This window comes from Brachyhypopomus gauderio, chromosome 1 (genome assembly GCF_052324685.1).
Source record: "Brachyhypopomus gauderio isolate BG-103 chromosome 1, BGAUD_0.2, whole genome shotgun sequence".
NCBI classification, from domain to species: Eukaryota; Metazoa; Chordata; class Actinopteri; order Gymnotiformes; family Hypopomidae; genus Brachyhypopomus; species Brachyhypopomus gauderio.
This window is the reverse complement of record NC_135211.1, coordinates 40366684-40438772: the sequence shown is the minus strand read 5'-3', so window position 1 is coordinate 40438772 and position 72089 is coordinate 40366684. Positions and strand designations below refer to the sequence as shown.

Sequence of the window (72089 nt, the reverse complement as noted above, 5' to 3'; positions counted from 1 at the left end):
CGTTTGGGGCACAGGCCATTGCGTGACAGCCGACACCTTGTCCAGGTTCATAGAGATCTGCCCAGGTGATAAAGTACAACCGAGGAAGATCACGGAAGTCCGATGAAACTCGCATTTCTCTGCTTTGGCATAGGGGCGGTGCTGCCACAGGTGGGCCAGTACTGCAGTGACGTGATGGACATGGTCTGCGATAGAGGTGGAATATATCAGGATGTCATCAATATAAACCATGACAAACCTCCCTATCATGTCTCAGAATATGTCATCCATGAATGCCTGGAAGACAGATGGGCTGTTGGCTAGCCCATACGGCATTACGAGGTACTCGTAGTGGCCTCAGGCAGTCACAAACGCAGTTTTTCACTCGTCACTCACGAATACGAATCAGGTTATATGCACTCCACAAGTCCAACTTGGTGAATATACGCACTTCTCTGAGATGCTCTTGTGACGCAGAGATGAAAGGAAGGGGATATACGAACTTGGAGGTGACAGCGTTTAAAGAGCGATAATCTATACAGGGACGCAGCCCTCTGTCTTTCTTCTCCACAAAGAAGAACCCCGCGGCTACCGGTGACGTGGAGGAAAGGATAAACCCCTTCTGTAGGGCCTCCTCTATAGGCCCTCCTCTATTTTTCCATTGCTGAATCTTCAGGACGGGACAAGGGGTAAGGTTTTGTTTTGTGTGGGAGCAGGGAAGCTCACCATCTGCACTGAAGGGACTGAGACTACTTGGCGAGGGAACTAGAACTACAACTATAACTACAACTATACAACTACATTTGGACTACAAATATGGACTTCTGCTAGCGGGCCACCCAATGGAGAATGGGTTCCAATGGAGAATAGAATTTTCTATTCACATCTGAATAGTACAGTCTGACTAGAATAGTATAGTCTATTCACATCTAAATCTAATAGCATATCTAATAGTATAGTCTGAATAGAATAGTATAGGTCTATTCACATCTGAATCTAATAGTATATCTACTAGTATAGTTTGAATAGAATAGTCTATTCACATCTGAATAGTATAGTCTGAATGGAATATTATAGTCTATTCACATATCCACATTTGGTTTGTTATATTTGTCTCTGTGCTTTAAAATTACACAAATAGGTAAGCATAGCTAGTTAATAGAAACAACGAAGTGAAGAAATAAACAAAGTCAGCATATTTCCCCAAATCTGTGTTATTTTTCACTGACTCTGACCATAGCATTACCGAAGCACTCTAAAAAATACCTTTACCTTTAAGTCTGAGTATGATCTTGCATTTTGTATGACTTTCCTGAAATTAGCTGTGTTAGTCATGAATGAACATTTTCTACTCACCAGGGCTGAGCACTTTAACACCCTGCTAAACCAAGATTCTGTGGCAGATCATACCATCCGATATGAACTGCCCAAATACCAACCAAACAATAACCTCAATATTCCTCCAACCTTCTTAGAGGTGCAGTCAGCTGTCCGCTCTATGAAAAATAACAAGTCTCCTGAAACTGACAATATCTCAGCAGAACTGTTAAAACAGGGAGGGTATCTATGTATAAGAACATTACATAGATTTATCACCGTGGTCTGTACAAATGAAAGTGGCCCACTGCAATGGCGAGATGCTAGGATTGTCACCATATATAAAACAAGGGTGATAGGGCCATCTGTGGCAACCATAGGGGCATATCACTTCTTGCTGTTGCCGGGAAGGTATTGGCCAAAGTGATGCTCCAGAGGCTAATTACCAACATCGCAGAGTCATTGCTACCTGAATCACAGTGTGGTTTTAGAAAGAACAGGAGCACCGACAAGATCTTCACAGCCCAACAACTCCAAGAAAAGTGCAGGGAACAACATCAAGACCTGTTTATGGCTTTTGTTGACCTCTCCAAAGCCTTTGACATGGTGCAGAGAGAACTCTTGTGGGGCATTCTCCTCCAGTTTGGATGTCCTACCAAGTTTGTAAACATGAATGAATAAATGAACTTTATTTATCCCCAAGGGGGCAATTAATATTGGGCACAACATCACAAGACAACGACAGACAAACATAAACATATAAATATAAATACCAATCACAAGCAATGAGTCTAGTACCCAAAGATTAATATCAATGTTCATTTAGTAGTCTAATGGCTTCGGGAACAAAGGTCACTCTCCGTTGAACAGTCCAACATCTAGGACAACGATACCTATGGCCATGAAGCAAAAGTTCAAACTCATAATAAAGAGCATGCAAAGGATCATTAATAATAGACCATCCTTTCTTCAATGTTTGTGCAATGCACTCAAAGATCTAAGTGGAAGTCTGACAATTTTTGAACACGTGGATATTAAATACTGCAACCGTTTTCTATTTTTTAAGCTCAGAGACTGAAACCAACAGATAAAAGAAAAATGAAACAACACTCTCAATACAGGAACAATAAAATGTAAACAACACAGATGTATCAACAGAAAAAGACTTTAGCTTCCTAAGAAAATACATATGTTGCTGACCTTTTTTTAAAATAGTCTCCGTGTTGTCTTCGAAATTTTATCATCAAGAATTGTCCCCAAGTATTTGTAAGTGCTAACTTTCTCTACTGCTCGTCCGTTTATATAGGTATGAGAATTCACAGGTGGCAACTTGGAAAAATCAATAATCATCTCCTTGATTTTCTAGACATTCATCACTAAGTATGAACAATCACACCAATCTATAAACTCCTGCAAAGCTGGATCATGACGCTGATATTCACCAGAGAGCAGAGACAACAGAACTGTATCATCTGCAAATTTTATAATATACTGATTTTCATGACCACTCCTACAGAGATCAGTGTATAGGATCAATAATAAGGGGGACAATACACACCCTTGAGGTGAACCAGTAGAACTATACATAATATCTGAGAGGGTTCCATTTACAAGTACTCTCTGTGACCTCCTGGTCAAAAAGTCCATAATCCAACGTATCAGCCCATACTCTAATCTAAAGGAATGAGTGCCAGGGTAACCTAGGAGGCCAAGTGTCAGATTCCTTCACTGTGCATACTGGGGTAAGGCAGGGGTGTGTATTGGCACCAGTACTGTTTAACATCTTCCTCTTATGCGTCACCCAGCTCCTCCATAAGGAGATCGAAGACAACAGTGGGGTAACAGTGGCATACAGGCTAGATGGCAACCTCTTTAACATCAGGAGACTGCAAGCAACCACCAAGCTGTATAGAGTGAGGATACTGGAGCTACAGTACACTGATGATTATGCTCTCATGTCTAACACAAGATCTCCAATCTGTCCTCAATGCAGCAGTCAGGGCGTACAGCAGGATGGGACAGACTATTAACACCATAAAGACAGAGATAGTCTGCCAGTGGAGTGACAAAATCCCACCTACGTCACCAACAATTACTGCTGCAGGAGAACCACTGTCAGTTGTCCCATCTTTCAGATAACTTGGGAGTGTTCTGTCTGATGACAATACCATCGACAATGAAGTCCAGAACAGAGTCAGCCAAGCATCAGCTTCTTTTGGGAGACTTAGTCACCGGGTTTTCCTGAACAAGAATCTTCACATGAGCACTAAATTATCCGTTTACCAAGCAGTCTGCATTTCCACCCTCCTCTACAGCTGTGAGGCCTGGGTTACTTACAGCCGCCACATTAAAACCCTGGAACATTTTCACATCCGCTGTCTTCAGCGAATCCTAGGAATCACTTGGCGTGATCGAGTGCTGCACATTGAGATCCTGAGGAGAACAGGCTGCAGTAGCATTGAGACTACAATCACTCAGCACCAATTACGGTGGCTAGGGCACGTTATCAGGATGCCTTACAACCGGCTACCGCGCAGGGTGTTGTACGGCCAGCTCCACCAAGGCCAGCGCTTTGCTGGAGGACAGAAGAAGCACTTTAAAGAACAGCGCTTAAAAGGTGCAAAATTACACCTGGAGACTTGGAAAGTATGGCTGCTGAACGCCTGGAGGCAGCTGTGCTTGGTTGGGACTCAAACGCTGGAGGAGGAAAGGACAGTCAGGAGACAACTAAGGAGACAACTAAGAAGACTCAGGAGGGACATACCCATGGCTGCCAGTCACACTAATACTACGTACTATTGCCCCACTTGCAATAGAACTTGTGGATTGGCCTGTTCAGCCATCATAAAATTCAACACTAGAAAACAGAATTGGATGTCATCATTGGATCCAATGGACAACCGCAAGTGTGTGTATGTGTGGTGTATATGTGTGTCTGTGTGTAATGGGTATGAGAGATGTATGTATGTGTGTGTGTCTGAATGTGTGTGGTGTGTGTGTGTGTGTGTGGTGTATATGTGTGTGTCTGTGTGGAGTGTGAATGAGAGAGATGTGTGTGTATGTGTGTGCGTGTGTGTAGTGGGTATGAGAGATGTATGTATGTGCATGTCTGTGTGTTGAATATGTGTGTGATTGTGTGGATTGTGTGTGTATGGGGCAGTTTTCTGTGCCTAGGTTTAAACAAATGCTCATAACTCTAAAACTAATTGATCAAATGATTAGATATCCCGGCGTGCCAGAGAGGACAAGTTTCTCTACCATTTAAAATTCAAATGACGCTTCTAGGTAAGCTATAAAGATTTTACAGCAGTTTATCCAGGAGATTTTTGATCATTTTTCATCACACTTGAACGTTTAACTGTTATGTTTCCCCCGCAAAGGTAACCGGACCAGGAGTTAATGTTCCAACAGAACATGAACCAACACACAAGGGTTTTTAGTCAATCGTGTATTTACATTCACATATAATATACAAGGATAACACATAAGAACACCAAGCCATCTCTCCAGGGGTAAGCCAGGCCAAAACAACAAACAAACCAAAGTAAACCCCACTCTAAGTCCAGACACCAAAACTAGCTACAACTACAAAATAAGTACAAAACAACCAAAGAACAGGCAACTACACTAACTCCCTAACCCACGCAGAAAAACAGGAGGAAACAGACATACATACAAAGAAAATGGCACTTACCCCCTTCTGGCAACACTAAAACAGGACACACAGTTCAACCCTGAGCCACCCACACAGAACACTCAGTGTGTGGGTGTAACACAGTAACAACAGTAACACAACCTGGATACAACCAGTCAACAAACACAAAGAGCCCCCTGCTCCCCCTTCCTCTCGCTCTCCTCTTCTGGCCTCTTGCCACGCCCTTCTGGTGACTTCCTGGATGGACTTCCTGGATGGCTGGCAGGGTGTTACCTCCAGGACAGCACCACCTAGGGACACGGAGGAACAAACAGGCAGACACAACAACAAGACAGCAAACACACACAGAGCACAGCCGTAACAACCCCCCACCAAAAAAAACAGTTTAGTAACTAAACTGTTCAGAGTGAGCGAGACAAGGCATCAGCCACCAAATTGTCTGAGCCTTTTTTATGTTGTATGACAATGTGGAACGGCTGTAGAAGTAATGCCCAACGCATCAACCGCTGGTTCTTGTTGCACATCTGGGATAAGAAAACCAAGGGGTTGTGGTCAGTATACACCATAGTGGGCAAGCAATGTGAATTTAGATACACCTCAAAGTGCTGTAGCGCTAGGAGTAAAGCAAGAGTTTCTTTTTCAATTGTACTGTATCTCTGCTGGTAGCTGGTGAATTTCTTTGAATAAAAACACACAGGACGATCAACACCTTCATGGTTCTCCTGGATTAAAACTGCCCCAGCCCCAGAGTCACAAGCATCCACCTCCAGTTTAAAGGGCAGGGTGAAATCAGGAGCAGCTAGAACTGGCGAGCTACACAAGAGACCTTTCAGGCTTTCAAAAGCCTTCTGGCAGTCACTAGTCCACTTATACTCCACCTGAGCCTTCAGCAGATTGGTTAGCGGAAAAGCCACCACAGAAAAGTTTTTACAAAAACTCCGGTAATACCCCGCCATACCCAAGAATCTGCGTAGTTGTCGTCTGGTATTCGGAGCAGGATACTGGAGGATAGCTTGAACCTTGTCAACCGGTGTACGCACACTACCCTGTCCAACCTCTCTACCCAAGTAACGTATGGTAGCCTTACCAAAGTCACACTTGGCCAGGTTAAGGGTCAAGGAAGCCTGGTCCAAACGACCAAATACTTCCCGCAAAGTGTGCATGTGCTCTGTCCAGGTGGACGTAGAAACCACCACATCATCTAAATAGGCAGCACAATTTGGTACAGACTGAAGTACACAGCTCATCAGCCTCTGAAATGTTGCTGGGGCGTTTCGCATACCAAATGCCATGACAGAGTATTGCAGGAAGGCATCCGGTGTCACAAAAGCAGATATCTCGGATGCACGGTCCGTTAAAGGTACCTGCCAGTACCCTTTTAGTAAATCCAACTTAGTCACATATTTAGCAGAACCCACGCAGTCCACACAATCCTCGATTCTGGGCAAGGGAAAAGAATCAGGGACAGTAACGGTATTCACTTTCCTGTAGTCAGTACAGAACCGGAATGCTCCGTCCGGTTTGGGGACCAAAAGGCATGGGGAACTCCAAGGGCTGGAACTAGGAATTGCCAAGCCATGTTTAACCAAGTAGTCTGTCTCAGTACGCATATGGACACGTTTAACTGGACTGATGCGATAGTAGTTTTGCTTAATGGGCCTACTAGTACCAACATCAATGTCATGTTTCAATACATTGGTTTGTCGGGGCACGTCTGTAAAAAGACTTGCATGCTCTGTGCACAAGGACATCAGATCAGCCCGGGCATCAACTGGCAGATGTTGCAAGATCGTGTCCAGCTGACGCATGAGCTCTGAGTTCTGCAGACGGGCAGACAAAACAGATCCAGAATGAGGCGTTAGTCCATCATGCTGATTATCATCATTGTCAACACTATCACACTTCGGCACAACAGTGACAAGAGCCGGACAGGGTTCCGGGCACTCTTGATCTCTACGGGTCACATATGGTTTCAGCATATTTATATGGCACACGCGAAATTTGCGCCTACGATCTGGAGTAGAGATTACATAATTCACATCACTCAATTTCTTATGCACTTCATATGGACCTGAGAATTTTGAACGCAAGGCAGAGCCAGACATGGGCAACAATACCAAAACTTTGTCAAGGGGTCTGAATTCACGAGGCACTGTCTTTTTGTCAAAGGTTGCCTTCATGGCTGACTGGGCAGAGGACAGAGACACTTTAGCGGTATCACAAGCATTGTGGAGTCTTTCACGAAACCTGGTCACGTAGCTCAACAAGTTAGCTTTCACCGAACACGGCTCATTCAGCATTTGGTCTTTTAACAATTTTAGTGGACCACGCACTGTGTGTGCAAACACCAGTTCAGCTGGACTAAAACCAGTGGACTCCTGGACAACTTCACGGAGAGCAAACATTAGGAGGGGTATTCCTTCATCCCACTCCTTTTCAGACTCAACACAGAATGCCCGCAACCGAGCTTTTAAAGTCTGGTGAAAGCGCTCAAGGGCTCCCTGAGATTCTGGATGGAATGCTGAAGAGGTGCGATGGTAACATTTAACTGCTTGAGCAATTGGGAAAACAGCTTGGATGTGAAGTTAGTTCCCTGGTCAGTCTGAATCGTTTTTGGCAACCCAAAAACAGAGCAAAAACGTACAAGCGCTCTAGCAACAGACTTGGCTGTGATGTTTCTTAGAGGAAAAGCATCTGGAAAACGGGTGGCCATGCACATAACAGTAAGTAGGTACTGATTTCCACTTTTACTTTTGGGGAGAGGGCCCACACAGTCCAACAATATATGCTCAAAGGGCTCACCTACCACAGGTATAGGGCGCAGTGGTGCTGGGGGAATAACCTGATTCGGTTTCCCAGCAACCTGACACACATGACAGGAGTTGCAGTACTTCACCACATCTGCCTTTAAACCAGGCCAGAAGAAATGTTGCAGGATACGCTTATATGTTTTGTTAATACCCAAATGACCAGCCATGACGTGATCATGGGCTAGGCTCAAAACATAGGACCTGTACTTCTCAGGTACCACAATTTGAAACACGCTGTCCCATACATTTGAAGCTACCGATGGGGCCCACTTTCTCATTAAGACTGCATTTATCTGATAAAAGGCCACAGGAACTTCATGAACCTTCTCCTGGTCTATCACAGCCGACCTACAGTGGGCAAGTGACTGATCATTCTCTTGAGCAGACACCAGCTCAGCACGACTTACTGGGAGAGTTAGTTCATGACAGACAGAATGGGCCTGCTTCAACAACCCACTGTGGCTATCTACAGGATCTTTTCTGTCTGTACCCTCAACAAACAGATTGGATAGGTCATTTTGCTCCATCATTTTCGCTTTCTGTGCTCTAGTTGTGACACAGACAGAGAAAACCACAGGAAACTCCTCTCTTAAAAGGTCTATATCAAGTGGTAAAGGTTCGGGTACCACTTCCAGACTGGGGAAAACCTTGCCACCAGCCAGGTCATTACCAAGTATGAAATCCACACCAGCAACCGGTAATTTCTCCTGTACAGCTACCCGCACCATTCCACTAATCAACTCTGACTGCAAGTAAACGTGGTGTAGGGGTACGCTAATAGGGGCAAGATCGATCCCACATACAACTACATATGATCCACAAAAGGTGTCTGCTGTGAAAGCAAGCACCTTACTTGAGATAAACGATTGGGCTGCTCCAGTATCTCGCAGGATGCTAATTGGCTTTTTGCACTGTTCTTCCTCAGACAAAGCCACAAAACCATCCAAAATAAATAGACGGAATGCAGCAACACAATGATCTTTACTTGGCACTGATGTAGAAGCAGCCACGCAAGCTACAGACTTGGGTTTATCCTTCCTTTTGATCCACCTAGGGCAGTCTGCAATTAAGTGGCCTGGGCGCCGACAGTAAAAACAAACACGAGCATCGGGAGAGTGTTGTGTAGTCTCAGCTACAGATTTTTCTCTTTTAGGGGACCTCTCAAATACGCGAGCAGCACGCATATAACCACCTTGACCTGTTTTGTCCCTTTCACCTCTTATGCTGCCTGTAGGCAAACATGAAGCTTTCACAGGAAACACTGTCCTATGGGTCAAGACATACTCATCCGTCAGCACCGCCGCCTCTGAAAGGGTGGCAACCTTTTGTTCATTCAGATGTACTACCACCATCTCAGGCACAGAATGTTTAAAATCTTCTAGCAGGACTAGCTCTTTTAACTGCTGAAAGCTAGTTGTTTTTGAGGCAGAACACCACTTCTCAAATAAAACTGTTTTCTCACGAGCAAACTCAACAAACGTTTGGTCTGCAGATCTCTGGTGAGTCCGAAAACGTTGCCTATAAGCCTCAGGCACCAACTCGTACGCTCGTAGTACAGCTGCTTTGACTCTGTCATAATCCAGGCTCTGCTCAATAGTTAAGGAAGAGCATACTTCCTGCGCCTTACCCACCAGTTTGCATTGTAGCAGTAAAGACCACATGTCTTTGGGCCAGTGCAGAGTGGCTGCTACACGCTCAAAAGCGGTAAAATAGGAATCAACCTCTGATTCCCTGAAAGGGGGCACAAGAGAAACGTTTTTGCTTACATCAAACTCAGAAGAGCGCAAGGCAGGTTGTCTGGAAGAAGCACTCCTGCTGGCCTCTAACTCAAGAGCCCGGACACGCAACAACTGCGTCTGCCGTTCCTCCTGCTTAATAGCGAGGTCCAACTCCTTCAGCCTTACAGCCATGTTCAAATCAATGTCACTGAGAGAACCAGCTGCTGGTGGAGAATCAACTACATCCATGCCTGGGGAAGTGTCTGGTGAACGCCCTGTAACCTCAGCAGACAGTAAACCACCACCCCCTACAGCAACACTAGCCCTCTCCAACCCATGTAACCCCGCAACCTGGGCCACAGCAGGACTCCTTGTATCAGGGGACACAGGCAACCTCCGGTCCTCACGCAGCCTCTCAAGTATGGTCTCTCTGATCTCTGCCTTTCTGGCAGAACGTGCCACAGAAACATTGTAAAACTCAGCCACTGACATAAGGTCAGCCTTTCTACACCGCGCTAGAGCTTCAACAGATGGAGACAACACAAACTGCTCCAAATCAAACTCCATCTTAAAACAAAGGAAATGCAAACCAAACACGACAAAACACACCACACCTGCCCACACCAAAAAAAAAGAAGGAAGACAGAGACCCACACACCAACGGCATAGGACGAGCCCCCAATTGTTATGTTTCCCCCGCAAAGGTAACCGGACCAGGAGTTAATGGTCCAACAGAACATGAACCAACACACAAGGGTTTTTAGTCAATCGTGTATTTACATTCACATATAATATACAAGGATAACACATAAGAACACCAAGCCATCTCTCCAGGGGTAAGCCAGGCCAAAACAACAAACAAACCAAAGTAAACCCCACTCTAAGTCCAGACACCAAAACTAGCTACAACTACAAAATAAGTACAAAACAACCAAAGAACAGGCAACTACACTAACTCCCTAACCCACGCAGAAAAACAGGAGGAAACAGACATACATACAAAGAAAATGGCACTTACCCCCTTCTGGCAACACTAAAACAGGACACACAGTTCAACCCTGAGCCACCCACACAGAACACTCAGTGTGTGGGTGTAACACAGTAACAACAGTAACACAACCTGGATACAACCAGTCAACAAACACAAAGAGCCCCCTGCTCCCCCTTCCTCTCGCTCTCCTCTTCTGGCCTCTTGCCACGCCCTTCTGGGGACTTCCTGGATGGACTTCCTGGATGGCTGGCAGGGTGTTACCTCCAGGACAGCACCACCTAGGGACACGGAGGAACAAACAGGCAGACACAACAACAAGACAGCAAACACACACAGAGCACAGCCGTAACAACTGCAATATTTAAAAAATGTCCCTGTGTTTATTTCCGGTGGTGCTTCCCCTCTTCCTCCTCCTCTTCCTCCTCCTCTTCCTCCACCTCCAGGTCTGTGTGAACCTCCCCATTCTGCTGTTCTGCAGCTCCACACTGCAGGGACTCCATCTCTATCAGCTCATGCTGGACTGCTGCTGCCCCCTGCTGGCTCGTAGACACCAGTGCACCACTGTTAGTCAGAATAGTCTTATGCAGTGGTCGTAATGTCCAGCACCAAGACAGGACTTTAAGTCTAGTATATCTAAGAATTTTATCTTATCTTATAAGTTTATCTAGTTTTATACACCTGATAAAACATCTGAATAAATACAGCCTCTCAGACACTTTAGTCTGTGTTCACTGCTTTTCCCTCTGAGTAATATGTTTTGTGATGGGACCTCATGAGAAAACGTCCCCCATTCTTTAAGATCAGGAAGTTGAACAAACACAACACCAGAAACAGAAAAAGGCACGACCAGACACCATGGCAATATCTTTCTCTGAATTATGTTACAGAATGTTACCTTATGCAGTGTGTCCAGTGATGTCAGTAACACGTTACACTAATCTGACTTTTTTCAGTAATGAGTAATGTAATGATTCACCATTTCCAATCCAGTAATCACATTAAAGTTACTTATCCACGTAACTGTACTATTATCCATGTACTGTGCTACTTTTTTCATTTTCCTTAGTAAAAAAATATATTTTTGCTTTCTTCTTGCATCTCGGGGAGTGACATGTGGCCTATGCAACAATTTTAAAGGCTGGATTATACTTGTCACTGCCTGATTTGAACTACACCTGATTTGGACTACACAGTCCTTCACTGCAGTGTTCTCTGTAACTGTCACGGTCACAGCTCCAGACCCTTCGCTGTGGGCGTGCCGTTATGTCGTCTGCGTGCTGTTATGTCCATATTAGTAGTTCCGTGGGTGTGGGTCGTTTGTGAGCGTGTTCGTTGTTGCACCTGTGCCTTGTCTCGAGATCACGAGGGTACGTGTTAATCACCTATTTAATGTGCGTTCGGGCAGTGTCTTGTGCTCGTCTTTGTCTAAAGTTCCGTGCCTGTGTGAGTGTCATCTTGATGTACTTGCGCTCCGCATTGAGCTTAACCGTGTTTTGTTATTTGTTCAACATTAAACGTTCTGTGTTGCACCTTGCGACGCTCGGCGTGCCTCCTTCCTGCGAGCGTCACAGTAACAATATGTGGTAGAGTAAGAAATGCCCCTCAAAAACAGGTGAAGTTACTAGTTACTAAAGTTACTTTACTTTACAATCTAAAGAGTTAGCTCGTAACCTAGGTGTATTAATAGATTCTGATCTCAGTTTTAGCAGCCACAAGATTTCTTGACAAAAGCAAATTGAGAAACTCATTCATGCTTTTGTCTCTAGCAGGGTTGATTACTGTAACAACCTCCTAACAGGACCAAGATCAAACAGCTACAGCTGATTCAAAATGCAGCTACTAAAGTCTCACTAGGAGCAAAAGAAGTGATCACATCACCCCCATTCTTAAGTTCATACAATGGCTACCAGTACAATACAGGATAGACTTCAAGTTGTTACTACTGGTCTATAAATATCCTAATGGTGTAGGACCAGTGTATCTATCTGACAAGCTACAGAGCTTTTAGCCAAGCAGAAATCACAGGTTACTAGGAACTAATCAGTTAGTCCTGCCAAAGGTAAGAACTAAGCAAGGAGAGGCAGCATTTAGCTATTATGCTGTTTCTAAATGGAACCAGCTGTCAGAAGATTATCTTTATATTGTACTCATTTTAATTTATACCGTATTTGATTTCATTATTTAATTAATTTTACTTTCCATTTTAATTCCTATAAAATCTTGTTTAAAATTTTTATGAATTATGTTTTGTGGGCACTACCTTCCCAAGGTGATAGACCTTGGGTCGTAATAAGCTTCTTTTCTTGTGTAAAACTGTCACGGTACGGCGGGCTCCCTACTGGTCGCCTCCGTCTACAGCGGCAGTTGTCGTTGTTATTGTGGGCGTTGTGTTCGTCCCTCGGGTGGGCGGAGCCCGCGATCCGTCTCACCTGAGGGTCGTATGTTTGTCTATATATGTCTTGTCTTTGTACCAGTTGACCGCTGGTTATTATATCCTTAATTTGGATCATGTCACGGGTTTTTAGTTTGTGCACTTTCTAAATTAAACCATTCTTTTTCCCTGAGACTTGGCGTGATTGCTTCCATCTTATTCCGCTCACCCTGCCCATCACAAAAGCACTTTGAATTGCCAGTGTGTAAGAAAGGTGTTATATAAATAAACTTGCCTTGCCTAATAAAACATACACCAATGTAATAATCCTAACATAATGATGTCAACATTAGCAGCAGTGATGACAGCTATGATATTGCTTGGCATAAATCCATGACCACAGTTACACACTGATGGTATGTACAGGAGTGAGGCAGTAGTGTATGTGACTGCCTATTGACCTCTATAATAATCATGACAAAAATGAAGAGCTGTATTACGCTGTAAGCTAATCGCATAAGAATATGCAGTATGTTCAGTCCATGACCAAAGCCTCCAGGTGCTTATGAAGCACACAAGGGAAAGTCAGACAAGTGTGTAATGAAAACAGGTCATATTAGGTGTCGGGCTACGAATGCCCACCAAAGTATCCAGTGAGTGTAGAAATGAACTGCTTGGCCTCATCTGCCGATGTAAACATATGCAGGATGCCGTTGTGTGTAAGACGGAGACGCACTGAGAAGAATATCTCACTCTTTCCATCAATTGTAAAGGTCTACGGACATCATTGAAAGCCTCATGTTCTTTCGCCACTTTAGCCGTGAAGTTTGGGAAAACCACGATGTTTGTACTGGAGTGAGTAATCCACTTATGCGATCTCGCTCGTGCCAAAATGTGCACGCAATCCGAATAATAATGGAATCACACAACAATCGGCCGTGGGCCTCCCCCCTTCTGAACCCAGGGAGTGACATGCTCAGTCCACCACGGGAACCCTTTTGTGTACAGGTTTATTGTAGGTAAGGTATTAAATATGTAGAGGTTTACTAATAATAACACATTACATTTGTACAGGTTTATTGTAGACGAGATGGTAAATATGTACAGGTTTAGTGTAGAGAAGCAGAGGGATTAGCAAAAATAGTCTAAAACACAACAACCTTGTCACGGTACGGCAGGCCCCCTACTGCTCACCCCCGTTCACAGCGGCAGTTGTCTTGTTGTTGCTGTGTTGTGTTCGTCCCTCAGGTGGGCGGGGCCTATGATCCGCCTCACCTGAGGGTTGTTTGTTTGTCTATATATGTCTTGTCTTTGTACCAGTTGACCGCTGGTCATTATATCCTTACTTTGGATCTAAGTCACGGGTTTTTGGTTTGTGCACTTTCTCCATTAAACCATCCATTTTCCCTGAGACTTGGCGTGATCGCTTCCATTTTATTTTGCACTCCCTGCCCGTCACACTACCGTAACCAATAATTAGAGGAAGTGCTGGTATTTGTGGAGACTCAAGAAAAAGCTTCAGGCTGAATTTTAAAACAGGTGGCGTGTAAAGGTTTTATGTTACTGTGACGCCGGGGGCATCGAGACAGAAACAGCCGGAGGCACGGGCTGAGCATGACTGGTTTTATTCTCCGTCATGCAAACAAACAGAAAAACTCAGGCCACTAGGCAGAAACGGTAGAAGAACAACAACACAAAGTTGAAGGTGAGACGAGATGTAAAACAGGTGAGTTGAGTAGCAGACAGGACCTATAATCAGATAAATTGTTATTTTGATACCACACCATACAAAACATGCAATGGTTAGTACAGTAACAACAAAACTATTGTTGTGCCTAATTGTTCAATTGTGAAATTAAAACTCATTTGAATTTATTTTTGACTATAAATATACAGCTAAAATGCAGGGTAAGTCATTTATTGTAGAGGCATTTTGCTTGTATATTTTTTAAATAATCAATCAATCAATCAATCAAATTTTATTTATATAGCGCTTTTTACAACAGTTGTTGTCACAAAGCAGCTTTACAAGTGCCGAGTCCTAGCCCCCAGTGAGCAAGCCAAAGGCGACAGTGGCAAGGAAAAACTCCCTAGTTTTTGCATGAGGAAGAAACCTTGAGAGGAACCAAGACTCAGGGGAGGAACCCATCCTCCTCTGGCCGACACCGGTCACCATGACAACAACAACAATATAGACAGAATGTAGACAGAATGTAAAAGATGCAATAATGTCCATTTAGACCGAAAAAGATGTAATAATGTCCATCATGGTGTAGGCATCCGGTTAGGCAGGAGGTGGCCGGCCAGGATGGATCGCTTGTCTCTCCTCATCTCATTATTCCTCAAGCAGACGGGCAGCCATGTGGAGAAATGAAACAGGGAAAATTAGCTCTGTATGAGGACATATACAGGACAAGTAAAATTATAAACATTTCTGGAGTGTGGCAGCAACTCTGGCACTAAGTTAAATTATTACAGCCTAGCTAAAAAAAATATCATTTTCAAAAAAATAATCATTACATTCTGTCAGATGCACAATACAGCAGTGTTCATAGATTAAATTAAATATACAACAGACATGTAGAATAGCAGTTCCTGCTAACCGCTAATCTTGTGCTAAGATTTAACATGGCAAAAATGTAATTTACGTAAAATTGATTTATACAAAGCATTAAAGTCATGACGTTATTTTGAGACGTGACTGTCTATTTCAAAGGCAAAAGAAGTTGTTAATTTGTTCAGAGCTCATTTGTAGTTCTAACATTTTTATGGTGTTTTTTATTCACTTTTTTCTCTCCCACGTTATTCCTTCAAAGCAGGGGTTTCAAACTCATTTTGATCTGGGGGCCGCATACAACTTAATCGGATCTCAAGAGGGCCAGACCAACTTTTTCCAAAATTACATGGAACTAACAGAGTCCACTTTTTTCTTTCTATTACTGCAAAGAAGAAAATGACAAAAAAATTCTTTATATGAAATTAATTGCCCTTTTACTAAATATATTATGAACTTTCTGCTTTTACTTTTAACTTTTTAAGAAAAGTATGTGCAATTTCAACAACACTTTTACCAATAGCGAACCGTGACCATTAAACCTGGGCCCGCTACCACCCCCCCCCCCCCCCCCCCGAAAAAATGTGTTTCCTTTCCTAATTAACTGCAATAAATAAAAAACTGAGACGACAGTACAGCTTTAGAAATGCAATAAACAATAATATCTGTACTAGATAACTTCTTAAGCAAAATAAGGTTCACAGCTCCGTGTTCATCGGAAGTGGAATATGCAAACAACGCGCTCGAGGCAATAAATCGAAACTAGCTAGCGGCGGTACGCTAACGACAGCTAGCGTCGCCACAGCGGGCGGAAAATACCATACAGTTAAGCCTGCCCACTAAGAGGGAAGATATGATTGGTCAATTTTACTGTCATTTGAAACTGGTATTGCGCTTAATTATCACTGCCAGGTACTCTGTAAACGAACAGCGGGCATCACAGTACTGATAAGAGGGAGACACAGGCTCACAGGCTTCCACTTAACCCCTCACCTTCCAACACAGATTGAATAGACACGGTTGAATAATGTTTTGCTTATATTTTTGTAATTGTTTAGATGATTGATTGTCAATCATCGATTGTCAAACTGTAAGTAGATAAAAAAAAATTGGATAAATTATATACAGGGCTCTCAAGTTTTGGATTCATGTCAGAGTGTGAGAGTTGTTGACGGGGGTGGCGAACGTTAATTGTTGAGCGGGGGGGTATGGCGAACGTGAGTTGTTGAGCGGGGGGGGGGGGGGGTATGGCGAACGTGAGTTGTTGAGCGGGGGGGGGGGGGTTGTATATCGCGATCGATCGCCAGTGGAGGGCGACATAGATATGGATCGGAGGTAAATAATCTAGATTTTTTTTCTCGCCGTGTGAAATCGGAAGTGTGGCGTGTGAAGACGGTCAAATGCGTGTGTCACATGCTCAATGCGTGAGACTTGAGAGCCCTGTTATATATATTTATGTTTTAAGAAAATTTTAGGCCCTCAGAGAGGGCGTAGAGGGCCCTGACGGTTCCCCACTGACTTTTACTCAGTTAAACATTTATTTAAGTGCATTATGCATAAAAACTGATCAAAGACATTTTCCACATCTGGGAAGCAATTCTGAACACATGAACTTAACATTTTTCTTGAAAAATTCAACACTGTGTCCACTTTTCTCTTTTTTGACAAAAACATTTCTCTTAAGAGGGTGCCATGGTCAACAGAAAAAGCAGGTAAAGCGATAGAATTGAATAAAATACGCCCCTAGCAGACAATATATGAACTGCAGATTTTAAATGGAGTTTATTCTTCTTTAATAATGCAGCTTTATTCTGTGGGCTGGACTGAACCCCCTGGTGGGCCGGTTCTGGCCCACAGGCTGTATGTTTGACACCCCTGCTTTACAGCTTCAAAAATATATTATGCAAATTCTGTGATTTAGCAACTTCTAGCAACTTTTAGGTGTGCTGCACTCTCTCTCTCTCACACACACACACACACACACACACACACACATTGCTCGCTTCATTCATCCTCAGGTTTTCTTCAGTTCTATTTCAGTTTGGATGATATAAAGTTACTTGGTGAACTGGTTTTGTAACGTACACCCTGCATTTGACAAGACAGAGCTGAAAACGGCTTGTGTGACGTCGGGGTTTTTTTTTACTGTCTGCTTTTGCTTAGTTTGGCTGGTGATATCAAGTCAGTTGGAACACATTGCTCGTAGTGAACCAGGATGACATATTATTTCCATTTACCATCACTGGATGTTTGCATGAATCACCAAGTTCACGCAGATCATTAAAAAATAAAGTCTTACAGACCACTTACACACTAAATAGCTGAACACACAAGATCAATCCAATTTCACACTTAAAATAATGTACCGATTTAAGCCCCACTTCTGGTTAAACCACGTCTGATTCAGGTTTAACCTCCATGATACATATCAGATCATTTAGATTGTTGAACAGATACAGATAGTGGTGCACTCACTACTCCCTAGTAGAAAGCTGTTAGGCCTGAATGCAAGTATGGGCAATGCTTTAAAGTTACGAAACTCCACAAATGAATGTAAAAATGGATTTAGCTAGAGTTCATTAATCCAAAAAGCAAACACAGAACAACTATTGGTGATAAGAATGAAACATATTTGTCACGGGTGAAACAATAATTTCATATTCCAGAAGCTAATAATTTTTAGAGGAAATGCACCAAACAGTTTTAAAGTAGCTGTGTGAATTGGAACAGAACCAAAAGAGTCCATAGCATTACTGAAGACTGTGACCATTCATCTTGCATTTTATCTGACTTTTCAGACATTAACTGTATTAGATAGATAGATAGATAGATAGATAGATAGATAGATAGATAGATAGATAGATAGATAGATCTTTATTGATCCCTTTGGGGGGGTTTCCCTCAGGGAAATTAACAAGTCATGACTGAACATGTCCCACTCACCAAACACATTTCTCCAGAAGCCCCACCCACTTTGTGAGACCCACCCACTCTATTCGCTGTTTAAGAGACCATGCAGTGTACTTTTTTCCAGCCTCTATTCACAACTTTACTGTAAGTATGTCTACTGTTCTTAGGGGAGTGGTGCATGTCATTTAAAATTTGTAGTGTTTTACATTATTGCTAATGATACTGTTCCTTCTATTGTCGTGTATTTATAGATAATGTGTGCTGAGGCCTAAAGACATATTGTACAGTTATTGTCTTTGGGTTTTTTAGGTTTGTATTAAGAGCAAAACCATGTCATACTTGGCTGACCTCCACGTTATCGGTGGGAACGGAGGTAGTGCATTTACCTTCGATGGTACTGGCAGTGGATCCACCCTGACAAAGCTGTGGGTGTGGGCCGGAGGGTGGCAGATCAAAGCCATTAAGGTGTGGCTTTCTAATGGGCAGAACAAACAGTTTGGAAATCCTGATGGGAAATTTTCAGAATTTACGTTTGAAGACGGAGAGCATTTTACTTCCCTTTCACTGTGGGGAAATGGAGCTGGATCTCGTCTGGGTGGTATGAAGTTCAAGACCAACCGCTCCCGAGAGTTTTCTGCATATATGACAGACTGGGGCCTGAAAACAGAATATCCAATTGATGTTGGATCTGGAATCTGCATGGGAGTCACAGGGCAATCAGGTTCAGACATTGACTGCTTAGGCTTCATGTTCATTAACACCATCAAGTCTACTGTGTTAACTGATGTGAATTATACCACACTACATGATGTGATACCCAAGGTGGCTGTTGAGGAACTCAAATCCATGACTTACACCAACAATACTAGTGAGATGCAAGAGTACACATTAGAATCCTCAAAAAAACTCACCAAAAAGTCTTCCTGGTCTCTGACCGGTAAGATTGAATTCACCTACCACTGTGAAGTGAAGGCAGGCATTCCTGAGGTTGCTGAAGTAACTGCTGGGTACGGTTTTACAGTGGGAATTGAAAGCACTTATGGTTTAGAGAACTCTGAAGAGAGAATGGAGCTGTTCTCTTTCCCTGTCAAAGTTCCCCCAGGGAAAACAGTAACTGTAAAAATCACGATTGGCCGGGTCACTGTTGATCTACCTTACAAAGGCACAGTGCAGATTACCTGCTTCAACGACAGTGTTTTGCAGTTTCCGGTCAGTGGGACCTACAAGGGGGTCACTTACACTGATGGAAAAACAGTTATTAAGGAGTGAATATATCAGCAAAACACTTGTCTGGTTCTTTCTGTAATCCTTGTAAGGGCTTTGTGAGCTTTGCTTGCACACACAAAAAATTATATTTGTCAGAGGTTCTTTATATAAAGTTGTACCATGGTGGTGTGGTAATGAAGCATATACTGGCCTGGGATAACAAATTTAAATCCAAACGCTAAAACCACATAATTGTTTTTCTGGTGTCTGACTTTGTGACATTTCAGTGCTTTTTTTACTGTATTACTTTCTATCAATAAAACATCTTTGGCATTGTGTGTGACTCATTTTGACACCAACTTTTCTAAATCTCATTTGGTGGTTGAGAGTTGTGTAGGATTAGTTGACAGGGACTTATTAGTCAGTACCACAACCTGCAGCAGAAACCCATGTGTCCTTCACTGTAGACAGTATGAGCTGTATGAGTTGTGTGAAATCAGGTGATTAGTCTTGTATACCAAACGTTTTAAAGAGGTCATCTTTACTTTCTGTAGTCCACGAGTCAAGGGAACTAAATTGATTTATTAAATGATCAGGAGGTATAAGGTCAGTGCAGCACTCAGACAACATAATACAAACACAGAGACCTGAGAATAACAAGCAACACATGCATTCTGGGCATTAAAGTAACATAAATCAATCCAGCCAGGCTGTCATGCCTCAGGTGGTAACCGCTGAGCTGAGACATTGCTTCATAATGTTTGAGTTTGATACATTGTTTCATAATGTTTGGGGATGACATGGATGAGCAAAGGCAGCAGAATTTCATCATCACCGTTGAACACCTGTAAGAGCACTTTGTAGGTGAAAATGTAACCCGGGCAGATAAATACATATATTAGAAACCCAGTTTGGTTGAGAAATGTTTACTTTGTGGGTATATATATATATATATATATATATATATATATATATATATATATATATATATATATATATATATATGTGTGTGTGTAGTGTGTATGTTGTATATGGTGTATATGGAGTGTAAATGTGTGTGGTGTGTATGATGTGATGATATTGTAGTGTATACGGTGTGTGTGTGTGTATCTGTGTGTGAGAGAGAGAGTGATTGTGTGTGAATGATGGTGTGTATACGTGTTACGATTGAAAGACACGGAGACACCAACTCTCGTAGCTACGTAGCAGTGGTCAATCCGGTGCGGGGTCGTGAAGGGAGAGCAGAGTCCGTAAGGTATCCGAGGGCTAGGCAGGAGACGAGGGCTAGGGAACAGGCGTAAGTATGTGAGGAATGTGGGCGTGGTGATGGGGAACAGCTGAGCGGAAGGGTATAAGTAGTGTAGAATGTGGGCGTGGTGATGGGGAACAGCTGAGCAGAAGTGTATAAGTATGTGAGGAATGGGGGCGTGGTGATGGGGAACAGCTGAGCAGAGTAGCAATCAGGTGACATTCCTGACAATACGATATGAATGAAGGTGGGTGTATGGCATGAAAGAAGGTGAGTGTGTGAACATTAACGTGTGTATGAAAATGTGTATAGTGTGTGTGTTTGTGTGTGTCTGAGTGATGTGTGTCAGACAGAGATGTATGTGTGTGTGGGAAGGGGTGCTGCTGGTTGTGAGAGGGTTAGAGTGTAATGTGTGTAGAGTCTAGTGTGTGTTAAGTTGTTTATGGTGTGTGGGAATATATGTGGTGTGTATGAAGGTGTGTAGTCTGTATGGTGTATACAGTCCCTGACATAAGTTCTGTCGCTTATCCATGTTGTGGAAACAAAAGCTTATAACCTGACTTTAAATTCATCGATTGGTTTTAGAAATGACTCATATGAAAGCTGAAACCCTCCCAAATGAGATTTAATTTATGAAAATAAATTTGCTTCAATGCAAAAATATTGATCATTTAATTTACACACAAAGGTCAGATTTTGGCAAGACAAAAGTTTTGTTGCCCACAGAAAGTAAGGTGTAGGCCTAAATTAAACAAATAATTCACTTCATATACAAATATATGCTTCATAACACTGGTGAATGACGTTGTGGTGCTATTAGAGCCATATTTAATATTTTGTGTGACTTCCACGAGCTTGAAGGACCGCATCCATGCAGTTTGGCAATGATTCATACAATTTATTGATGAAGTCATCAGGAATAGCAAAGAATGCAGTCTTACATGCCTCCCAGAGTTCATCAAAATTCATTGGTTTTGTCTTCCAAGCTTCCTCTTTCATCCTACCCCAAACATGCTCAATGATGTTCATGTCTGGTAAAAGACCCCTTTTATGATTGGGAATGTAAGATGTAGCTAATATTTCTTGATATTTTAGGCTTTTGATAAGATAAGATAAGATAGTCCTTTATTGATCCCGCAGCGGGGAAATTTGCAATATTTCAGCAGCAGAGAGGAAGGGACAAGGAGAGGGAGTAAAAAGACAATATATAAAGTAGATAATAATTTAAAATTTAAAAAATTTAAAAAACAAAAACTAAAAAAAAAGTATGTTTACTGGTTACAGAAATATGTGCTATTAAAAAATGTAGTAATCTTATGTAAGGTGTTATTGCACATAGAAGTGGTAGCTATTGCACATTAGCCGTATTGAAAGAAGAATTGCACAGTTTGTCCGGCATGTGGTAGCAATGTTAACATTAACTACAGATTATTGAGTGCAGTGCGTGTTGAACAGTCTAACGGTGTGTGGAAGGAAGGACCTGCGGTATCTCTCCTTCACGCACCGCGGGTGCAGCAGCCGGGCACTGAAGGAGCTGCTCAGTGCTGAGAGTGAGTGGTGCATGGGGTGGGACAGGTTCTTTAGCATGTGTTTTAGCTTAGACCTCATTCTCCTCTCTCCCACCACCTCCACTGGGTCAAGAGGACACCCGAGGACAGAGCTGCACTTCCTTATGATCCTGTCCAGTCTCTTCCTGTCAGCTGTGGAGATGCTGCTACCCCAGCAGACCACTCCATAGAATATGGCTGATGCCACCACAGCATCAAAGAAGGACCTCAGGAGTGACCCCTGCACACCAAAGGATCTGAGTCTCCTTAGGAGATACAGTCTGCTCTGACCCTTCCTGTAGAGAGCAGCTGTGTTGTCAGTCCAGTCCAGCTTGTTGTTAAGGTGGACACCAAGATATTTGTGGGTGTGGAGCAGTGTGGGTGTGGGAGTGGGGAGGTCAGTGTGGGTGTGGGAGTGGGGGGAGGGCAGTGTGGGTGTGGGAGTGGGGGGAGAGCAGGGTGGGTGTGGGAGTGGGGGGAGAGCAGGGTGGGTGTGGGAGTGGGGGGAGAGCAGGGTGGGAGTGGGAGTGGTGTTTGTGTAGTGGGGGAGCAGGAGAATGATCAAACCTATTGAAGAAGAGATTGAGTTCTTCTGGTCCCCCACTGTGAGTCAAACTTCTTGTGACCTGAAGTAGTGTTGAGACTATTCCAGACTCCACTGTGAGTCAGACTTCTTGTGACCTGAAGTAGTGTTAAGACTATTCCAGACTCCACTGTGAGTCAAACTTCTTGTGGCCTGAAGTAGTGTTGAGACTATTCCAGACTCCACTGTGAGTCAAACTTCTTGTGGCCTGAAGTAGTGTTGAGACTATTCCAGACTCCACTGTGAGTCAGACTTCTTGTGACCTGAAGTAGTGTTGAGACTATTCCAGACTCCACTGTGAGTCAGACTTCTTGTGACCTGAAGTAGTTTTGAGACTATTCCAGACTCCACTGTGAGTCAGACTTCTTGTGACCTGAAGTAGTGTTGAGACTATTCCAGACTCCACTGTGAGTCAGACTTCTTGTGGCCTGAAGTAGTGTTGAGACTATTCCAGACTCCACTGTGAGTCAGACTTCTTGTGACCTGAAGTAGTGTTGAGACTATTCCAGACTCCACTGTGAGTCAGACTTCTTGTGGCCTGAAGTAGTGTTGAGACTATTCCAGACTCCACTGTGAGTCAGACTTCTTGTGACCTGAAGTAGTGTTGAGACTATTCCAGACTCCACTGTGAGTCAGACTTATTGTGACCTGAAGTAGTGTTGAGACTATTCCAGACTCCACTGTGAGTCAGACTTCTTGTGGCCTGAAGTAGTGTTGAGACTATTCCAGACTCCACTGTGAGTCAGACTTCTTGAGACCTGAAGTAGTGTTGAGACTATTCCAGACTCCACTGTGAGTCAGACTTCTTGTGACCTGAAGTAGTGTTGAGACTATTCCAGACTCCACTGTGAGTCAGACTTCTTGTGACCTGAAGTAGTGTTGAGACTATTCCAGACTCCACTGTGAGTCAGACTTCTTGTGACCTGAAGTAGTGTTGAGACTATTCCAGACTCCACTGTGAGTCAGACTTCTTGAGACCTGAAGTAGTGTTGAGACTATTCCAGACTCCACTGTGAGTCAATCAATCAATCAATCAATCAATCAATCAAATTTTATTTATATAGCGCTTTTTACAACAGTTGTTGTCACAAAGCAGCTTTACAAGTGCCGAGTCCTAGCCCCCAGTGAGCAAGCCAAAGGCGACAGTGGCAAGGAAAAACTCCCTAGTTTTTGCATGAGGAAGAAACCTTGAGAGGAACCAAGACTCAGGGGGGGAACCCATCCTCCTCTGGTCGACACCGGTCACCATGACAACAACAACAATATAGACAGAATGTAGACAGAATGTAAAAGATGCAATAATGTCCATTTAGACCGAAAAAGATGTAATAATGTCCATCATGGTGTAGGCATCCGGTTAGGCAGGAGGTGGCCGGCCAGGATGGATCGCTTGTCTCTCCTCATCTCATTATTCCTCAAGCAGGCGGGCAGCCATGTGGAGAAATGAAACAGGGAAAATTAGCTCTGTATGAGGACATATACAGGACAAGTAAAATTATAAACATTTCTGGAGTGTGGCAGCAACTCCGGCACTAAGTTAAATTATTACAGCCTAGCTAAAAAAAAGGCAGAACCAGAAGGTAACATAGGCTTGGGGGCATTCTGAGACAATGGCATCCGTCCACTGCACTGTCAACAAACTTGAGTGACCACGAGCAGTGACAGGATGACAGCACCAGCACCCCAGTCTACCATAAAACCCTTCGTCTATGAACCCCTGGATCTGTACCTTTATCGAGGGGAATATTAATTATCAAACGCTAGACTAAATAAGTGGGTTTTCAACCTAGATTTAAAGATTGTGACTGTGTCAAGAGTCCCGGACACATTTAGGAAGATTAGGAAGATTTAGGAAGAAGTCAGACTTCTTGTGACCTGAAGTAGTGTTGAGACTATTCCAGACTCCACTGTGAGTCAGACTTCTTGTGACCTGAAGTAGTGTTGAGACTATTCCAGACTCCACTGACGTTGTTCTGCTGCAATTGGTCCTCCATCTTCCTCCTGTAGATGGTTTTACCCTCTCTGATCTTCCTCCTGTAGATGGTTTTACCATCTCTGATCTTCCTCCTGTAGATGTTTTTACCCTCTCTGATCCTCCTCCTGTAGATGGTTTTACCCTCTCTGATCTTCCTCCTGTAGATGGTTTTACCCTCTCTGATCTTCCTCCTGTAGATGGTTTTACCATCTCTGATCTTCCTCCTGTAGATGGTTTTACCCTCTCTGATCTTCCTCCTGTAGATGGTTTTACCATCTCTGATCTTCCTCCTGTAGATGTTTTTACCCTCTCTGATCTTCCTCCTGTAGATGGGTTTACCATCTCTGATCTTCCTCCTTAGTTCCTTCTGCACAGACTTCATCTCCTCCTTGTCACCCTGTCTAAAAACCCTCTTCTTCTCCTTCAGTAGAGCCTTTATATCGGAGTTGATCCAGGGTTTGTTGTTGGAGAAACACCGCACACTCCTGGTGGGTACAGTGTTTTCCACACAGAAGTTGACATAGTCCGTTATGCAGTGTGTGAGGCCCTCAATGTCGTCCCCGTGAGGATCACACAGTTCCTCCCACAGTGTTGTGCTGAAACAGTCCTTCAGAGCCTCTTCAGCCTCTGTAGTCCATTTCTTCACTGTGCGAGTGACAGCTGGCTCTCTGTGTACAAGGGGTTTGTATACAGGCAGGAGATGAACCAGGTTGTGATCTGATCTGCCCAGGGGAGGGAGGGGTGAAGAGTCATATGCCCCCTCTGTACTGGCATAGAACAGGTCAAGTGTTTTAATGTCTCTGGTGTGACAGGTGACGTACTGGGTGAAGGAAGAGCCCAAAGTTGAGAAGGGGGATGAGTGATTGAAATCCCCTGAGATGAAAAGGAGAGCCTGTGGGTGTTGGGTTTGGATCCTGCTCACAGCTGCATGAAGGATCTCACAGGCAGTGTCAGCGTCAGCAGATGGGGGTACATACGCTACTATCGCGATAGGATGCCAGAACTCCAGAGGGAGATAGTAAGGCCTCATGCCAACGGCTAACAGTTCAATATCTTTGCAGCAGGTTTGCTCTTTAATAGTGATGTGCCCAGAGTTACACCATCTATCATTCACAAACACTGCCAGTCCTCCTCCCTTCCTCTTACCGCTCTCCGCTGTCCTGTCCGCCCGAATGAGGTGGAATCCGTCCAGAGAGACAACCATGTCCGGAGCTAGCGCCGTTAGCCATGTCTCTGTAAACATCATCAGGCTACATTCACGGTATTCCCTCTGGTGCCGGGTCAGCGCCGCTAACTCGTCCATCTTATTGGGGAGAGATCTTACATTCCCCATGATGACAGAAGGAAGAACCGCTTTGTAGCGTCTCCTCCTCGCCCGGCGCTGAACCCCCGCACGGGACCCTCAGTGCTTCCTCCGCAGCTCGCGGGGGATCTCGGGTCGTTCACCTGGGTGTAGCCTTGCTATGCTAAAGGCTAACAGCTGATCACGACTGTAAACAAAGAGACCGCCAGCCGGCTCCGCGATCACGTGTGTGAGAAGTGAAAAAAACAAAACAAACAAAAGCGCAAACGTCCCTAGTTTAATGTCCATGGTGCGCGGACAGTGTAAGAGTGCTAACTTAACTGGTGGCACTAGAAAATGAAAAAGAAAAAAGAGAGAGAGGGGGAAAAAAAAGCTCACGGTGAGCAGGAGCTGCTGTAACTGGCTGCCACTCGCACGGCGCCGGAAGTAGAAGATATTGCCTTCCACCTTGCAAATGTTTTGCACACCCCCATACTGAATGTAACCCCAGACCATGATCTGTCCACCATCGAACTTGACTGTTTTCTGGGTGAATCTTGGATCCACACTGAAGATTCATCTGAGAAATCCACCTTCTGCCACTTTTCCAGCATCCATCCATTTAGCAGGCTGTGGGCCTTGGCAAATGCCACATGGTTTTTTACCTGCCTTTTGTTTAGTGCTGGCTTCTGGGCACTGAATCGACCATGGAGGACATTTCAAGACAAAATTCTACAAACTGTTCTAGTTGACACAGAGACTTGAGGTGACCAGGCCTGGTGGAGCTCTGCAGCAGTGGAATAGGGACTGGCTTTGGATTTTCTAACCAACAAATGTTCCTCCCGAGCAGTTGTCTTGTGGGGTTTGCCGGACCTGGGCTTGTCAAAAACATCTCCAGTCTCTTCAAATCTTTTTTTTATTCTTTGTACTTGACGCTGAGACACATTAAAGGTGCCAGCCACCTCTGCAGTGGATTTGGTCTTCAGCGTCTTGATAATCAAGGCTTTGGTCGCAGGATGGTTTTTTGGCATGTTGTCAGAAGTCAAGTTGCAGTGCAAGTAAAGGTCTGGGGTGCTGGAGTTCTTTTTATCAGGCATGAAAACGGGTAAGGGGTCAAAAAGGTGAGAAGACCATGGGGGGGTTGGTTGGTGCAGGTACAGTGACAGGTGACTGGGGGGTGGGGGGGGTTGCTCTAGTGTACGGGAGTACGGCACCAGGTGATGCCACGGTGGTACGGCGACGGGTAATGCCAAATATAGTAAAATCCATAATAGTAAAAATACCAAAATTTGCGGATTAGTTTACTTCTCACTTTAGACCCGCGGGGACGCTAGTGAACGTTCCAGGAGGAGCGAGTAACTAGTAGGCTACTATGTTTGTGAATGTAGCAAAACGGTGACAGAAGCTACAGCAGCGACTAAAAATAATAGCAACATAATAGCAACAGCTTAGTAGCTTTGACATGGCAAGCCTTCCCTGTTGACTTCTCTCAACTTCTCTCTGTCAATGGATGGAGCCAGATTTGTAAACGTGAGAAACTCGCTTTCGCCATTCCAGATGGCTCAGTCAAAACCATTACGTCTTAATGAACCAATAAATAACATCAGAAAATTAGTGTAAAAAATACCAGGGTTCACGTGTTTTTATTTGGTCACAAAAGGCTTCTAACAGGGGCTAAAGCACAGGGGAGGCTATCAAATGACAAGAGTTTACAACTTCATCTTCAACCTTTTCAGCCCTGGCGCGAATGTTATCCTCACACGTCCCTGGATTCAATAAACCCTTAATTAACTCGCACTTCAGACAGAACCACAGCGCGTTGCCTCAGTATCACCAGTTCATACAAGTGACATCAAGGAAGTATGAAACACTTAGTAATGACGCTTGTTTGTTAAACAATATTCTTTAGTTATCTGATAGTATGTTTAAGCGCGAAACACAGTTAGAACTACAGACACACTAGAAACACTAGACACTTGTTTCTTATTTTATGTCACCGTTAGCTACACAGGGTTGACGCGAACTTAATAGGTCTATCTATCTACCTATTTTTCACAAGAGCTTGTGGCTAGCTCTGATAGCGTTCAATGCAAGCTGTACCAAATGGCAGTAACTTTCTTTCACCGCAAAATATGAAAACAATTGAAACCATTACTAATCCAATTAAATCCACTGGGAAATGTACGATCTGGTAAATGTAGTGGTAAATGTACGCTCTTCTGCCCTGTCCCTGGCGTAGATAGCACTAGGTCCTGCTTCTCGTCCTGCTTAGCATCACAACATGAATGAAGAATGTTTGTATGATTGAAACACAATTTGGCCTCTATGACAAGTACCCGACGCTGTAGAAGCAAAAGTCCAGGGGGTGGAGCTGGATCTAGATCCAACTCCTCCCACCGTCCATAGTTTCTTTTGGTCGGTCCAGGGGGTGGGCGGAGCTGCATCTAATCCAACTCCTCCTACGTGTCGCTTACGTTTTCCAACCAGAAAATATAAATCCAATAAATTCACCCTTAAGACTTTTACCGTTTAACACTAGAAGTCCCAGAGAAGGGTCTTTCAACACTTCTACCATCGGAACCCAGAGAAGGGTCGAGAGAGCTGAAGGATTTTAGCTAACACCCTATTATCAGCTGCGAGCAGGCACTTTTGTTCTGTAAATAAGGCCATTACTGGCTCACCACAGGAGGGGGCATGCTTCAGCTCACAACTAATTGTTGTTTTTCATTGAGTTTAGCCATTTAGTTAGTTCTATTCAGTTTATTGTATTTTATAATATAAAGGTTATATATATTGTATTTAGTTTAGTTTTATCTGAGCAACAAAGCACAAACAATAAATTCTTTTTTAATATTTTAAATAGAAAATTAGAAAATTTATAGCCAGGTACATGTGAGTAATGACCAGAAGCATTTGTGTCTAAGTCAGGAGGACTGAAATTTCAGCATGAGAAACATACAAAAGAACAACTGTTATGTTTCCATGCTTTTTTATGTTCCATGCTTTTTATTATTGCCATAAAATTATACAAAAAATACAAGGAATAAAACAATTCCACACATATTTACAATAGGCTGCAGTGCAGGGCTGTGTGTGTGTGTGTGTGTGTGTGTGTGTGTGTGTGTGTGTGTGTGTGTGTGTGTGTGTGTGTGTGTGTGTGTGTGTGTGTGTGTGTGAGTGGCATGTCCTTCTTGTGTGACTAGCACTTCAGCAGTCACTAAGCAGTCTGTCAGAACATGCCTGGCACTGCCAGTGTATCTCCCTGGTACATTTGCCAGACGTGTATCTGTAGCAGTCGACACATCTCACATTTGCACAATTGTTCATGAGTGTTCTCATCACAGCATTCACATACAACTATCTACCCAGTCTGCCAGTCCCTCATTTGGGGAGAAAGCTACAGTACTGTGGCTATTCCCACTTTAGTGACCCCATTTTGTTTCTCTTTCACTCAGACAATAAAATATTCCAATACAGTGAGGACATGCACCTAAGACGAAAACCCCTCCGTGATTAAAAAATTGTCTAAATTGTCTAAAGTGGGGCATAGCCACAATAGTGTAGCTTTCTCCCCAAATGAGGGAGTGGCAGACTGAGTGGATAATTGTATGTGAGTGCTCTGTTGAGAACATTTCAACTTTATTGTATATATTTCTAAACTTACATCATGTCCTCTGTAGCTTCTGCTCTCAACCAGGCCCTCTGACTGCCTCTCTCACCTTATGCATGTCCCCTGCACAACAATGCAGCTGGGGGATGGGCAGACACACTCAGGACCAGCTTACAGACTTTTGCATGACCTTTTTTGAGGTGGATCAACACAATTAATTTGGTAATTTTTTTCAAAAATTGTTATTTTGAACCCACTTATCTTTTTTAGAAGAAAAACATTACTAACATTACTACATTTCTACCTGAGCCTGCCAAAAGCCAGTGCTGAGGTATTTTGGATCATGAGGCCATCCTTTGTCATGCAGCCACTTCTAGGTAGACGGGGGGATGGGTGATAGTGTGAGCTATGTTGATCCATTGACTCAGACGGAGAAGAAAAGACCCTTTCAGAGAAATCTGAACTTTAGCTATTTTGACCAATAATCATCCAAAAAAAAATCCAAAATTAGTACAAAGGAGGCAGACTTGAGATGTTTTGGAATTATAGTTCAAATAATGTCTGTGTCAGTTTTATAATAAAGAGAAAGATGACTGTAGCCACCTACATGTGGATGAAAATTCATGTCACCACACATTTCACTTACTTTGTTGACTGAGAAGCAAGGATAGCAAAGGTTTCCAGTACACAGCAGGCTTTGGACATGATCCTGGAGGGGCCGTGGGCGGGTGGGGATCCCTGGTCTTTCTCTGCCTGCCTCTGGGGCCTTGCTAATAAGTACATTCTGTACATTTATCCTATGTTGCACTTACATAAACACACACACTCACACACACATACATCAGTCATTTGTGCTGTATGTCTTACTTTCTGCTCTTCATTTAGTAGCAGCAGTTGGTGAATCATTTGAGCTGTTTTTTCTGCTCTTCTGTCTTTTCCCTTTTTACTTTCTCTCCCCCTCTTTTCTCTCCTGTCCTGTATGGTTCACCTAACCCCAATTGTTTTTATCACTATTGTACTGTATTATACAGAATTGTTTTCTTTTGATCCTTACATGAAAACAAATTTGTCCTCCAAAGGTGAAAGGGTGGAGGTGGGCCAAAAAAAAAAGTTTGAAAAGCCCATATGAAGTAATTTTCAAGCCTAGGGTCACAAACGTCACACACAACACATTGTTAGTTTTCAGAGAGTAGTGAAAATCTGTAGTAGTGATATCTCTTTTGGTAAGATTTCCTAAATTTCCTATTTTTGTTTGCTGGTTATGGCTGTATTTGGAAGAGACACACTGCAAAATCTTGATCTTGATAAGTTAAAATTGCTCAATAATATTATTCTATTTCAAGTAGCTGAGCGTTTTTTGTATACATTTATGTAAAAACATTTTTACCTATTAGCAGTTTTTCAAAAGACAAAACTACTTAAAATAAGGTTAAAAATATCAGAGCCATTTTGACTAATCAATATGCCACCTATATGCCATTATAATTCAAATATTATGTTTGTGTCAATTTCACATTATTTCAACCTTTCACAAATCAAATCTCAAACATATGGTTCTGTAGATGAGGAGACTTCTTGCAAGAGATCTTGCACAGTCTCATATGGCAGCCAAGGAGGTGCAAGCTTTCAGCAGCAACCACCCATACCTGACACACGCCTCATTTACATAACACTGGAGGCAAGTTCAGCTCTTCTCCCCCCTGCTGATTCCTCAGGCAATGGGCACTTTTGCAAATGAATGGATGTTAATTGGAGCCACCCGAGGTGTCAGTTTGGACTAAGGTTCTTTGGACCCTCTTTAGGGACTTCAGGGGGGTGGTTGAAATTTCAGGGACTTCTAGTGTTAAAGATCAAAATGTTCTTTAAATGTAATTTAATAATAATAATGACAAACTTTATATAACACAATACACGTTTTTTAAGTTTACAATGAAGCGTTAATACACTGGGTAATAAGGGGGCAGACTGAGGTAAGACACGCTTTCACCCAGTATGTTGGGGCCGGGTCGAGTTGGCATGTAGTGGCTCTTGAAGAAGTAATTAATTGAGAGATGTAACTTTCCTGCACTGTATGCAGTGTAAAGTGTAGAAGAGGAATCAGAACCAGCAGATGGTGGAATGGATGGAAATTGTGAATAAATTGATGCTATTTTATGATTAAAGAATACCATGAACCGAGAACATAGTTCTATTGATGGAACTGAGTTTAAGCATTTTGCAGGCTGGAGTAGCTTATTTATTGTTGAGAGCAAAACTTTGGGATTGACTTGGGCACTTAGAATGACATTTGTGTAGTGAAAAGTTTTGGCTTTCTTTAGTTCCTCCTTGTAATTGGCGACATAGTCCTTGTAAGCATGGGCATGCACAGTCAAGCCAGTTCTCTTCAGACTAATATTATCAGGACTAATATTATTAATGTTCCTAAAAGTGAGCTGACGTAGTTTGCGCAGCCCCTGCATTTGACATGGCAAAGTACAATCAAAGAAGACAGCCAAGTGGTCAGATATAGTTAGGTCGACCCCATGCACATTAGTAGGAAATATGCCTGTAGTGCAAACAATGTCCAGAATATGACCCTTGTTATGTGTGGAAAAGTCCACAATCTGAGTAAAATCAAAACATTGAAGTACATTTAAAAATTCATTAGCAAATGAACAGTTACCAGAATCAACATGGATATTAAAATCACCCAGAAGCAATAAGTCTGGGTAAAGTGGACAGAATGTTGCAAGTAGCTCAGAGAGCTCATAGATAAAAACTGGGGATATTTTGGGGGGACGGTAAATAAGTACAATACGTAGAGTTCGAGCAGCATGTATTAGTACTGCTAGGCACTAGAACAATGTAAGACAGGGGACTGGAACAGTCCTGACTTTAAACTCAGATTTAAAAACAATGGCCAGTCCTCCACCATGTCCAGATAAACATGGTTTATCCACATATAGATAGTTTGTTGGTAAAGCTTGGTTCAAAGCAAAATAGTAATTTGTTTGTTGCCAGGTTTCAGTCAAACAGAAAATATCAATGTTATGTTCCAGAATAACATCAGCAATGAATGTGGCTTTATTGCTTAAAGAGCGAGTATTGAAGAGAGCACTTTTGATGATTAACTCAGTACTCGGTTTTGGCAGCTTTACAGTAGGTATGTGAAATAAAGTCCGACTACGATTATGGTTGGCTGAACGCTGTGGAGCACCACGGCGACGCTCCATCCATATTGACGGGATATTATTAGCGTGCTGATTGTGCATCAGTGACCGACCCAAACTCCGGTGTAGATATTTAAGTCTCCGTAGAATATCAAGGTGACAATGCATAAGTAATTTTTCAGGAGTTTTGCAATGAGCCTTTTGAAGAGCGTAGAGTTGATTAAATGAGTACCTGATCGTCATGATGAACCCAAGTGTGAGTTAGAGAATGTACCGTACAGGAGCTGGAGTGAGCACCAGATGAGCCACAAAGTAGCTCAGTAGAGCAGGTGATCCAGCAACAATAGTTAATCCGTCGTTTGCCCAGAGAATTAAAGTATGCACCAAATCCCAGAAGCCTTTAGCATTTAGCTTAGCGCCGCTCACAAGAAACACCTGCCGTAGAGATAAACAGTACCTGTGCCAGATCAGATCAATAAGTACCGCTTGTCCACGAAATATTATTAAAGTAACGCTTTAGTCCATCAATCCATCGGTAGTCGTAGTCGAGAACCGACAGATACAATAATTATATGTATATAAGTATATGTGTGTATGTGGAGTGGGTATGAGAGAGAGATGTATGTGGTCCTGTGTGTGGGGGGGAGGGGGGAGAGATATTCAAAAATAACTGTCACTCTGTCCCTGCTTATCTGTGCGGAGAAGCCTTGTTCAATCTGATCTGCACTTTCCGATCAAATGCCCGTAGTTCGGGACATATTTCACTTATCGCTTCACTGAAGAGATTATGGGCAAATATGGAGAAGAAGAAGAAGAATAAGAAGTTGTGGGATAAAAATATAGAAGGATGAGTGATAGCAATATAGTGATTTTCAAGCACTATAATTTACAACAATTTCCAGCAGCAGGTTTAAACAGGGAGGCAGACAAGTGACAGTAATAAGCTATTGGCCCTGAATGAACCGGTTTCTCCCTTCAGAATCACACTGAAGTCCATCTGAACTGAGAACAACAAGCACCTTTTGCAAGTCTGGGCAATGCATTAAAATTATGCAACTTCACGACTGGAGTTATTCTTTAAATTACTGAACAAACAATTGCTGAGAATATCGTTGCTCAGAAGTGCTCAAATATCTCATAGTTTGACTTAGAAACACCAATGATACATTCTATTCATCTCCACTATTCACATCTAGGTTGTTACCTTTGTGTCTGTGCTTTACAATTACAGAAATAAAGTATTTATGTCACGTTACGGTCCCCGACCCCTCCCTTTTGAGTGTGTGTTTACGTTGTCTACGTCCAGTCGTCTGTGGATCTCCGTGGGTGCGGTTACGTCTTGTGTTCATCCGTCTCACCTGTGGCTCATCTCGTCATCACCCGGGACTTATGTGGTTTGTCTATTTAATGTGCATTCGCGCAGTCTCCCGTGCTCGTGTTTGTGTTTCGTAACGCTTACTGTTGAATGTGTTCTATGTGCGCTGACTGCGCTTTTACGTGTGAATAAAGTAACGTTGGCCAAGAAACGCTGGATCTGTGCCTCGTCCGTCGCCTTGTGCCAAACGTCACAATTTGAATATACCTATAGTCACAGCTAGGTGAGATAAACAATAAAGAAATAAACAAAGGAAATTCAGTGTATTTCATAAACAAATCAGCAAGAGTCTGTGATGTCTTTCATTGACTCATAGTTACTGAAGCTCTAAAATCATTTATTTAAGTCTCTGACCATTTATCTTACAATTTGTCTTTCCTGATATTAACTGTATTAGTCATGACTGAACATGTGCCACTCACCAAGCCCATTTCTCCAAAAGCCCCACCCACTTCATCAGACCCTGCCCACTTTGTGAGACCCACCCACTCTATCTGCTGTTTAAGAGACCATGCAGTGTACTTTTTTGCAGCCTCTATTCACAACTTTACTGTAAGTATGTCTACTGTTCTTAGGGGAGTGGGGCATGTCATTTAAAATTCGTAGTGTATTACAGATAAACCAGACAGTTAATTATACTAGTCCTATTGCCGTGTATTTATACATAATGTGTGATGAGACCAAAAGACATATTGTACATTTATTGTCTTTGGGTTTTTTAGGTTTGTATTAAGAGCAAGACCATGTCATACCTGGCTGACCTCCACATTATCGGTGGGAATGGAGGTAGTGAGTTTACCTTCGATGGTACTGGCAGTGGATCCACCCTGACAAAGTTGTGGGTGTGGGCCGGAGGGTGGCAGATCAAAGCCATTAAGGTGTGGCTTTCTAATGGGCAGAACCAACAGTTTGGAAATCCTGATGGGAAATTTTCAGAATTTACATTTGAAGACGGAGAGCATTTTACTTCCCTGTCACTGTGGGGAAATGGAGCTGGAACACGTCTGGGTGGTATGAAGTTCAAGACCAACCGCTCCCGAGAGTTTTCTGCATATATGACAGACTGGGGCCTGAAAACAGAATATCCAATTGATGTTGGTTCTGGAATCTGCATGGGAGTCACAGGGCGATCAGGTTCAGACCTTGACTGCTTAGCCTTCATGTTCATTAACACCATCAAGTCTACTGTGTTAACTAATGTGAATTATACCACACTACATGATGTGATACCCAAGGTGGCTGTTGAGGAACTCAAATCCATGACTTACACCAACAATTCTAGTGAGATGCAAGAGTACACAATAGAATCCTCAAAAAAACTCACCACAACGTCTTCCTGGTCTCTGACCAGTAAGATTGAATTCAACTTCCACTGTGAAGTGAAGGCAGGCATTCCTGAGGTTGCTGAAGTAAGTGCTGGTTATGGTTTTACAGTGGGAGTTGAAAGCACTTATGGTTTAGAGAACTCTGAAGAGAGAATGGAGCTGTTCTCTTTCCCTGTCAAAGTTCCTCCAGGGAAAACAGTAACTGTACAAATCACGATTGGCAGAGTCACTGTTGATCTACCTTACAAAGGCACAGTGCAGATTACCTGCTTCAACGACAGTGTTTTGCAGTTTCCGGTCAGTGGGACCTACAAGGGGGTCACTTACACTGATGGAAAAACAGTTATTAAGGAGTGAATGAGTCAGCAAAACACTTGTCTGGTTCTTTCTGTTATCCTGGTAAGGGCTTTGTGAGCTTTGCTTGTACACACAAAAAATTATATTTGTCAGAGGTTCTTTATATAAAGATGTACCATGGTGGAGGGGTAATGAAGCATTTACTGGCCTGGGATAACAAACTTAAATCCAAACGCTAAAACCACATAGTTGTTTTTCTGGTGTCTGACTTTGTGACATTTCAGTGCTTTTTTTACTGTATTACTTTCTATCAATAAAACATCTTTGGCATTACGCGTGACTCATTTTGACACTAAAGTTTCTAAATCTCATTTGGTGGTTGAGAGTTGTGCAGGATTAGTTGACAGGAATTTATTAGTCAGTACCAAAACCTGCAGCAGGAACCTATGTGTCCTTTACTGCAGACAGTATGAGCTGTATGAGTTGTGTGAAATCAGGTGATTAGTCTTGTATACCAAACGTTTTAAAGAGGTCTTTACTTTCTGAAGTCCACGAGTCAAGGGAACTAAACTGAATTACTAAATGATCAGGAGCTATAAGGTCAGTGCAGCACTCAGACAACATAATACAAACACAGAGACCTGAGAATAACAAGCAACACATGCAAGTCTGGGCATTAAAGTGACATAAATCAATCCAGCCAGGCTGTCATGCCTCGGGTGGTAACCGCTGAGCTGATACATTGCTTCATAATGTTTGAGTTTGATACATTGTTTCATACATTGCTTCATAATGTTTGGGGATGACATGGATGAGCAAAGGCAGCAGAATTTCATCATCACCGTTGAACACCTGTAAGAGCACTTTGTAGGTGAAAATGTAACCCGGGCAGATAAATACATATAATACAAACCCAGTTTGGTTGAGAAATGTTTACTTTGTGGGTGTGTGTGTATATATATATATATTTATGTATATACATATATATTAGTGGTGGGACTTTAACACGTTAATTTCGATAATTTATTACAGGAAAATTAACGCACTAAAAAAATTAATGCATTTAACGCATGAGACACTTTTGCACCGGAATGTTTCTCAGTGCACGAGTTCCAGACATACAGATAATATGGACGCACAATAAGATCATGAATCATGATGGCAGGGTTGCCAACTTTTGACGTTCGCTTGGAGTGAGATTTTAACCTGGAGCCGGTGGCGAGTGTATTTTGTTGAGCGGGGGGGGGTGGCGGCGAACGAAAGTTGTTGAGCGGGGGGGGGGTGTGGCGAACGTAAAATGGACACAGATTCAGTGTTATATCGCCGGTGGATGGCGCCAGAGCTAGCGAACTAGTAACGTATTGAATCATATATGTGGATCTGAGGTAAATAAACTAGATTTTTTTTTTCGGCGTGAGATATCGGAAGTGTGGCGTGAGAGCGTGTGAAAACGGTCAAATGCGTGTGTCTCACGCTCAATTCGTGAGAGTTGGCAACCCTGTGATGGAGATGACTGAAGAGGCTACGCTGGTGGATGGGAAATTTAAATATTAAAGAAACTTCCAGATGGAAGTACAAACACGATTAGTGTTATTTGCACTTTATGCAAGAAGGAGTTCACTTATGACAGGAGCACTTCCACCCTTCGTTACCACCTCAACGCAAAACATGTTGGGGCTAACGCGCAGGTCAGTAATGATCACTTAGCTGCTAAATGTATTCCTAGTACGATAGGGTGAACAAACGTCCGTATTTCCGTATTTCCCATACTGTCCAGGGAGTCCCGGGTTTTTTTTAAGTAAGGAAATGTCCTGGTTTTTAAATTACCTTCATTGGACCATTAAGACTGGATTAAACTTTCGCCAGTGGCCGTAGCGCGCGACTCCGCACGCGTTTATACATGACGCGTCACATTATTTGCAGTGTTGTTCGCTCTCTGTGGTCAAAGATAAAGGCTTACAAGAAGCGCTGCACATTGCGTTAACTGATGCAAGTTACGAACTACCGTCCAGGGGTGAGTTTCCCAAAATGTTCTTAGCGCTAAGTAGTTCTTAACTTTGTACATAAGAAGTTAAGAACGTTTTGGGAAACTCACCCCAGAAAGACAATGTCGAAGAAAATCCAGCAGCTGTATGATGAGGAAAGGGAAGTAAAACAGGTTATTGTGAAGAGTGCCACAAATGTGGCTCTGACTGGGGATCACTGGACCTCTGTTAGAAACAAGAATTATCTTGGTGTGACAGCTCATATTATAGATGATGAATGTATAGATGATGAAGATCCAGTCATTTGCTTTGAGCATGCAGAAGACCATTTCTAGGCACTATGGAGATGCCTGTGGCAGAGGCCTGGGAAATCAAAGAAAAATATACCATCTAAAATGGTATTAAAAAACATCTTCTGATTTACTTCAATTCTTCCAATGTCTTGAGCAAAACTCCCAAAATTAAACAACATTTTTGGTCAGAATTTCCAGTGTTCTGAACTGTTTTCTGCACAAATCTATTGGTCTGTGTAGTAGACTGGTGGAAAAATAAACAAGATGTTGAAGTTTATGATTATGTTCATTGATTCTATATAATGTAATATAATATAATATATATATATATACCTTTATAAGGTCTATGGGTCTGTGGGACAGATTTTTTAAAAATCAGCTTAAAAAAATTATACAAATTTTTTTTTTCAAACTGAGATTCATTGGTCCTTGGCTCATTTTCCGTGAGCAACATAAGTCAGAAAATATTTTCAATGACCACCCCCCCGTACACCCCCCTTCACATGTGTATTACATACAGGGTTCAGGGTCCACTGACCCCCCCCGTACACCCCCCTTCACATGTGTATTACATACAGGGTCCACTGACACCCCCCCCGTACACCCCCTTCACATGTGTATTACATACAGGGTCCAGGGTCCACTGACTGACCCCCCCCCCCTACACCCCCCTTCACATGTGTATTACATACAGGGTCCAGGGTCCGCTGACCCCCCCCGTACACCCCCCTTCACATGTGTATTACATACAGGGTCCAGGGTCCACTGACCCCCCCCGTACACCCCCCTTCACATGTGTATTACATACAGGGTCCAGGGTCCACTGACCCCCCCGTACACCCCCCATCACATGTGTATTACATACAGGGTCCAGGGTCCACTGACCCCCCCGTACACCCCCTACACATGTGTATTACATACAGGGTCCAGGGTCCACTGACCCCCCCGTACACCCCCCTTCACATGTGGGTTACATACAGGGTCTCCAGGGTCCACTGACCCCCCCCCTCCCCCCGTACACCCCCTTCACATGTGTATTACATACAGGGTTCAGGGTCCACTGACCCCCCCCATACACCCCCCTTCACATGTGGATTACATACAGGGTCCAGGGTCCACTGACCCCCCCGTACACCCCCCTACACATGTGTATTACATACAGGGTCCAGGGTCCACTGACCCCCCTACACATGTGTATTACATACAGGGTCCAGGGTCCACTGACCCCCCCCCCCTTCCGTACACCCCCCTTCACATGTGTATTACATACAGGGTCCAGGGTTCACTGACCCCCCCGTACACCCCCCTTCACATGTGGATTACATACAGGGTCCAGGGTCCACTGACCCCCCCGTACACCCCCCTTCACATGTGTATTACATACAGGGTCCAGGGTCCACTGACCCCCCCGTACACCCCCCTTCACATGTGTATTACATACAGGGTTCAGGGTCCACTGACCCCCCCGTACCCCCCCCCCCCCCCCATCACATTTGTATTACATACAGGGTTCAGGGTCCACTGACCCCCCCGTACCCCCCCCCCCCCCCCCCATCACATTTGTATTACATACAGGGTCCAGGGTTTATGACTTTAAAGGATATACAAACAAAGGACAGAGGAGTTTGGCATGCAAAGGTGGGCAACCATCAACACTTTTGATGGTTGTCACATCAGGGGTTGATTGCATATTGTCAGACAGCAGACGAAGAATCTCTATAGAGACAAAGGGGTGAGATCTGAAAGAAGCATCTTTTCTCTCAGCCCTCATTATCCCTCCCTCCTCTCTGGACATGGATATGTGTGTGTGTGTGTGTGTGTGTGTGTGTTAGTGTTGCCACCTGTCCCGGGACAGTCCCGGTTTTCACGTGCCCGTCCCGGTTTTCCTGGGATGTCCCGGTTTTTCTTCTATTTAATATTTGGTCCCGGCAAAAAAACTAGGTTAGTTCAAACCACAATTCAGACTGTTTCTGCACACTTTAAATCTGTTTTTTTTTTAATCGCTGTCTCCATTTTAAACCCCTCCGGTAACATTTTATGTTCGCCACCCCCCCCCCCCCCCCAACAACTTACGTTCCCCACTCCCCCGTCAACAGATTACGCTCGCCACCCTGTGTCAGTATGACAGTGTCCTTGTTTTTTGTCAGACCTAGGTGGCATCCCTAGTGTGTGTGTGTGTGTGTGTGTTTCACCCAATCATGGGGACATGATGCTATAAATGGTAAAAATGCTAAAAATGCTATAAAAGATGGTATTGGAAGAGACAGAGGATTTTGATGGTGATTCAGAAGAAGAAATTTCAGGATCACATTTCTGAAATTTCTGAAATTTCTGAAATTCCTGAAATTTCTGACATTTCTGAAATTCCGGGCAGTCATGGCCTAGCGGTTAGGGAACTGGTCTTGTGACCGGAGGGTCGCAGGTTCGATCCCCAGGCCATGACTGAGGTGCCCCTGAGCAAGGCCCTTAACCCTCAATTGCTCACTTGTATAAAAAAAAAAATGAGATAAAAATGTAAGTCGCTCTGGATAAGGGCGTCTGCCAAATGCCATAAATGTAAATGTAAATGTAAATATCAGTCTGATAGTGATAATGAAAAGGAGGATGAGCAGCAGGCAGCTCCGTTAGCACCAGCCCGTGAGCAGCTAGCCATAGGACCAGCCTGTCAGCCAGCATGATTTATGATTCATTTCCTTATTGTGTTACATTTTAATAAAAAAGTAACTAATAAATAAATAAGAGAGCAAACTAATTTAACATATGTATTGTTTATTTTACCTGCAATTGGGCTAAATCTGCTGATTATTTTAACAAAAAATGCAATGGGTCCACCACACCCAGCCGGACCCCCTGTGTGACGACAAAGCCTGGAACCTCTCAAGGATATATATATATATATATATATATATATATATATATATATATATATATATATATATAGGAAGTTTACAAATATGGGAAACTTTTTAATTTAAACCTATTAAAATTTACAAAGCCAATCGATTATAAAAATCAGAGTCTGTACGTTAAGCGGTTCTGGCTGTATTAATTGTTTAAACTCACCAAAAGCCTCCAGCCGACTCATTGCTCAAAACAGGTTAAGATCAAAGTTAAAGTTGTGCGCTTTAATCTCAGTGGGGTGAATGTACAAGCGCTTACATGGCTTTAAGGAAACCTATATAAAACTAGACTTGCATTTCCTGAAGGAAATACTATAGGGCTTGAAAAGGTGTGCCCTAGAGTGTAATGTGTGTAGAGTTTAGTGTGTGTGAAGCTGTGTATGGTTTGTGGAAATGTATGCAGTGTGTGTGTAGTGTGTATGGTGTATCTGTTGTATATGGTGTATATGGAGTGTGAATTTGGGAATGTAAGATGTAGCTAATATTTCTTCATATTTTAGGCTATTAATATTGCCTTCCACCTTGCAAATGTTTTGCACACCCCCATACTGAATGTAACCCCAGACCATGATCTTTCCACAACCAAATTTGACTGTTTTCTGGGTGAATCTTGGATCCACACTGAAGATTCATCTGAGAAATCCACCTTCTGCCACTTTTCCAGCGTCCATCCGTTTAGCAGGATGTGGGTCTTGGCAAATGCCTCACGGTTTTTTACCTGCCTTTTGTTTAGTGTTGGCTTCTGGGCACTGAATCGACCATGGAAGCTATTTCAAGACAGAATCCTACAAACTGTTCTAGTTGACACAGAGACTTGAGGTGACCAGGCCTGGTGGAGCTCTGCTGCAGTGGAAGAGGGAAGGGCTTTGGATTTTCTAACCAACAAACGTTCCTCCCGAGCAGTCGTCTTGTGGGGTTTGCCGGACCTGGGCTTTTCAAAAACATCTCCAGTCTCTTCAAATCTTTTAAAAATTCTTTGTACTTGACGCTGAGACACATTAAAGGTGCCAGCCACCTCTGCAGTGGATTTGGTCTTCAGCGTCTTGATAATCAAGGCTTTGGTCGCAGGATGGATTTTTGGCATGTTGTCAGAGGTCATGTTGCAGTGCAAGTGAAGGTCTGGGGTGCTGGAGTTCTTTTTATCAGGCATGAAAACAGGTAAGGGGTCAAAAAGGTGAGAAGATTGGGGGGGGGGGGGTGGGTGGTTGGTGCTGGTACGGTGACAGGTGACTTGGGCGGGGGTGCTCTAGTGTACGGGTGTAAGGCAACAGGTGATACCACGGGGGTACGGTGACAGGTAATGCCAAATATACTAAAATCCATAATAGTAAACATACCAAAATTTACCAAAAATAAAGCAATACTGAAAAGTAGCCATTGGAATGCAGAGTGCAGATTAGTTTACTTCTCACTTTAGACCCGGGGGGAAGCTAGCGAACGTTCCAGGAGGAGCGACTAGTAGTTACTAGTAGTAACTAGTAGGCAACTATGTTTGTGAATGTAGCAAAACGGTGACAGAAGCTACAACAGCGACTAAAAATAATAGCAACAGTTTAGTAGCTTAGACACGGTTTTCCCTGTTGACTTCTCTCACGATAATGTCGCGCTGAAAAAAATTAACCTGTCTTGTCAATGGATGGAGCCAGATCCGTAAACGTGAGAAGCTCGCTTTCGCCATTTCAGATGGCTCAGTCAAAACCATTACGCCTTAATGAACCAATAAATAACATCAGAAAATGAGTGTAAAAATACCAGGGTTCATGTGTTTTTATTTAGTCACAAAAGGCTTCTAACATGGGCTAAAGCACAGGGGAGGCTATCAAATGACAAGAGTTTACAACTTCATCTTCAACCTTTTCAGCCCTAGCGCAACTGTTATCCTCACACGTCCCTGGATTCACCAGTTAGAACTACAGAGACCCTAGAAAAAAAATATTGTTTCTTATTTTGTCACCATTAGCTACACAGGGTTGACGTGAACTTAATAGGCTTATCTATCTACCTATTTTTCACAAGAGCTAACTCTGACAGTATTCAACGCAAGCTGTAGCAAACAGCAGTAACTTTGTTTCACCGCAAAATATGAAAACAATTGAAACCATTACTAACCCAATTAAATCCAGTGGAAAATGTACGATCTGGTAAATGTAGTGGTAAATGTACGCTCTTCTGTCTTATCCCCGGCGTAGATAGCACTAGGTCCTGCTTCTCGTCCTGCTTAGCGTCACAACATGAATGAAGAACGTTTGTTTGATTGAAATGCAATTTGGCCTCTATGATGAATCTGGGCGGAAATTGCTGGCCACTTACCGGGCAGGGTGTAAAATGGACACAAATTAAGTTCGATCGATCACCAGTGTTTGGCGCCAGAGCGAACTAGTAACTCATTGAATAATACATATGGATCAGAGGTAAATAAACTAGATTTTTTTTTTCGGCGTGAGAAATCGGAAGTGTGGCGTGAGAGTGTGTGAAGACAGTCACATGCGTGTGTCTCACGCTCAATGCGTGAGAGTTGGCAACTCTGATATGATAATTATATATATATAAAATATTTCCCAAACCCAAATTTCACCGAAAGGTGACAGATTTTCATGCGTTTTATACACACCCACTAATTAACCAGCAATTAGACCACAGTTGAGGTTGTAAACTAGGATTGGGTGCATTATATGACAAGATGACAAAATCTGACCTTTCTGTGTTCATTAAATGATCAATATTTCTGCAGTGAAGCAAATTTATTTTCATCAATTAAATCTCATTTGGGAGGGTTTCATGGGATAAAAATATAGAAGAATGAGGGATAACAATATAGTGATTTTCAAGCACTATAACTTACAAAAATTTCCAGCAGCAGGTTTAAACAGGGAGGCAGACAAGTGACAGTAATAAGCTGTTGGCCCTGAATGAACCGGTTTCTCCCTTCAGAATCACACTGAAGTCCATCTGAACTGAGAACAACAAGCACATTGTGCAAGTCAGAGCAATGCATTAAAATTATGCAACTTCACGACTGGAGTTGAACAGACAATTGCTGACAGTCTCGTAGCTCTGAAGTGCTCAACTACATCATAGTTTGACTTTGAAACGCCAATGACACATTATATTCATCTCCACTATTCACATCTGGGTTGTTACCTTTGTCCGTTAGGGACTTCGCCGTGAGGAGAAGTAGTCGCTACAGTGCAATGTGTTTAGTGTCTATTGTGTGTTTATGATGCATGGGACTGTATGTGGTGTGTATGAAGGTGTATAGCCCCCATACTCAAATAACTATCTATTTCTGGCCCGCGAGCTGTTTTGAAAAGTGTTTTTTTTTTTAGCAATCTTTTTTTCAATTGCGCTATCCGCTCTTATTTTGAAATCGCGCACCGCGATCTCAAGACGATGCAGGGGATTGCCTTTATGGCAACAACAAACAGGTAGCAGACGCCCAAATGTGTTCACCCCCCCCCCCCCCCCCCCCCCCGGTCAACATTTTACGTTCGCTACCACCCCCCCCCCTCCGTAACCGGCCCTGTCAGTAATTGAAAAAATAAAATGTGGCCCGTCATCATTTCTATTTGAGTACCCCTGGTGTATAGGGTGTATTGTGTGTATGGTAACACATCCTTAGGTATGCATGTGTCTGTGTGGTGTGTGTGTGAGAGATGCATGTATGCCTGTGTGTGTGTGGAGTGTGTATGAGAGAGATGTGTGTCCGTGTGTGGTGGAGAGTGATGTATGGATGCATGTGTGTGGAGAGTGTATGAGAGAAATGTATGTATGTGTGTGTCTGTGTGGTGTATATGTGTGTGACTGTGTAGTGGGTATGAGAGAGATGTGTGTCTGAGTGTCTGTGTGGTGTATATGTGTGTATTTGGAGTGGGTATGAGAGAGATGTATTTATGTGTGTGTCTGTGTGGTGTGTATGTGTGTATGTGGAGTGGGTATGAGATATGTGTGTGTGTGTGTGTGTGGTGTATATGTGTGTAGTGGGTATGAGAGAGATGTATGTATGTGTGTGTGTGGTGTATATGTGTGTATGTGGAGTGTGTATGAGAGAGATGTATGTATGTGGTCCTGCGTGTGTGGGGGGAGGGGGAGAGACATTCAGAAATAACTGTCACTCTGTCTCTGCTTCTCTGTGTGGAGAAGCCTTGTTTAATCTGATCTGCACTTTCCGATCAAATGCCCGTAGTTCGGGACATATTTCACTTATCGCTTCACTGAAGAGATTATGGGCAAATATGGAGAAGAAGAAGAATAAGAAGCCATGGGATAAAAATATAGAAGAATGAGGGATAACAATATAGTGATTTTCAAGCACTATAACTTACAAAAATTTCCAGCAGCAGGTTTAAACAGGGAGGCAGACAAGTGACAGTAATAAGCTGTTGGCCCTGAATGAACCGGTTTCTCCCTTCAGAATCACACTGAAGTCCATCTGAACTGAGAACAACAAGCACATTGTGCAAGTCAGAGCAATGCATTAAAATTATGCAACTTCACGACTGGAGTTGAACAGACAATTGCTGACAGTCTCGTAGCTCTGAAGTGCTCAACTACATCATAGTTTGACTTTGAAACGCCAATGACACATTATATTCATCTCCACTATTCACATCTGGGTTGTTACCTTTGTCCGTTAGGGACTTCGCCGTGAGGAGAAGTAGTCGCTACAGTGCAATGTGTTTAGTGTCTATTGTGTGTTTATGATGCATGGGACTGTATGTGGTGTGTATGAAGGTGTATAGGGTGTATTGTGTGTATGGTAACACATCCTTAGGTATGCATGTGTCTGTGTGGTGTGTGTGTGAGAGATGCATGTATGCCTGTGTGTGTGTGGAGTGTGTATGAGAGAGATGTGTGTGTGTGTGTGGTGGAGAGAGATGTATGGATGCATGTGTGTGGAGAGTGTATGAGAGAAATGTATGTATGTGTGTGTCTGTGTGGTGTATATGTGTGTGACTGTGTAGTGGGTATGAGAGAGATGTGTGTTTGTGTGGTGTATATGTGTGTATTTGGAGTGGGTATGAGAGAGATGTATTTATGTGTGTGTCTGTGTGGTGTGTATGTGTGTATGTGGAGTGGGTATGAGATATGTGTGTGTGTGTGTGTGTGTGTGTGTGTGTGTGTGGTGTATATGTGTGTAGTGGGTATGAGAGAGATGTATGTATATGTGTGTGTGGTGTATATGTGTGTATGTGGAGTGTGTATGAGAGAGGTGTATGTATGTGGTCCTGCGTGTGTGGGGGGAGGGGGAGAGACATTCAGAAATAACTGTCACTCTGTCTCTGCTTCTCTGTGTGGAGAAGCCTTGTTTAATCTGATCTGCACTTTCCGATCAAATGCCCGTAGTTCGGGACATATTTCACTTATCGCTTCACTGAAGAGATTATGGGCAAATATGGAGAAGAAGAAGAAGAAGAAGAAGAAGAATAAGAAGCCATGGGATAAAAATATAGAAGAATGAGGGATAACAATATAGTGATTTTCAAGCACTATAACTTACAACAATTTCCAGCAGCAGGTTTAAACAGGGAGGCAGACAAGTGACAGTAATAAGCTGTTGGCCCTGAATGAACCGGTTTCTCCCTTCAGAATCACACTGAAGTCCATCTGAACTGAGAACAACAAGCACATTGTGCAAGTCAGGGCAATGCATTAAAATTATGCAACTTCACGACTGGAGTTGAACAGACAATTGCTGACAGTCTCGTAGCTCTGAAGTGCTCAACTACATCGTAGTTTGACTTTGAAACGCCAATGACACATTATATTCATCTCCACTATTCACATCTGGGTTGTTACCTTTGTCCGTTAGGGACTTCGCCGTGAGGAGAAGTAGTCGCTACAGTGCAATGTGTTTAGTGTCTATTGTGTGTTTATGATGCATGGGACTGTATGTGGTGTGTATGAAGGTGTATAGCCCCCATACTCAAATAACTATCTATTTCTGGCCCGCGAGCTGTTTTGAAAAGTGTTTTTTTTAGCAATCTTTTTTTCAATCGCGCTATCCGCTCTTATATTGAAATCGCGCACCGCGATCTCAAGACGATGCCGGGGATTGCCTTTATGGCAACAACAAACAGGTAGCAGACGCCCAAATGCATTCACCCCCCCCCCCCGTCGACATTTTACGTTCGCTACCATCCTCCCCCCCCCCCCGTAACCGGCCCTGTCCGTGATTGAAAAACTAAAATGTGGCCCGTCATCATTTCTATTTGAGTACCCCTGGTGTATAGGGTGTATTGTGTGTATGGTAACACATCCTTAGGTATGCATGTGTCTGTGTGGTGTGTGTGTGAGAGATGCATGTATGCCTGTGTGTGTGTGGAGTGTGTATGAGAGAGATGTGTGTGCATGTGTGGTGGAGAGAGATGTATGGATGCATGTGTGTGGAGAGTGTATGAGAGAAATGTATGTACGTGTGTGTCTGTGTGGTGTATATGTGTGTGACTGTGTAGTGGGTATGAGAGAGATGTGTGTCTGTGTGGTGTATATGTGTGTATTTGGAGTGGGTATGAGAGAGATGTATTTATGTGTGTGTCTGTGTGGTGTGTATGTGTGTATGTGGAGTGGGTATGAGATATGTGTGTGTGTGTGTGTGGTGTATATGTGTGTAGTGGGTATGAGAGAGATGTATGTATGTGTGTGTGTGGTGTATATGTGTGTATGTGGAGTGTGTATGAGAGAGATGTATGTATGTGGTCCTGCGTGTGTGGGGGGAGGGGGAGAGACATTCAGAAATAACTGTCACTCTGTCTCTGATTCTCTGTGTGGAGAAGCCTTGTTTAATCTGATCTGTACTTTCCGATCAAATGCCCGTAGTTCGGGACATATTTCTCCTATCGCTTAACTGAAGAGATTGTGGGCAAATATGGAGAAGAAGAATAAGAAGCCATGGGATAAAAATATAGAAGAATGAGTGATAACAATATAGTGATTTTCAAGCACTATAACTTGGGTGGGTTCAGGAATTTCCCTCTGGGATCAATAAAGTATGTATGTATGTATGTATGTATGTATGTATGTATGTATGTATGTATGTATCTATCTATCTATCTATCTATCTATTAACAATTTCTAGCAATGTACACATTTCTTTACAAACACTCCACATTTTAGGAGCTCAAAAGTAATTGGATAAATAAAAATAACCCAAACAAAATATTTCTTTTCAATATTTTGTTGCGAATCCTTTGGAGGCAATCACTGCCTTAAGTCTGGAACCCATGGACATCACCAAATGCTGGGTTTCCTCCTTCTTAATGCTTTGTCAGGCCTTTACAGCCGCAGCCTTCAGGTCTTGCTTGTTTGTGGGTCTTTCCGTCTTAAGTCTGGATTTGAGCAAATGAAATACATGCTCAATTGGGTTCTGGTGATCTGGTGATTGACTTGGCCATTGCAGAATGTTCCACTTTTTTGCACTCATGAACTCCTGTGTAGCTTTGGCTGTATGCTTGGGGTCATTGTCCATCTGTACTATGAAGCGCCGTCCGATCAACTTTGCAGCATTTGGCTGAATCTGGGCTGAAAGTATATCCCGGTACACTTCAGAATTCATCCGGCTACTCTTGTCTGCTGTTATGTCATCAATAAACACAAGTGACCCAGTGCCATTGAAAGCCATGCATGCCCATGCCATCACGTTGCCTCCACCATGTTTTACAGAGGATGTGGTGTGCCTTGGATCATGTGCCGTTCCCTTTCTTCTCCAAACTTTTTTCTTCCCATCATTCTGGTACAGGTTGATCTTTGTCTCATCTGTCCATAGAATACTTTTCCAGAACTGAGCTGGCTTCTTGAGGTGTTTTTTGGCAAATTTAACTCTGGCCTGTCTATTTTTGGAATTGATGAATGGTTTGCATCTAGATGTGAACCCTTTGTATTTACTTTCATGGAGTCTTCTCTTTACTGTTGACTTAGAGACAGATACACCTACTTCACTGAGAGTGTTCTGGACTTCAGTTGATGTTGTGAACGGGTTCTTCTTCACCAAAGAAAGTATGCGGCAATCATCCACCACTGTTGTCATCCGTGGACGCCCAGGCCTTTTTGAGTTCCCAAGCTCACCAGTCAATTCCTTTTTTCTCAGAAAAAGAGGAGGCTATGCATTACAGAGCTATGATTCCTAAACCCTTTCTCCGATTTGGATGTGGAAACTCTCATATTGCAGCTGGGAGTGTGCACTTTCAGCCCATATTATATATATAATTGTATTTCTGAACAAGTTTTTGTAAACAGCTAAAATAACAAAACTTGTGTCACTGTCCAAATATTTCTGGCCCTAACTGTATGTGTGTGTGTGTAGTGGGTATGAGAGAGATGTATGTATGTGTGTGTCTGTGTGGTGTATATGTGTGTTTGTGTAGTGGGTATGAGAGAGATGTATGTATGTGGTCCTGCGTGTGTGGGGGAGGGGGAGAGACATTCAAAAATAACTCACTCTGTCTCTGCTTCTCATTAGAGGGTTTTCCATCCACCAAGTTTTTGCGCATTTTGAAAATGCGCATGAAAAAAGCTGGATGGAAAAAGTCCAAAATTTGAAAAAGCCCCAAATATCGCAAAAAGATTTTTACGCTAGGAGGAGGTGGAAAAGTTAGACTATCGCATCGCCAAAATTCGGAAAAACTGGATGGATAAACGATGACGTATAAACGATGACGTATCATGCCTCAAGTCATGTGGTTCTGTACATGATCGTGATGTAAAGATGGCAAATGCATACAAAAACAGTTCTGGAGAGAGCAAAAATTGAATTTAACTTCTCCATGTATAGAAAAGAAAAAGAAAAAATGTTTCAAAACCTCAACGTGCAAAAATGCGTAACTGCCAGATGGATGTAAAAACCACTATTGTTTGGCGTCCTCTCACGTGATCTAAAGTTTATTCACATAACTGTAATGAATGGAAACAAGGCTTAATTCGCATTTTTTTCTGCCGAAACTTGGAAATTGCGCATTATTTTTTCGAAAGGTTTGGATGGAAACCCGGCTTGTGTGGAGAAGCCTTGTTTAATCTGATCTGCACTTTCCGATCAAATGCCCGTAGTTTGGGACATCTTTCACTTATCGCTTAACTGACGAGAATGTGGGCAAATATGGAGAAGAAGAAGAAGAAGAAGAAGAAGAAGGAGAAGCCATGGGATAAAAATATAGAAGAATGAGGGATAACAATATAGTGATTTTCAAGCACTATAACTTACAACAATTTACATCATCAGGTTTAAACAGGGAGGCAGACAAGTGACAGTAATAAGCTGTTGGCCCTGAATGAACCGGTTTCTCCCTTCAGAATCACACTGACGTCCATCTGAACTGAGAACAACAAGCACATTGTGCAAGTCAGGGCAATGCATTAAAATTATGCAACTTCACGCCTGGAGTTGAACAGAAAATTGCTGACAATCTCGTAGCTCTGAAGTGCTACATCGTAGTTTGACTTTGAAACGCCAATGATACATTCTATTCTATCTCCACTATTCACATCTGGGTTGTTACCTTTGTATATGTGTATGTGTGTTTGTGTAATGTGTATAAGAGAGATGTGTGTGTGTGTGTCTATGTGGTGTATATGTGTGTTTGTGTAGTGTGTATGAGAGAGATGTATGTGTATGTGTGTGTATGTGTGGCATAGTTAAGAGACAGATATTTGTGTGTGAGTGTGTGGGGGGAGCTACTGGTTGGTATTACTGGTTATGAGACAGATGTATGTATGGGTCTGTGTGGCATAGGTAAGAGACAGATATAGTGCAATGTGTTTAGAGTCTAGTGTGTGTTATGATGCATGGGACAGTATGTGGTGTGTATGAAGGTGTATAGCGTGTATTGTGTGTATGGTAACACTTCTTTAGGTATGTGGTGTGTGTGTGAGAGATGCATGTATGCCTGTGTGTGTTTGTGTGTGTGTGCAAAGTTGTATAGTAACGAAGTAGAACTACTTCACTACTGTACTTAAGTACTAAAATGCTGTATCTGTACTTTACTGGAGTATTATTTTTTTCTCCTACTTCCACTTTTACTTCACTACATATTTTCCATCAGTTTAATACTTTTACTCCAATACATTTTTACATGCTGTATAGTTACTCATTACAATTATATACATGTTAGCTGGCGCTGTCACTGGGTCAAGCGATCAGGCTGTCTCATGAGAAAACTGCGCATGCTCCGGTCGCGTCTCGTTTACTCTGCTGCTGCCTTCACTGAACACGAGCTTCGTAATCTAGGTTCACTTGACATATCGTGACTGCCGCAAGGGTCCGCGCGGCAAAAATTACGCAATCGCGGCGGCTCCGCCAATGTGCGTTGACCACGCGCGTGGCCGCGTCGCGAGGTCGTGCACCTCTCGGTTTTTGTGCGTGCGAAGTTACAAGGTGGAATTCATGCACTTGTATGGCATTTTGAAGGTCCATTTTCAGTATTTTCCAGCACCTTCAGCTTGATTTACATATTTATACAAGTACACATATATACGAAATTATTCCAAATAATTCGCTTTTAGCCTATCTCATTAAAAGAGATGATGCCGTGTTTGGTAACAGCAGAAGAGCGCAGTAAGCACTAGTTAGGTTAGATATCTTAGCTAACTAACCTAATTATGTTCATGGCGTGCTGCAGAATTCACTTAACATTAGCTGGCAATAAAGGTGACGTGCTGACTAATCATGTGTCCATTTTTATAGTGTAGTGTTTTTATAGGGTAAGGACATTTATTGAGGGTAAACGCAGGGCAGTAGGCTCACCCTTAGAATCCAACAGACGGATTTTACATCCAAAATACACCTCGTTTTCTCAGCTAAATGAAGGGGAATTTGTACTTCTGCGTCAAACCTAGGATGTAGCGGGACATAGGTTATCTGTTTTTTGTGTATGAAGTGTTAACCCCAGTTTTAAGTACATACAGAACACTTGTATTTGTGATCTTTGACATCTTTGATTTGTAAGTGATATATAAAAACAATTAATAATCAAACTTTGATGGCTTTCTTTAATTAAGTCAAAACACAATACTTGTACTTTTTACTTTCAGTACTTGAGTAATACATTTTAGACTAAACTACTTGCAATACTTAAGTACAAAAAATGCTGAATACTTCTGTACTTCTACTTAAGTAAAGTTTTTAAAAAACACTTCAACTTCTACTCAAGTCAATTTTTTGATAGAGTACTTGTACTTTTACTCAAGTATGGGTCTCGGATATTTTATACAACACTGTGTGTGTATGAGAGAGGTGTGTGTTTGTGTGTGGGATGTGTATGTAACAGGCGTGTATGTATATGTCTGACTGTGTGGAGTGTGTATGAGAGAGATGTATGTATGTGTTTGTCAGTGTGGTTTATATGTGTGTATGTCGGGTGGGAATGGAGATGTATGTATGTGCCATATTTTTTGTCAATTGAAATTTGTCCTCCGCTGTTTACCCATCTGTGCAGTTAGAATACACACACACACACACTAGTGATTACTAGGGGGCTGTGGATCACAGCTGTGGAGCAGTTGAGATTAGGTGCCTTGCTCAAGGGCACCTCAGTCATGGCCTCAGGTCTGGGAATCGAACCCACGACCCTTTCTTTGCCCCTGAAACAAGCTCGAATAAAGGCTTCGCTATTACAGAGCAGTTCTCAATGAATCTCTGGTACCACGTAACTAACCCCAAGAAAGACTGAATCTTCTTTGCAGAAGGTGTGACTCCATCTGGACACATCAAGTCGTCAGGAGAAACACCAGCAATAGCACTAACTTTAGATGGGTCAGTTGATATTTCCTTGTCACTGACGACGTGGCCAAGAATTTGTACTGAACTCCGTACAAAATGACTTTTCTTTGGTGAAAGCTTCAAATTACTTGTCCTCAATCTCTGGAAGACCAATTCTAACCTTTCAAGGGCCATTCTTTCAGTCTTTGCAAAGACCATGAGGTCGTCAAGGTAACAAAGCAGGGATAAAAAATTTTGGTCACCAGAAATATTTGTCATCATCCTCATAAAGCTGGCAGGTGAGTTGCATAGCCCTTGAGGGACTCTGTTGTACTCGTATAAGCCAATTGGGGTGGTGAAACTTTTTTATCTGCCTTGTGTAGTGGGACATTATAGAAACCAGATGTCAGGTACATAGTATTAAAAAACGAATTTCCACCCAAAGCAGCAAGGCAGTCTTCCTGGTGTGGCAAGGGATAGGAGTCTTTCACTGTTCTGGAATTTAACCAACGGAAATCAGTGCAAACGCGAAGGTCACCATTTTTTTTCCAGCACAAAACAAGAGAGGCAAACTCACTCATTGATTTCCGGAGTATAGCTCTCTCCTTCATGTCACTCAAAACTACACGCAGCTTCTGATAATGGGCTGGTGGGATGCGCCTATATGGCAACCTGAAAGGTCTTTCATCCACAAGGTGTATTTTATGAACAAAGTCATTCACCTTGCCACAGTCAAGGGCTTGTCTAGAGAAAATGACTTCATAGCGAATTACAAGTCTGCACATGTCCAATTTGCACTGCTCTGAAACCTCGCATGAGTCAATATTGACAGTTTCCAGTCCATGCTCTTAAGCTCCTTGCGCAATAAACTGTTGCCATCCTGTGTACTGCAAATGCTTTGGTTACTGGAGGACAGCGTGGGCACACTCTCGTCTGCAAAAAAATCTTCAAGTGCCATACATGGGTAGACGTCCGCTATTTTGGCATTTCGTCTGAGTGTCACAGGTTTATCACTAGTATGAAATATTTTCATTGGCACCCAGCCATCACTCCAAAGAGGAGTGACAACTCTACCGACTAATGTCGTATGCACCCACATGGGATGATACGATTTTTTTTGATAAATTCTTTTTGAGCCTCCCCAATTTAGATACTCATCATATTGTTATTGGGGGCGATTTTAATCTGGTACAGGACATATGGCTAGATAGGTCCTCCCCTAAGCAATCAGTCTTGTCCAAGTCCTCCAATCGGGTTTTAAAGTATTCATCTCAACTTGGTCTGTCAGATCCATGGAGAGTCAGTCACCCGGTAGATAGAGCCTTTTGCTTTTTCTCGGCTGTACATCATACCTACTCTAGGATTGATTTTTTCCTATTGGACAACAAATTACTCTCACATGTCTCCTCATCCTCCTATCACCCAACTATTGTTTCTGACCATGCCCCCATATCCATTGACTTATGTGTTCCTATTAGCAGACCTGACCACATGACTGGAAATTCTGCTCATACATGTTGTCTGATAACGACTTTAAAAAGTTCATATAGATCTCTACTTCTCATGTAACGACTCCCCCGAGGTCAACATCTACTCTCTTTGGGAGGCCTTTAGAGCATATATTCGTGGTCAAATTATTTCATTTGTTTCTCACTCACGGAGGACGAAGAGACTGAGATTGTCAGAGATTTTGGAGGAACTACATAAACTGGAGACTGATTATGCGGTACGCGCATCTCCCTTGCTTAATAAACGGCATCTTCAACTTCACTCAGAGTACGAGGGTTTAATGACCCGGAAGGTTGAAGTACAATTAAGACAGTCCAGGCTACGCTTTTATGAACAGGGTGACAAGGCTGGGAAGCTTCTTGCTCATCAGGTTCGGTCCAATGGAGCTTCTAGATTGATTCCTAGAATCAGATCTCCCTCTGGTGATGTGGTTTCTGACCCTAAGTTAGTTAACCAAATTTTCACAGACTTCTATACTAACCTGTATGCTTCAGTCACGTCCTCTTACTCAGAGCTCCCACTATTTACGATTCATTGCCATTTCCTCAGGCCTCGCCTTCCCAAATCGATGACATGGGTTCCCACATTACTACTCCTGAGATACAGCAAGCTATAGTCTTTGAATTCTGGTAAATCTCCTGGCCCAGATGTGTTTACAATAGAATTTTATAAAGAATTTTCATCCTTTCTCGCTTCTGTTTTGACCAGGGTATATAATGACTCACTTCTCATTGGTCTTCTACCCACATCCATGTCTCGTGCCACCATTTCTCTTCTACTCAAAAAGGACAAAGACCCCACCCTCTGCGCTAGCTACAGACCGATATCTCTTCCTAATGTGGACTTTAAGATCCTGGCCAAGGTTCTTGCCTCTCGTCTTCAGTGGATTCTACCTGACTTAATTGCTCAGGATCAAACTGGTTTCATGCAAGGTAGACATTCATTCTTTAACACTAGAAGGCTGGCCAATATTTTATACTCTCAACCTTCTGACTCTCCAGAGGTTATCATCTCTCTCGATGCAGAGAAGATCTTTGATAGGGTGGAATGGCACTATTTGTTTTTAGCTTTGGAAAAATTTGGATGCTGCCCTAGGTTTATCTCTTGGATCCGTCTTTTGTATGCAGCTCCAACCGCTTCTGTTCTTACTAACGGCACTATCTCTCCCTCCTTTCCTCTCCAGCGTGGAACACGTCAGGGCTGTTCTCTTTCACCTTTGCTGTTCAATTTGCAGTTGGAACCCCTGGCTATATGGCTGCGTGAACATCAGGGTTTTGAAGTAATCACACGCTCCAATTTTCACAAATTCTCTTTATATGCTGATGATCTTCTTTTATACGTTTCTAAACCCAGCTCCTCCCTTCCTTCAGTACTGTCTATCCTTCAACAATTTGCAATCAATGGACAATAAAAAACACCCACTACACACAGAACTCCAAAACAAAGGAGTAAGTTCAGTGACAGACTTCTGTCTCTTAAGTGCTCCACTGAGAGACTCAGGACGTCTTTTGTTCCTCATGCGATCAGACTTTATAATGCAAGCAGGTAGATAAACTGGCCATGTGTGTTCAAACATGGAGCAACTTGGGGCACTACAGGCGGACTATGAATCATTTGTGTCTAATTAATGTTAATATTCTACACCTATTTCATGTGTGCAATCTAAATGTGCAATATTTCTATTGTGTGTAATGTTATTGCTGCTGAATGCTACTGAGAACTTAATTTCCTTCGGGATTAATAAAGTACCTATTCTATTCTATTCTATTCTATTTGGTAGTGTGTCTGGTTATAAATTGAATTTCCAGAAAAGTGAGCTTTTTCTGGTCAATTCAGCTGCTCAGTCGCTTCCCTTATCCTCCTTTCCTTTTAGGGTCGCTCATAGAAAATTCAGATATTTGGGCATTACATTTATGCACTCATTTAATGATTTACTGGGAGAAAATTTTATCCCTCTGCTTGACAAAACTATATCAGACCTGGATAGATGGACATCATTACCCTTATCACTGATCAGCCGTATTAGTTTAATTAAAATGAACGTGCTACCAAAATTCTTATACCTGTTTCAGCATATCCCTATCTTAATTAACAAAGCATTTTTTAATAAACTTGATAGCGCACTGACTCCCTTTATTTGGTGTAACAAACCTGCCCATCTGAAAAGGGCATCACTTCAACTTCGGAAGACTGATGGGGGACTGGCCTTACCTAATTTTCGGCATTACTATAGAGCTTGCAATATACATAAATTAATCTGTTGGAGTGGGGGTGGGTCTTCCATTGACTGTCCACTGTGGACACAACTTGAGCTGTCCTCATCTCAATATTCCCTTAACTCCATAATTTGTTCCCAGCTTCCCGTCCCTACTAAATGGCTCCCGGCCAATCTGGTTGTCCGGGATTCCATCAGGATCTGGTTCCAGTTCAGGAAGTGTTTAGGCTTACACAGCAGAGTAAAAGCAGAAGAGGCTAGTTTTATTTTTAAAAAAAGTACTGACGAATTTTAATGTGTTTCAGGTTTGAAATGTGCTGGAATTTAGGCTAAAGTACTTGAAAATGCTTGAAATTTTAACTACTTCGTTTCACAACAAATAGCTGTCTGACTGAACAGTTCTCTTTACGTTAACAAATACGAGTCTCTTATAATTCCAGGACGAAACATGAGAGAATGTGAAGACGTTAAGATTGGGTGTTTTGAACCTCTCGAATTGTTTCAGTTTAACTCAGTGGTTCCCAAACTTTTTCTGCCGTGCCCCCCTTTAGTAGATGAGAATATTTTTGCGCCCCCCCTACACCCCCCCCCCCCCCCCCCCCCCATATTGACTAGGGATGTGTTGAAAACTTACAAAAACAATAGGTTCACAACTTTGGTCAAACATGAAAAAAATTAACTGCAAGAAACATTTTAAATGGTTCAAGAATTCTAAATGTAATTTAAAATAAATAAGGAGATGAAATAAGAGAAACAGCAATACATATGCGGCTAGTTTGCAAGCGCAGACATCACGCAGAGCACAAAGCATGTAACGGCCAGAAATATGTGTACTGTCTCTTTAAGGGAGCGAGTTGAGCGTGCGTATGGAATATTGTTTTTTTAGCTTTCCGCCGTAGACCGAGTCAGACCACTGCTCTTTAATTTATTTCTGTAAGTAACGCATTAAATGAGCTTTGGACAACTCACCAGTTCATGTATGAACAGTGAAGTATTGCTGGAGCCCAGGTTTATTTTGGTCAACCAGCAAATAAACGGACTAAGTGGAATACCACCAGCGCGAGTATTAGGGTTGAACTAACTCCGAAAAGCAAGCAATACAAGCATATAATTAGAGTGAATAGATCTGTTTTTATGGATCGGTCACATTGTCCCCGATACCCGATCTAGAATTTTTTCAGATATTAATATCGGAATCGGTGCATCCCTAATATTGACACATGTGCACGTTTTACTTTCAAGCTCCGCGCCCCCCCTGCAATAGCTCCGCGCCCCACCTAGGGGGCGCGCCCCCCACTTTGGGAACCACTGGTTAAACTAATGATAAATTAGCTTTTTAATCACATTATTTAATGGTTGTTTATTTTCAAAACGCCCAATCTTAACATTTCAAAACTTCTCTCAGCATAAGGGAAAAAACTGAGCTTACTAGTCAGTGACACCTTGAATTTATTACTCAAATAAAATTCTACCACGCTGCGACAACACAGGCCCAGACGAAACTTGCAGCAGAACCAGTTGTAGTGATGATGGTGAAAGGAGGAGTCACGGCACCACTGTAACCCCCTTCTTCTGGTCCCTCAATAAAGTGAACACCACAATTGGTTGGTTCTGCATCTTTACTGTTTGGGTACAGCCAGAGAAAATACAGCAGTCAGTCAGTGCTATGCTTCTCCACTCTCTCAGCCTTTCAGAAGCGAAACCAGACTGACTCACAGTAATTACAACAGTACTAAACAGTAATAAACAGCTCAAGTTGGTTGTACAACGAAACAGAAGAAACAAGGGGAATGCTATTCAATGTGAAATACTACACAAAACAAAAGAAGGACAATACAGCATAAGTACCTGTGAAGTTGTATTAGCCTAATGTAGAGATCAGACCACATGGAACACACAGCTAGCAGAACTAGCTATGGTCGAAGAAATAATTACGTCTCATGACCCCTTTTTTATAATACATCAAAAGTAGTATTAGTAAAATTAAGCATACACTTTGTATCATTTTATTAATCGTTCTATTAACATTAATTATTGTCTGGATGTAACGAAACTAGTTGAATAGAGAAGAAAAGACACACGAGCCTACCGTACCCTTTCAGCAGCGAAACCAGACTGAACCGGATATGGTAGGAGGCCGCACTATAAAATGGGCTATACTCTCTCTGACCAGTAGATGTCACTGTGTACCCATATAAACATATACGCGTGTTTCTAATTTTGTGGAATTATATGAACACGGGTTTATATAAAATAAACTGTTATTTATTTTTTAAATGTGCGTATGCATGTGTGGGGGGAGGCATACAAAATTAACTGTCACTCTGTCACTGCTTCTTTGTGCGGAGAAGCCTTGTTTAATCTGATCTGCACTTTCCGATCAAATGCCCGTAGTTCGGGACATATTTCACTTATTGCTTAACTGAAGAGATTGTGGGCATATATGGAGAAGAAGAAGAATAAGAAGCTGTGGGATAAAAATATAGAAGAATGAGTGATAACAATATAGTGATTTTCAAGCACTATAATTTACAACAATTTACAGGAGCAGGTTTAACACTAGGACTCCCACCACACGTTTTTTTCCTGGCCTCCACCAGGGGGCAGTTATTCTGGGGACATTTGCATTCCATTAGGCCACCCTTTGTTATGCACATGCAGCCACTTATAGGTAGACGGGGAGTGGGTGATGGTGTGAACTATGTGGATTCATTGACTCAGATGGAGAACAAAAAACCCTGGCCTCCCTTTGGGGAGACTGAGGGAGATTGTATGTGGGTGTATATATGTGTGTAGGTGTGTGTATAGGTACATATGTGAGTGTGTTGCACATATGGGAGGAATGTGTGTGGGTGTATATGTGTGTGAGGGTGTATACACGTGTGTGTGGGTGGACACCACATTTTAGGCTGTTGTAGTCGGTGATTGTGTAAGGCACCTCTTCCAGAGGACCATTTCTTCTGGACCTGCGTATTCCCACCTCCACCCCCCACACATACAAACACACACACACACACACACACACACACACACACACACACACACACACGCAGGCATGTTACCCAGAGGTTGACGAGGTGGGCCTGCTGCCATGGTTCACCCGTCTCCTCACCACTGTCTGTCCCTCAGTTTTTACTGTATTTTAGACATTGAGGGCTTTTGAGGGGACGGTGTGGATGAACACTGACCAGTGGCTGACCATGAACACTGACCCTCTTTTCTCTGTATGGTCCACCTAACCCCAATTATTTTTATTACTCTTGTACTGTATTTTACAGAATTGTTTTCTTTTGATTCTTACATAAAAATAAAGTTGTACTCCAAAGATGAGGGGGGGGGGGGGGGGGGGGGGCAAAAAAAGAGTAGTGACTCTGAAATCTCTTCTGGTAAGATTGTTGTTGTGTTTTTGGAAGAGACACTGTAAAAAGTACCATCTTGATAAGTTAAAATTGCTCAAGATTATTATTCTATTTCAAGTAGCTGAGGGTTTTTTGTATAAATTTGTGTAAAAATATCTTTACCTATTGGCAGTTTTCAAAAGACAAAAACTACTGTGTAACGTGGCTTGCGCCACGGAGCGAGGAGACAGACACAAATGCAGAGATGAGCGAGATTTAATACGGGGAATACCAAAAGCAGAGTCGATAACACAGGCAGGGGTCATAACGTATATCCGAACACGAAACACGAACTGACATAACTAAGGACTAGGAAAACAAAACACGGGTAAAACGTAGAATAACTGAAACAAACAGATAACACAGGGCAACTGGGCAGCAAACGGGGAGTACTCACGAACAACAGGATGACTGGAATGAACAGAGAAACACGAAAGCATGGGTAACAGGAACGCGATCAACAGAATGAACAAAGCACAAACCATCTGAGCAGACAAACAAAACCATGGATACTAGACAGGGGGAATACTGGGACTTTTATACAATGACATTTAACGAGGGACAGGTGATAACAATGACAAGGGGGCGTGGCAATACACAAGGGAATCACAAGATAACCGAGTGGGGCGGGAACAACAGGCACGGGACACAGACATGAGGGAACTCGGAGTGACAGCTACGAGAGGGGGGCATGGTCATACGTGACATACTGAAAATAAGGAAAAAAAATCAGTGCCATTTTGAATAATCAATATGCCACTTATATGCCACTATAATTCAAATATTATGTTTGTGTCTATTTATTTTAACCTTTCACTAATCAAATCTCAAACATATGGTCCTGAGATGAGCAGACTTCTTGCAAGAGAGCTTGCAGTCTCATGAGGCAGCCAAAGGTGTGTATTGAAAGGTGTGTCAACAGCAACCACCCACAGCTGACACACGCCTCTTTTACATAACAATGGAGGTAAGAAGGGCTTATCACACCTACCAACTCCTGTCGTTTGACATAAGTTGGGAGTGAAAGGTATTTCTGTCAAAAGTGGGGGGCTTGGGAGTTAAAGGTATTTCTGTCTAAAGCAGGGGGCTTGGTAGTTCTAGTTTAAACAGGGAGGCAGACAAGTGACAGTAATAAGCTGTTGGCCCTGAATGAACTGGTTTCTCCCTTCAGAATCACACTGAAGTCCATCTGAACTGAGAACAACAAGCACCTTTTGCAAGTCTGGGCAATGCATTAAAATTATGCAACTTGACAACTGGAGTTGTTCTTTAAATTACTGAACAGACAATTGCTGACAATATCGTAGCTCAGAAGTGCTCATATATCTCATAGTTCGACTTAGAAACGCAAATGATACATTCTATTCATCTCCACTATTCACATATGGGTTGATACCTTTGTGTCTGTGCTTTACAATAACAGAAATAAAGTAATTACAATAAACCTACAGTTAAGCACAGCTAGGTAATATAAACAATAAAGAAATAAACAAAGGAAATTCAGTGTATTTCGTAAACAAATCAGCAAGAGTCTGTGATGTCTTTCATTGACTCTCATCATAGTTACTGAAGCTCTAAAAAAAAAAAAATTATTTAGGTCTCTGACCATTTATCTTACATTTTGTCTTTCCTGATATTAACTGTGTTTGCGTGCATGATTGAACATGTGCCACTCACCAAGCCCATTTCTCCAGAAGCCCCACCCACTTCATCAGACCCTGCCCACTTTGTCAGATCCACCCACTCTATCTGCTGTTTAAGAGACCATGCAGTGTACTTTTTTCCAGCCTCTATTCACAACGTTCTTGTAAGTATGTCTGCTGTTCTTAGGGGAGTGGTGCATGTCATTTAAAATTCGTAGTGTATTACAGATAAACCAGACATTATTGCTAATTATACTAGTCCTATTGTCGTGTATTTATACATAATGTCTGATGAGGCCAAAATACATATTGTACATTTATTGTCTTTGGGTTTTTTAGGTTTGTATTAAGAGCAAGATCATGTCATACCTGGCTGACCTCCACATTATCGGTGGGAATGGAGGTAGTGAGTTTACCTTCGATGGTACTGGCAGTGGATCCACCCTGACAAAGCTGTGGGTGTGGGCCGGAGGGTGGCAGATCAAAGCCATTAAGGTGTGGCTTTCTAATGGGCAGAACAAAGAGTTTGGAAATCCTGATGGGAAATTTCAGGAATTTACATTTGAAGACGGAGAGCATTTTACTTCCCTGTCACTGTGGGGAAATGGAGCTGGAACACGTCTGGGTGGTATGAAGTTCAAGACCAACAAGTCCCGAGAGTTTTCTGCATATATGACAGACTGGGGCCTGAAAACAGAATATCCAATTGATGTTGGTTCTGGAATCTGCATGGGAGTCACAGGGCGATCAGGTTCAGACCTTGACTGCTTAGGCTTCATGTTCATTAACACCATCAAGTCTACTGTGTTAACTGATGTGAATTATACCACACTACATGATGTGATACCCAAGGTGGCTGTTGAGGAACTCAAATCCATGACTTACACCAACAATACTAGTGAGATGCAAGAGTACAAAATAGAATCCTCAAAAACAGTCACCAAAAAGTCTTCCTGGTCTGTGACCAATAAGATTGAATTCAACTACCACTGTGAAGTGAAGGCAGGCATTCCTGAGGTTGCTGAAGTAAGTGCTGGGTATGGTTTTACAGTGGGAGTTGAAAGCAATTTTGGTTTAGAGAACTCTGAAGAGAAAACAGAGCTGTTCTCTTTCCCTGTCAAAGTTCCTCCAGGGAAAACAGTAACTGTAAAAATCACAATTGGCAGAGTCACTGTTGATCTACCTTACAAAGGCACAGTGCAGATTACCTGCTTCAATGACAGTGTTTTGCAGTTTCCGGTCAGTGGGACCTACAAGGGGGTCACTTACACTGATGCAAAAACAGTTATTAAGGAGTGAGTGAATCAGCAAAACACTTGTCTGGTTCTTTCTGTTATCCTTGTAAGGGCTTTGTGAGCTTTGCTTGCACACACAAAAATTATATTTGTCAGAGGTTCTTTATATAAAGATGTACCATGGTGGTGGGGTAATGAAACATATACTGGCCTGAGATAAATTTAAATCCAAACGCTAAAACCACATAATTGTTAATCTTTTAAAGCAGGTGTCTGACTTTGTGACATTTAAGTGTTTTTTTACTGTATTACTTTATATCAATAAAAAATCTTTGGCATTGCGCGTGACTCATTTTAACACCAAAGTTTCTAAATCTCATTTGGTGGTTGAGAGTTGTGCAGGATTAGTTGACAGGGATTTATTAGTCAGTACCAAAACCTGCAGCAGGAACCCATGTGTCCTTTACTGCAGACAGTATGAGCTGTATGAGTTGTGTGAAATCAGGTGATTATTCTTGTATACCAAACGTTTTAAAGAGGTCATCTTTACTTTCTGTAGTCCACGAGTCAAGGGAACTAAATTGAATTACTAAATGATCAGGAGGTATAAGGTCGGTGCAACACTGAGACAACATAATACAAACACAGAGACCTGAGAATAACAAGCAACACATGCAAGTCTGGGCATTAAAGTGACTCAAATCAATCCAGGCAGGCTGTCATGCCTCGGTTGGGAAACACTGAGATGAGACTGTCACGCCCGGAGCGTGGCGAAGGACGAGACAGAACTCCTTGCTTCAACGGACGTAACATTTTAATGATAACACAAATAGCGCAAACAGCGCACGTAAAACAAGTCTTCTTACACAGACACATATGACTCAGACAACGACAAGCACAGGACACTGCGCGAATGCACATTAAGTAGACAAACCACATCAACCCCACGTGATGACGAGACGAGCCACACGTGAAATGAATCAGCACAAGACGCACCCGCACCCACGGAGATCCACAGACGCAGACGAGTAGACGCAGACGACGTAAACACACGCTCAAAAGGAGGGGTCGGGTCCTCAACGTGACAGACTCCCCCACCAAGGACACTACCCGTCCCGGGGTGCCAACAGGACCGAGTGCCCCAAACCCACATCGATGGGCGGATCCGACGCGCTCAGCCCTGTGTCTGGGAGATGACCGCCCTCGGTGGAGAGTCTGCCACGAACCACCTAGAACACCCTCCCTGGGAAGACCGGGGAAAACATGTTAGACAAACACAACGGCACGTTGACAAACACAAACTGGAACATTAACAGACAGAGGTACGAAAGGGAATAGGGGATAATTTAGACACATGGGAACAAATACGAACACTGGGACAGACAAACATGAAATTGGCGCCAGGAGGAGAGCAGCAAGGGGAGGGAAACTGGGAGCTGCTGGTGCTGCGGTGGGCGGTCCTCCTCCTGCCCTCGCTGCAAACCCTCCACCGGATGCAGCGCGGCTGGCGAACGCGCCAGATGCAGCATGACTAGTCCCTCCCCTCGGTGGGCCATACGGGAGTCCCCCTTCGCCTCGCGATTTCCCTCCGGACCCGGCAGTGGGAGTGTCTTCCTCCTCCTCCATCGCCTCCTCACTGCCACGGCTCCAGCTCATGGGCTGCTCCGGGCTGCCACCCCGGGAACAGTCCATATCGCTACCCTGGGAGCGCTCGGGGGATGAGCCCACCTCAGGACTCCTCCTCCCCTTCACCGTCCCGGTGGAGAGCTCAGAAGGAGTTGGACTCTCTTCCTCCTCCATGTAGGACCCATCGTCTGCGCGCCCGGAGCCACCCGAGCACATGGACGGAGGGTAGTCTTCTTCTTCCTACTCTTCCTCACCGTAGTCCACGGTGGGGGCGGAGCACACGGAGGGCGGGCGGTCTTCCTCCTCCTCCTCCGGCGAAGGACGAGACAGAACTCCTTGCTTCAATGGATGTAACGTTTTAATGATAACACAAATAGCGCAAACAGCGCATGTAAAACAAGTCTTCTTACACAGACACATATGACTCAGACAACGACAAGCACAGGACACTGCGCGAATGCACATTAAGTAGACAAACCACATCAACCCCACGTGATGACGAGACGAGCCACAGGTGAGATGAATCAGCAAAAGACGTAACCGCACCCACGGAGATCCACAGACGCAGACGAGTAGACGCAGACGACGTAAACACACGCCCAAAATGAGGGCTCGGCGTCCTCAACATGACAGAGACAACGTTTCATAGTGTTTGGGGAAGACATGGATATAAATCAGGATATTAAACAGTTTCTTAAAAATAAAAATGAGGCACTCAAAAAACAAAAAAACTTCACAAAATGGTGGAGTATGAGATCTATACCCAACAGGTGAACTCAGATATTGTGTAGAAACCCAGATGAAATCAGGTATAGACCTGTCATAAGCATGGAAAGACACTGCAGACCAGTCTTTGCTCATAGGGTGGCAATATGCAGCCAGCACAATTCTCGAGGCACATAAAATGCTCCACTGAACTACATCTGCGCTAGCAGACACTGAAGCAAATACATACATATCACATTGTCATAATTACGCACCGAAAATGCTTTTACAACCTGCCTCACAGAATAAGGCACTAACGCTTAAATAGACAGGCTACCTCTTTGAAAGCAGTAAATAAATAAAAATATTAATAAAAATGTAAAAAATAAACACCTGGTTACAAAAAGACTCAGTCCCTCTAATACTATACACACTGTGTCATGTGATACCGATTTGTGGTACTGGTACTGGTTGCGGGCGGCATGGTAGTATGGTGATTAGCACTGTCTCCTCACAGCAAGGCAGTCTGGGTTTGATTCTTGGTCTGGGCTGCTCTGTGTGGAGATTGTATGTTCTCCCTGTGTCTGTGTGGGTTTTCTCCACGTACTCCGGTTTCCTCCCACAGTCCAAAGACATGCATGGTAGGTTCAGGTGGTAGTGATCGATCCATGTGTGTGTTGCCCGTGTGTGTGTGTGTGTGTGTGTATGTGTTGGGCATGTGGTGGACTGGTGTACCTGCCTTCACCCGGAGATGCTCCAGCCCCCTGTGACCCCGACTAGTGGGATTAAGCAGTCTACAGCCTATAAAGTACAATGTGGATATTTCTGAATAATTCATCATTTTAATAAAGAATTATATATGATTTAACTCTGGTCTGACTCTTTGTTTTACAACGAGTGAGCAATTTCATTATGGTTTAATTATTTATATAAAAGCACTTGTTTCATATGAGCTCACTTATCCTTACGGTGGTTCATTTTCTGTAATTGCAGATCTATTTTCCATTATTGTAGAGTTTCAATCATTATTTTATCAATACGAGAGCATCATTGGCTTATTTACCTCATTTGTCATCTGTCAATATTTTACACTTAAATGCATTTGAGTTAGCGTGGCATGACTTCACATGCAGGAATTTGTTTATACATATTACATCCTAAATGCTGTTTTCATAGTGTAATAGTGTGCACTATTTGTCACATTACAGCCCCGGACCACTCCCCTTGGGGGTGTGTTTATGTAGTCTGTGTCCGTGTTTGTACATTTGGGGGTGTGGTTGTGTGTGTGTGTGTGGGTATGTGTGTTCACCCATGTCATTAGTCATAACTTGTTTCACGCGTTGGTTGTTAGTTAAAGTGTATAAAGTGTGTGCGTCTGTAATGTCTTGTACTCGTCTTTGTCAGAGTCATACACCTATATGTGAGTTGATGTCCATTGTGCGCTGACTGCGCTTTTCACAAAATAAAACAAAACGTTTGTATTTTCGTTCTGAAGCTGCCTCGTTTGTCAACACGCACTTAGCGTCACACTATTGAATTGGTCCAAATAGTGTTGCATTTGTATTGAGAAAGGACAAGCCAACATTAAAGCTCACGGCCAAATAAAATGTGTCAAAAACCACAAGGACATTTTAGGCTGCAGGGAGTGTGAGGGAGGGAGAGAGACACAAATATTCCAACTAATCTTCTTTATTAATGGTGAAATGACGACGAGATGAAAGATTGTTCAGCTCTGAACGTAAAGAACCACAAGACTGACAGAGTCTGTGAACAGAAATGTAAATGCATTAAAGTTACACAACTGAAATACAATGTGAGTGCAGTGTTGGAGCATAATTAAGGTGTTTAATAATTAATTATGCAGCAGTGACTGTGTAAGGTGTAATGTTGGAGTGACTTTGTAAGGTGTAATGGAGTGACTGTGCAATGTTGGTGTCATTGTGTAAGGTGTAATGTTGGTGTAATTGTGTAAGGTGTAGTGTTGGTGTGACTGTGTATGGATTTGCTTAATAACTCCATGAAAGGAGATGTAAATGGTTTAAAGTTTGTTACACCTGGCTCCTCCCTGGCTGTGTATTATCTTAGTTTATGTATCCTACGTGTTCGGTTTCCCTGGTTCAGATCGGTGTGTGTTTTACATGGTCTTTGGTTCAGTCTTATCTGGTTGTGTTTCATGTTTAATCCAGTATCAGTTATACTGCCTTGTGTTATATGATTTGTTCTTTGTGTGTGTTCATTGTTCTTATGTGATTATTATAAATATAGTTGTTTTGAGTTTAATCTGGTATTTGCTGTGTTCTTAAAATGTGATTATTCTGTAGTACTCTGTGTCAGTTTGTTCTGTAACATGCCTCGTAAATCTCTAGTTCCCCATACAAGCACGACACGGCTAACCAGTGAGGTTAGTATGTTTAGCTTCGAGGCACAAGTGTGTCTGCCCCATGATTGCACAACAACTGCATGTGGGGAAAAACACACTTTTGGCGGTGGAGTCAGGACCTCCCCCTAATATGTTAATTTTGTGTTCTTTATAAACTTCTAGAAGTGCTTTGTACTGTGTTTTTGAACCTTTAGTTGAATTTTGCATGTAGTGGCACTTTTGTGTCACCAGGTGGCAAAACAGGTGGCGCGAAAGTACGAGGGTGCGCACCGAGAGAAGAGTTTAATAACTCCGCTGCGTGAAGCCAGTTTGATCGGTTGAGAGGCAATAAAATCACCTGAAAATGACAGAGCTTTCGTCTTCTTCTTAAAAGTGCAACACCCAGCATTACAAAATTAATATTTAAATGGATTAAGGTTATGCTTTTCCAATAATGGGGATGTAACTGGATTAATGTTACACAACTCCAATTACGAATGTTAAATGGATTAAAGTTACCCAAATCTACAAATAGAGATGTAAATGGATTTGGCTAGAGTTCATGAAAAAAAGTATGCTGACCTGACACTTCAATATCTTTACTGTTTGCTAAAAAGTATGAATGTCTGTTCACAGTGATGTAGATGGATGGGCCATAAGACTGTAGAGTTCACATGGGAAGACAGATAAACTCTGGGTGAAATATGGATGTCTCAGTTCAAACGGCAAGTGTGGACAGATACACGATGGTGGTCTCTCTCTGTTCTTGTATGCTGTACACTTGTCTTTCATTGACTCTGACCAAACCATTACTGATGCACCCAATCATTGATTTAATTGATTTAATTCAAGGAGCCAAGTCTGTGGCCATTATTCTTGAATTTTGTCTGACTTTCCAGATATTAACTGTGTTAGTCATGACTGAACATGTCCCACTCACCAAACCCGATCCTGGAACAGGCAAATTGAGCTGGAACACGTCTGGGCACCATTGAGGTCAACACCAATCGCTCCCGGGTGTTTTACGTATGCTGGTTGTCAGTCACTCACAAAAGAATGTCCAGTATGTAAGAGAATTTATGACCTTTTGTCAGAACACTATGACATTCAGTTCAGTCCCTTATCTGTGTATCTACTCTTCAGTTAAAACCTCTCTCTCTCCCTCTCTCTCTCTCTCTCTCTCTGTCTTCCTGTATTTTTCCACTACCCCTAGATCCAGTCTACTGAACCTCCTCTCCTGATAAGCAGAACATCAATCATACATGTTTTATTATTCTTACCCAGTTGTGTTAAGATACATCTTTTTCATTCTGTATTTAACTATATGTATTATTATTGTGGTGGAAATCATGATGTTAGACCAGAGGTGGAAAGAGTACTGAAAAATTGTAATTGAGTAAAAGTATCATTACTTTGCCTAAAATCTACTCAGAGTAAAAGTAAAATTACCCATCTCGAAATTTACTCGTAAAAGAATTTACTTGTAAAAGTACAAAATTACTTCATTTAAAATGTAATTTGAGTAAAAGTTACTTAGTTACTTTCAGTTATTTAATGCATGGATGAATCATGAACCAAATTCAGCACAAGTTGTTTTAATCGATTTCAAAGTGTATTTAAGTGCACATCCACACTTGCAAAAAGATCAGCTGGGCTCAGGAACATACTTCCTCACAGCACAAGGACAATCACAACCCGTAATATAGAGTGCAAACAATTTTCGGTCCTATTGTCCAACGGACAACACTATGATAAGAATAAAGAAATTTAAATTACAAATTATTCAAAAGACAAAATGCACGTAAAATTAAGTGCCCACAAGATGCCACAAATCAAACTAAAATGCAACAGGATTCCACTACTCACAATAAAATGCCCACAGGATCCCACATTAAAAATTAAAAAATGCTCATAGGATCCCATAATTTAAAAGTAAGTGCTCACAGGATCCAACTATTCAAAATACAGTGCCCACCGGATCCTACTAGTCACAATAAAATGCCCACAGGTTGCCACAACTCAAAATAAAATATAAAATGACCACAGGATCCCACATCTCAAAATAAAACAAAATGCGAACAGGATTCCACTATTTAAAACGCTCACAGGATCCACTTATTCAAAATACAGTGCCCACAGGATTCCACTTTTCACAATAAAATGTCCACAGGATCCCACAGAACCTGATAGATAGAAGATTTAAAGATAGAACAATCTCATCCTTTTGGAACAAAAGTGCACCAGATTACGACCTGATTATGAGACAATGGAAAGGGCGTGCGCAAGGCAAGGCCACGCAATTAGCCTTCAGTTCTGGGACTCAGAATTTAAAATTTCTGGCCGCATTTAATTTTTCACCATCAATATTTTTTTACTCAGTAATGTGAGGGCGTTTGTCATGTGGTCCAGCCCCCCCCTGTCAGTCTTGTCTTTTGTTTTGTCCTCTGTGTGTTTGAGGGTCTTTTATTTTGACACTTCCTAGTTGTTTCTGTTTTCACATCCCTGCCGTGTTCCCTGCCCCTCGTTATCACCTTCAGGTGTGTCTTGTTGTGTCCCTTGTTTAGTCGATGTATTTAAGTCCTGTGTTTGGTCTCTGTGGTTGTGGTTTATTGTAGATCGTAAGTCAAACGTTGTATGTTATCAGTTGTAAACTCTAGGTCTGTTGTTCTAGTTGTGAGTAGTGGTTGTGTTCAGTTTGTTCTAGTCCTCTGTGTCTTCTTGGGTTATCATTCTTGGCATTGTTTGGTCCTTGTATGGGTCGTGTGTAGTGGGTTAGTGTAGCTTGTGTCGTAGAAATTTTCTAATAAATGGATGAGGACTCAGACGTGGTTAAAATGATCGATTTAATAAGACAAAAATCACGCAGACATGAGAGTCTCATTCAAGCATGACACTCTGAAGGAAGAGGGCAGTCCTCTTCCCTTTTATACACAGTTCAATAGTTCTAACAGGCAAGTTATTATTAGCACAGCATGTACCAAAACACAGGTATCCAGCAGGCTACTTTTACCTAACGTGTGTGTATCTCCTAATATGGACTCTCCTAGAGTTAGTGGAAGAAACTGGTGTATCAATGGAATGCAAAGACAGCTGAATCCCAGGATAGTGGACTAGTGACACTCAGTTGACAAAGTGCTCTGACCTTCTGCACTTTGCCTGACCTTGGCCATAGTATGGAACACATGAGCTAAACCTGGTTACACTGAATCACACTAAGTCAGTATGTAGTCCTTCTGCTTAGCCAAAATGGACAAATACTAACTCATAAGTATTATAATAATCTCTAAACATAATCTAATCAATGATAATTAATCAATAATCAATAATTTCTGTCACACTTCCCCCCTTTGATTCTGTGTAATCATCAAAAAGAGAGAATAAATCATCAATTCTATAGAATATCAACTTAAGTCAGGTCCTAGAGTCAGTTAAGCTGCTCAAGGCCATCCAGGCACCAGGTCATCCCAGTTATCTTCATTAAACATCCTCTTCAAAGAGTCTGCTACACTAGTTTCCTCCTCACGCAAGGCCATCTGAAAATGCTGACGCATAAGGCCAGTAAGCCATGACGAACAGCAAGACAAAATACAAGGCAATAAACACAACAACAAAATGATTATTACAATTGGCAAAATCATAGTTAACATCCAATGTCCCCATGGGCCTAGCCCTAAAGTAGTCCACTCAAACCAAGAATCATCAGCTTCTACTGGTTCTTGAACCTCTGTCTCCATGTGATCAATTAAATCAGTAACATTATCGTAGTAACCTGAAATGCTAAAACAACATGAAACATTGATTTTCTTACACACACCTCCTTCCTTTGCAAGGAGGAGATCTAAAGCTAATCTATTCTGGATTACTACCTGTCTAATTTCTTTCACCTCTTTGTTTAATAGGTCCAGGGCTTTCTCAGTACGAGAAGCCAAAGTCAGAACTTGCCATGCAAGTCCATTGACCCTATTTATAGTCGCAGCAGATCCTTCCCCAAGGAACAATGACCAACCCACAGCAACCGCTGGGGTAGACCACGGGTTTGCTAACGTGTAACCTTTAAACTTACCAGGGATCCCCTCCAGTGAGGCATCCCGTGGGACACGATTTGGCGAACTGAAAACTGACTCCTGTTGAATGATATCTTCTCTCAGGTAGAGCAGAATAGGTCTTCTCTCCGCATGCCCACATCATCGCCCCTTCTGTTACTGGGTTTACGATGCCATTACAAGAGGTGAAACTCCATTTTGCAGAGGAGTTATTTAATCTAATGGTACATGTTGATCCATCTCTGGATGTCGCTACAAAATCAACCTGACACTTGGTGTGTCCTATCCATGGATCACCTTTCAAAGCCCCCTCTGAGCAGAGGCACCACTCTCCCTCAACAGGGGTGGTGTCAAATGTCATGTTGCGAATGCCGGCTCGTGACACCTCATCATTCGGTTCACAGTTGTCATTCCTATGATCTACACTTGCAACATTATCACCTACCCAAGCTGGAACCTTTGATCAGCTCGGAAGTCTTTGATCAGCACCCAGTCTCCTGGCTGGAACTCGTGCAGTGGGTTCTCTGACACCTCAGGCAGCACCGCCTTCACCTGCTTAGACACATCAGAAAGAGACTTGTGCAGAATC

The 72089-nt window shown here is 42.6% G+C and overlaps 3 protein-coding genes across 3 annotated transcripts; all 3 read left to right on the top strand.

Moving 5' to 3' along the window:
* Nucleotides 1-18388: 18388 nt before the first annotated feature.
* LOC143520575 (aerolysin-like protein) lies at nucleotides 18389-19854 on the top strand. The gene is made up of 2 exons (XM_077013573.1): nucleotides 18389-18449; nucleotides 18615-19854. The coding sequence occupies exon 2, from the start codon at nucleotides 18636-18638 to the stop codon at nucleotides 19572-19574; it is 939 nt and encodes a 312-aa protein (XP_076869688.1). The 5' UTR covers nucleotides 18389-18449; nucleotides 18615-18635; the 3' UTR covers nucleotides 19575-19854.
* A 14811-nt stretch (nucleotides 19855-34665) lies between these two features.
* LOC143520559 (aerolysin-like protein) lies at nucleotides 34666-36236 on the top strand. Its single transcript, XM_077013572.1, has 2 exons — nucleotides 34666-34833; nucleotides 35004-36236. Exons 1-2 carry the CDS (start codon nucleotides 34681-34683, stop codon nucleotides 35961-35963), a joined length of 1113 nt encoding a protein of 370 aa, XP_076869687.1. The 5' UTR covers nucleotides 34666-34680; the 3' UTR covers nucleotides 35964-36236.
* A 25365-nt stretch (nucleotides 36237-61601) lies between these two features.
* Nucleotides 61602-63108, top strand: LOC143520543 (aerolysin-like protein). The gene is made up of 2 exons (XM_077013570.1): nucleotides 61602-61696; nucleotides 61872-63108. Exon 2 carries the CDS (start codon nucleotides 61893-61895, stop codon nucleotides 62829-62831), a length of 939 nt encoding a protein of 312 aa, XP_076869685.1. The 5' UTR covers nucleotides 61602-61696; nucleotides 61872-61892; the 3' UTR covers nucleotides 62832-63108.
* The last annotated feature ends 8981 nt before the right edge of the window (nucleotides 63109-72089 follow it).

What these genes read in the sequence shown, in the direction of transcription:
- LOC143520575 (XM_077013573.1), top strand. Translation starts at nt 18,636, where the DNA reads ATGTCATACTTGGCTGACCTCCACGTTATCGGTGGGAACGGAGGTAGT.
- LOC143520559 (XM_077013572.1), top strand. Translation starts at nt 34,681, where the DNA reads ATGACTGAACATGTGCCACTCACCAAGCCCATTTCTCCAAAAGCCCCA. An exon ending in CCTCTATTCACAACTTTACT is followed by an intron (nt 34,834 to 35,003) that starts GTAAGTATGTCT and finishes TGGGTTTTTTAG; the next exon opens with GTTTGTATTAAGAGCAAGAC.
- LOC143520543 (XM_077013570.1), top strand. Translation starts at nt 61,893, where the DNA reads ATGTCATACCTGGCTGACCTCCACATTATCGGTGGGAATGGAGGTAGT.